This window comes from Rhipicephalus sanguineus, chromosome 1 (assembly GCF_013339695.2).
Source record: "Rhipicephalus sanguineus isolate Rsan-2018 chromosome 1, BIME_Rsan_1.4, whole genome shotgun sequence".
Classification (NCBI taxonomy): Eukaryota; Metazoa; Arthropoda; class Arachnida; order Ixodida; family Ixodidae; genus Rhipicephalus; species Rhipicephalus sanguineus.
In genome coordinates this window covers 292,624,858-292,696,946 of record NC_051176.1, presented here as the reverse complement: position 1 = coordinate 292,696,946, position 72,089 = coordinate 292,624,858, and the positions used below count along the sequence as shown (strand labels likewise).

The window sequence follows — 72,089 nt, the reverse complement described above, 5'->3', positions numbered from 1 at the left end:
GATAATAATAATAATAATCAATCAATCAATCAATGATTTATTTAACGTGCCCAGGAACAACCGTAAGGTCTTTGTGCAGGCGCACGCAAAAAACAATAAAAATAAACTATACAATACAGACAGTCTTCAGAAATAAAAAGAGCAAATACACGTAGACAAAGAGAAATGAACACAAAAGGGGAGGAGTAAAATAAGACAACACGAGAAATATTGAAGGGGAATGAAAAATTAGATTGCATATATACAACTATGCGGAAAGACGGAGAAGGGAAGACTTAGTACATTGTGCCATACTATGTCAAAACAGTACAAAGCTCGGATAAAAACAATGATTGTGGACTGTGAAAAATGTCAAGATCAAGAAAATTAACATTATAGAGACTTTGTATTCTGTGAACGAGAGTGTTGGAAGAAGCAGGCGGGTACATGAAACGGTCTGTTCTCTCTGGTTAACTTACGCGGAATTCGAAAATTAACACAATTGAGAAGTACAGGGCAGGATATGATACCGTGGACTAGCTTGTAAAGAAACAAGAGATCAGAACGATTTCGTCGGCAGTGAAGTGATGGCAATGATAATAATTCAGCAGTATTTGAACGAGATTTTTTAGCAAAGCGATGGTTATATATGCTAAGGAATTTTTTCTGGACTCGTTCAATGGTGTTACCGCTGGATTGAGCAATGCCATTCCATATCACGGACGCATACTCCAGTTGAGGAAGACATAGCGCGGTGTACAATTTTCGGAAGGGCATAGGAGAACGGAATTCTCTAGACAATCTGCAAACACAGCCTAGGGTGCGAAGACCCCGCAAAGCAACACGCTTAGCGTGAGCAGAAAAGTTAACGTGCTATCAACAACAACACCAAGATCACTGATCTCATAAACCTTGCATAAAGACACAGAATTGACAGAGTATTGAAATGACACGCTAGATGTTTTGCGAGTGATAGACATGAATTTTGTCTTCGAGGCATTCAGAGAAAGGTTATTAGCGTTGCACCATTCGGAAAAAGAGCGCAAATCTGACTGCAGCAAGCGACAGTCGTTAACTGAATGAATTTCCTTAAAAATCTTGATGTCATCGGCATACAAGAGGAAAGAAGAATTACGAATGGCAAAAGAAACATCATTAACGTAAATTAAAAATAGGAGTGGGCCTAATACTGACCCTTGAGGGACCCCACTAGTCACTTTATACAAAGAAGATGATTGGCCATTTACCGCTACATAACAATATCTATTGAGCAGATAGCTCTGCAGGAGATTCACAACCGACAAGTCAACATCAAATTGCGCAAGTTTAACCATAATCAGTGTGTGGCTGACTACGTCAAAAGCCTTGCTCAGGTCACAGTAGAGTACGTCAACCTGTCCTCTCTATAGGTGTGGAGATCTGCGTCATGAAACTAGCAAGATTTGTGGTAGTTGAGCGGCCAGCGAGAAAACCATGTTGATTAGGAATCAATGAGCTTTTAACACTAAAAGACAATATTTTGTGAAGAGCCAGCTCGAAGATCTTTGATGTGGCACATAGTAGAGAAATCGGGTGATAATTAGAAACATCTGTTTTAGAGCCCGACTTAAATACTGGGAAAACACGAGCAGTTTTCCACATGCTAGGAAATGTGGAAGTGTCCAGGCAGTTATTAAATATCGTAGTCAGTACTGGGACAAATATACTACTATAAGCTTTTAGTATGGCGGAGGGGATGCCATCTGGGCCACATGATAAGGATGGTTTTAAGCACTTAATGCATTCGCAGATAAGATTTTCACCCAGCGACAAAGCACTGGGTGAGCGAACTGCCTTAGGCGGTCTGATATCAGTGCTAGAGTCTGAGGCCTTATAAACGGATGAGAAATGTGCGGCAAAACAGTCAGCGACGGCATGCACTTCTACCCCATTTGAGTCTAGTAGTCTCAAAGACTCTCCGCTTTTGCTGGACCGTTTACGTACATACTTCCAAAACTCAGCTGGCCTGTCAGAAGCGCTTTTTTCTAAGAATTCAATATACGAACTATGATCCCGTTTATATAGGCGTTTAGCGAGAGTTCGAAAAAAGCTGAACTCTTCCTTCCACTCGCTCGATGGAGAACATTTAGATTTCCTGTGTGCGCGATCTTTATGCTTCAGTGCACTGATAAGTTCAGATGAGAACCAGTGGGGATATTTACGTTGTTTATGTGTGTATTGGGGAATAAAATTACGCATGCTGCTCAGTACAAGCTCCGCAAACTGATCAACCTGGTCATCAGCATTTGGTTTGTCAGTAACCTGTGACCAGTCAACGGTGGACAAGTAATGATACAGGCCTGTGTAATCACCTCGCTTGAAAGCAAATCTTGGAGATCTGTTTACATAACTGCTGTAGCTCGTTGTTTTGGCTGATGCGGATAATCTTACGTTAAGTGGTGGGTGGAATTTGTCAGGACGTACAAGAGAGATGCTGGAGCGGGAAACTTCAAGGGGTTGATCGTTTGACACACACAGGTCTAAGACGTTGCCACTGGAATTGACGACTGAGTTATGTTGCAGTAGGGAATTAAACGCCAGAAAGTCCAAGAGCAGGCTGCACTTTTTCTCTATGAAATGATTGTAATGAGAAAAGGTAAGCGTACTCCAGTCAATTCCAGGTACGTTGAAATCCCCAAGAACAATAATTCTGTGTCCACTATGAGAAGATATCACAAGTTCAATAGAAGACATCACATCATGAAACGAGGCAGGGGAAATGCTGGGTGGTAAATAGAAACATCCAATCAATAATTTTTCACGGCGCTCAAGGTTGATTTCTAGCCAGATCGATTCTTCGATGGTTTCTGCATTTCAGTGAATTGTCAATGGCAATCAGCACGCCACCGCCTTTCTGTTTGGTTTCACTGAAATCTCGGTCACTGCGGAAGGTGGTGTAGGTCGGGGGAAAAAAGTCAGATGAGGGAATTTCAGTGCCGAGCCAGGTTTCAGAGATAGCAGTAATAGGAAAAGCAGACGAAAGAACATTAGAGAAAAACTCGAGTGTCTTGGTACGCAGACCCCGAGCATTTTGGTAGAATATGTCTACGTCACACGGCACTTTGGATTCCAGTCACTATCTCAGAGGGATGAAGCATGTCATCGCGCAGCTCCCCACGAAATGGCTTGAAGAGGCATCCGAGGGGCCACATCGAAGGGTCATTCAGGCGTTGTAGTGTTTCCTCGTCAACTTCAATATAGAATGAAGTATATGACTGGAACTTTGTTTGAAGTCGCCGGCAGGAGATGGGAGACAGATCCAATGAAGCAATATGTTTTTTAATGTCAGCAGTAGTGGTGTCCGGGCTCAGCTTCGTAACAAAAATGGCCTTTGGCCATTGTGGCCTTTGTGGCCGTTGAGCTACAGATATAGTGGATGTTTTCATAACTCCAAACGAGGCGGGTTTCTTCTTTCTTTCACCCTCAGTCACAGCTGCAGAAGAGGCTGTCACAGGCATCACACTGACACGCTCCGACGTGTCTACGTCAGCTGGCGGCGAAGCCGAAGATGAAAGAATTTTGGAGAGGGGTTGTTCGGAGAACGCAGGTTGCTTGGAGGTCACAGACGGGTCAACGGTCACATGCGCTGGGGGTTTCACAGGTGCCTTCACTGCCACGGCGGCCGTGCGGCGCGTCAGCTCCTCACGCAGGAAGCGGACCTCTGCACGAAGGGAGGCGACCACGCGAGCTTGTTGTTCAACACCGCGGGAATGATCCTTACGGAGCCGCTCGTTGTCTTCGCGTAGTTGGGATACCTCGTCGCTGAGGAACGAGATTCCCTCCAATGCGTCGAGGAGGAGGCGGCGCAGCCCGGCGAGTTCGTCACCCGGAGGGGTACACGTGGAGAGGGAACCGGTTTGAGAACTGCAATGCTCACCGCTGCACCCCGACGAGCTACTTTCGCTAGGCTTACCAGAAGCACGGCTCAGATCACATAAATTGCAGCAAAATGAGCGCGATCCAGACTTCAGGAGTTGCAGCTCTTCATCAGGCCAGGTTACACATTTCGCATGAACGCGTTTAGAGCAACTTTCACAGCGGAAAAACTGCTGCTTACCGAAAAACGGGCAGGAGCATAGCAAGCATGCATCCCGACTAATAATAATAATAATAATAATAATAATAATAATAATAATAATAATAATAATAATAATAATAATAATAATAATGATAATAATAATAATATCTGGGGTTTAACGTCCCAAAACCACGATATGATTATGAGATACGCCGTAGTGGAGGGCTCCAGAAATTTCGAAGTATAAATGATGATGGCAAGAGACACAGAACTACGTGCTCGAAAACCGCCTTGTCTTCACCAGCCTTGAAAAAAAAGAAAAAGCGGCATCTATGGTACACGCTGTTTTTTTATTTTTGAAGCGTAAGCACTGAAATAAAATTGAGTGCATTTCATGATGACTCATTAAAAAAAGATTCCCGTTTCTTGCGATTCCCAGCTCTTATGTTTTTACAGTCCACTGAATACGCAGGGTTCAACTCTCTCCTGTATGTGGGTGTTTATGCTCTGGGGAAAACGCTTTTCGCGTTTAAGCTTCAGGCATGTCATGCCCAAAGAATCGTGTTAGTCAACAGACACTTGCAAGGAACACCTTGAAGTTTAGTTGCAACTGCTATGAAATTTCAGTTCGGCTACATTGCTGTAAGAAGCTGTGGAACTGATAATTGACCAATTCACTTAACAGCACATATAAGCAGTCAAAACAGAGGAGTCAGGCAATACAATTGATATCCCGTGCCATGCATGGCAAATTCGTCGCAGGTTATTCCATACGCAAAATATCGCACTCAGCCAAACACCAAACGAGAACCAAGACATTGACGAAATGCGCCACAAAGAAAAGGTAAACTTTATTTCCGCAAAGAGACATATTCGTAGGAAATCGCACAGGCAAAATGCATGAAAGAACGCACGTTGCGAATATTCTTTTCACGCAGGGAAAAACCTTGCAAGAATGGTAATAAAGAAATATCCTTGTTTTATTAAATTCGTTCCACAACATAGCAAAGCAGTACATAATGAGTAATCTGCTTTGCCAATGAAGAGCAAGGAGCTGTTTTAGATGCGAAGTATCTCTTGCTCGGAGGTATGTAACGCGGCGTGGTAATCCGCACGCGGCGTAGTAGTCCGCACTCACACTACGCATGCGCGACTTTCCTCCCCTCTCTCCAACAGCTGCGCGTTACTCTCTCCACTCCTCTACCAGCACCTGCTTGCGCTTCTCCTACGTTCTCGCTTCTGCTCTCACGGCGCATACGCTACTCTCCTCCTCTAGGCTCCTCTCCTTCAAGTGGTAGAGCGCTGCGCGCGTTCAATCCAGCGCTTGCCTCGGTTGGCTCCTCTGAAGTGCGGGCTCGACATGCCGGAATTCTCTTCAGAAGAATGTTTTGCTGGGCGAGTTGGTAATGTTCCATTATTAAACTTAGCGCAAAATAACACGGACAAAGTGAAGTGGCAGTGAAGTGCGCTGTGTATGTTACCACTTCACTTTGTCCGTGTTATTTTGCGCTAAGTTTAATAACGGAATTCTCTCCTGCGCAGCGCCGCGATGAGGGCCAGCGCATGCGCGTCCTCTCCCCCTCTCGCTCCTTTCCTACGCTGCCTCTCTCTCGCGCCCCTGTCGACCGCGTTCTCCGCAGGCCCTGTGAGAAATAATGGCCAGGCTGGAGGATACGACGCGCGTAGTGTTCCTCTTCGCGTTCCACGACGCGAGGTCGGTAGCATGCCCAGCGAACGCCAACGGAACGCGCTCGTGGAAGTGCACGGCTTCGCATCGCCTCATGGTCCCCGTTAGCGGGAGATGGTGTAATTTTTTGTCCGCTAGGGGGTGTCTCCGTATGGAGCTTGAACGCATGCTAGCGCCGCACTTCAAAGGCTACGCTGATATAGTAAACCATGAAAAGCTCACTTAGTTTTAATGTTTAATTTGTACTATGCGCTACTTCGTAATGGTATACAGCGATGCTGTTTCACACGCTTGGCTATGGTGAGCCGTATGAAGGAACGAACAGTCGGGATACGACAAGGTAGCAATGGATTACCAAAACAAATGTCGACCAGGGACCACAGCAGACATCTGGGCACCCCGCTAAGCAGCAAGATGGCCAGTGCAAATGTTGCAAGCGTTTCGAAAAATGTGCGCCGCCGTGACTGTTGGCCCATCGATAAGCATCACGATGGAATTCACCGATCACACGAGATTTGCCATCTAAAATACCACGAAGTGGAACTGCCGGATGAAATGAGCGCAGCGTGCATGCAAGCACAACACACACGCAACATTGCACGAATGCAAACACAAACATGCGTGTGCAGACACATGCAAACGCACGTACGCAGCTTCGCAATGCGAGCCAGCACCAGCGTACCATTCCGAAAATACAGAGAGCGAATTCAGCTGTTTAGTTTACGAGCAAGAATGCCTACGCGAACTCGATGATAGAGGCACCTTCTAGCGACTGAGGAGCAAGTCACTAACGAAGCATAACAGAATATCACCTAGAAACCTTCACTCCAGCTAGCATACATTTGGTAGAACGAATAGTAACTTCAGGGGGGCTGCACGATGTGCGACTTGCTGCACAACGACGTAACACTGTTTTCTGGGGCTGCTTGTCTGGTGACTTTAAGAATAGAAAGACATGCAGCAATGCTGTCGGCACTAGATGTGATCGGCTGCAACACAGGCGGGACAGGCCTTGCGGTGCACCGGATGATAAGGGTTGCAGACCTGAAACAAGCAAGCATATTAACTATACCCTTCAACACAGTGTCTCGCTAACGTATACGGAAACACTATACTTACAGGCTGTTGATGTAGTGCAGATTGGGGACAGCATACAACATGACACGGATAGCCATGAGGCAGGATTGTAGACACGGTCGTCTGTAACACATCAGGTGCCGAGGCAAGACCGGGTTCAGGCAAATCTGTTGTATGCACTGAAGGGCAAAGGCTGCAGAACTGAAACGACAAGCAGGCACCGTGTAATTATCGGCCGCCAGCGCGAATTCGCAGTACGGGTCGATGGGACACAATGAGCTTACGCACAGTTGACGCTGTGCACAGCATGTATCAGCCACGAGGGCCAACTGCGGACGCAGTCAGCCGCAAGACCAGGCGCTCAACATCCGTGTGGGGCAAGACTAGATGCGGGAATATCACTGGTGTGCGCCTGAGGTCAAAGCTCGGTTCACGTACGTGAAACTGCAAAGGGACCACTTACTAAACAACGCACAAGCCATGTACAGTCGCAATCGTTTTGAGAGTGAACACAGGAGCGCGTGGCTTTCTCTACTACTATAGCGACGTTAGGCGACGCGTTACAGTATCTGCACGCATGCGCGAGGAGGGTAGCTACCCTTCGCGCGCATCACGTGTGTCGTCTGCTATAGCCGTTCTTCGGCCTTAGTGGGTGATCGTATTAAGCCGGCAACTAAAATTTGGATGCTTTCAGCTCGAACGGTGCGCTTGTTATGCTTGGCGTGTCACCTAGTTTCTCTCTTTCTCTTCCTCCTGTGTTCTTGCATCGGAACTGTCATTTGGTGCACGTTTCATAAAAGATCGACACGTTTAAGGAAGAGATATCAGTAAACTGGAACAATTTTGTTTCAAGGTATATTAGTATTTTGTCATAAACCCTTTTGCAAAAGACACTCCTGCCATTCTGGAGGGTAGTGACGAGTACACCGCTGACACAAAGTTATGATGCGCTCAAATATTCTCCGACTCTTCGCGAACGGCTACCTATAGCTCGCCCGCAGTCGCCGCGTAAACAGGGTGTCACGCAATGACTGCTTTTACGTATATTCCCATATATTTTCACAAATGTTCATGCCGGCCAGAAGATCACAGCGATCCTACCATTTTCTACATGCTATTTCACAACTTAAGCCGTGTATACCGGCGCCAGCTATGTCATGCTGGAACACAAAATGTGCGTTGGGGGAAACCGACCAGATACAGATTAGAGCATTGCACGGGCCGTGATTCTCCGCCCGGGCCCGGCCCGGGCCCGGGACTCGTTTACATTTACCCGCCCGAGCCCGGCCCGGCGACTCAAAGCGAGGACCCGGGCCCAGCCCGAACCCGAGAAAACATTTCGCCTACCCGGCCCGGCCCGACCACAGATCGGGCCCGACAGGGGCCCGAGCCAATAGGTGGTGTTGCCCGCACACAGAGTCGACCGCAAGGCGTTTTAAGTGGCAAATATCTACGCATGTTTGGCGCATGCTTCGCTAGCAAGTATACTTTAACCTACGGTGCTTTCTTGTAAAAAGAGGCTGGCTCACCATGGAAACAGTTGAGCGGACATACTGGGTACGATGAACGTTTGTTCAGCAGTGGTATATACTGTGCCTAATTTTCTAGGAATACAATCGGGATCATCAAGAGCGTTTTGTAGCAGAGACTGCAGGAACTTTTATTTATAAGTTCGTGACGCAAATTAATAAGTAAGGGAAAAGGAGTAGCCAGAGCCATGTATAGGCACCAACCTCTCCTTAAACACATTTATTAAAAAAAAAACAGAAAGAAAAGTGGTGTGCAGCATGAGTCCGGTTTCAATAAGGAGTGCAATAAAAACAGAGGGGACAGAGAACAGAATGCTCTCTTCACTTTGTTTTTATTGCGCTCTCTATTGAAATTTAAATGGACACGAAAGTGAAACAATGAATCGGCTTAGATTGATAACTTGTACTCTGAGAAATCTAATGTCGTTTGTTTCACCGACACAGATGCATTAATAAAGGAGAAAATCAAGGTCAAGGCTTCATTTTTAAATTTCGCGCCAAAATCTCCACGCGTGAGAACACGGATTTCAAAGTGTATTTTTCGTATTTTGGCGACTTTGGCTTGTCGAAATTTCCTGAAGCTTCGTATGTAAAGTCTGTGACCCCCCCTCGGAAGACAATGCACTTCATTCTTACCGATTAGGAACTGCGTAGGACCTAGGAGACGCCGTCAAAATCTATGACGCGTTTGATGCGGGAATTTCAAGGTGGCGTCACAAGCCGTAATTTCTTTTTGCGCGTTTTCTCGCTACCCATGCGTCTTCTCGCGGCAGGCGTGGTGATTTTGGAATTGTGAAAGAGTAATTTGCTAATTAGACAAAAATCGTTTTCCCTTTTCGTGTCCCTTTAAAGCGTCCTGTAACGACAAAGTGCACCGTTCTGGATATGTAGCACATATATCTTCATCATAATAGCACCTTGCCGCATCAAGATAAATAGAGGAAAAGAAAAAAACAAATTTATTACATTTGTTGTAAATACGCTAACCTAGATAAAAATTATAACGAACCGCGCACACCACGTACACTTTGGAAATACGTATAAGAAGCCAAATGGAAAAAAAGAAACTATTTGTCATAGCATTCTTTTCATATGTCACACCACTGCTGTTATATACAGTTAAGCTTTTGTGTCATAGTTTGTGGTTTATTTGATCGCATGTTATTGTAAAAAAAATTAAACTTATAAAGAGATTCCCCTATAAGCACACCATGCGCCGTTGCATCACATGTCCTGCCGCGCTAAAGTTTCTTTCACTGCTTGCGCTATTGGCCGCAGAGCCGCACATCTGCCTTGCGAAATGTGAAGGCGTCGGCAGTCGTAGTTCATGACTTCCACCACTGGAGCAAATTTAGGATGTCTTTTTGAACCTCTGCAGAATAAAAATAGCTGTCAAGCTGATCCCTTCATTTCTATCGTTCCTGAACGTTGTGCCACTCTTCAGTATAATCTATAAATGCCTCTGAGGGCTTCTCCTTGCAGTTTTCAGCAGTGTTTGTTATGCACGGCTTGCACAGGGCGCTTTTTTAATATTATAATGGTGTATGCCTTCCTAACGATGCTGTACCGGTAGAAGGTGGCCTACGCTGGTAAGACTACACTGGTAGGACTGGCAGTAGGTGGACGAAGTGATTGCGGTCTATTTTCTGGGTTCATTGCAGTTTGGTAATACAGGTGCGAATAAGCTTCTTGACCAGTGGCGTAGCAAGGGGTGGCACATCGGGCGCGTACCCCCCCCCCCCCCCCCCCACCACCAATTTTTTTCCATACGCCTTGTGCAACGCCTATAGAGGCGCCACTGATAGCCGCCTAGCGGGCGCCGCCGACAGTACGTGCGGGAAGCCGAGCAGACGACAGCGCTTTGCACAGCTTTGCTGTGAGGAGATGAATGAAGCTCGCGGCTGCTATTTCCCCTTCGTGCGGGTGCCAGACAACTAATTCTGCACTGGCAGCTGTAGGAAAGGCGCGGGCCTCTACGAAAGTTGACTTGTGCACGATGTTTGTCACGAACGAGCGCTTAACTAAGCGCACGTCGCCGATTTCGAACGACGGCATGAAAGCCTGGCGCCGACGGTTCGTGCGCGACAGAGCGGGCGCATCGAAAAAACAAGTATAAAAACTAATTCAGCAGATCCCACGCACCGTGGGAATCGATGTTATGCGAAGCATGTGCGGGATGGTGACTGTGGCGAAACGTTACGGACTGGCGCTAGAGAAATGATGGAAGTGGCATACGCATACTCATATGTTGAAGAGTTGCATATGTATTATATAACCAGTTGTTTACAGTTGCGTAACGATGCCAACAGCAACATGGGTGTTACCATCACCAGACGCGGTAAGCTGATAAGTAGTGCTCAAATTCTTCAGTACTTGATATCGCGAATCCGAACAGCACAAAGAAGAAACACAAATGAACAGGACAGCCGCTTCTCGCAATTAAAGGGGTATTCAGACGGAGGAGAAATGCTCGGGGGGTAAAGGCGGAGCCTAGTGACGTCAACTCGCGAGGAGAAGTCGCCACAAATGCCCCCCACTCACATGGACGGGGCGAACGGAGGGGGAGACCAGTGTTACCAGACTACTCCTGTGGCTTGTACCGCCCGTTTCACCAGCTGCTGACGACGATGACCCCAGCTACAGATGACCCCAACTGCAGACTGGACACCCACTGCCGCTCTCTGCAGGAGCAAGTGCAACAATGTGGCCAAACAAGAGCCAGAAATTCCGCCACATCCCCCACCGCCGGGGGATTGTTTGTCCTTTCGGGGAAAACGTCCCCGTCTCCTCCGAGGAGGCGCGGGGGGGTCACGCCCACTCGCTAATCCGTGACGTCGTGGTCACGTGATCCGCAACCCCCCCGTCTCCCCCGAGCATTCCTCCCCCGTCTGAATACCCCTTAAGCTTCATTCAGCAAAGTTCCCCTGGAGTACACACAGCCGAGTGGCACACGCAGGCGCACTGCCCTTACGTTACAGTCACAGTTGTATTTGTTATAGTTGCATTACAGTTGTCATGCTTATACTTATCTGTTATGACGGGAACGCACGCACGTTTCACGACCCATGTGTATGTGCAGCAGGGGTTCTTGACATATCTTGAACAAGGTCCTCATCCCCGTGATGAGTGAGCACCAGCAGCTGGACCGGACTTGTTAATCGGATCCGTTCGTGATCGCGGCTACGAGGGGTCTAAGTGTAGTGAAGTGCGAGGTATAGCACAGCTGGTGGAAATCCTGGATGCATCTTACGATGAAATGATCTATGACACCTCCCGTCTTGCACGTGGCAGCGAGGTCTTTTGATGCCCTATCCACATTCAAGCCGTCTTTCACGCAGTATAAAGAGCAGGCGTTGTTGGGTCTTGATAAATCAATGTTGCAGCCATTGATGCAATTGCATTGATGCAATTGCAACCAATGATGAGAGGCCTGGTTCTCTCGGCAGAATTATTGTAGGAAGCATCGACCCCGATTTTTGCGTAATCCACGTGGTCCACGTTGCGTACCACGTGAACGAGTGCATGGTAGTTGAGCGTCTTCCAGGGATGTTCTGTCTTCAGCTTCCTCACTTCCCTTGTGTCCGCCGCGGTAGTGTAGCGGTTACGGTGCTCGGCTGCTGACCCGAAGGTCGCGGGTTCGATCCCGGCCGCGGAGGTCGAATTTTGATGGATGCAAAATATATGCCCGTGTGCTGTGCGATCTCGGTGCACGTTAAAGACTACCAGATGGTCACATTTAAAGCCGCAACAATTATTATTATAATCACTTTGCTTGCGTGTCAATGTGTATGTTCGCGTTTACTGCGCTGGTTGAGACTATGTATCACCTGTGGCACGTACCCCCATAACATAAACCCTGGTATGCGGGTATGTGCCACATGTGACTGAGAGAAAGGGTTTCATGACGTACGCGACAGGCATTTTGCGTTATTCATGTCACGACCAGTGAATCGTTTTCCCTATACACTGATCTCCTGTTATGCCAAGTTTGGTATATTAGAAGTTATGGAGACGACCATGACAGCGCTCAGACGTAGGCGGCTAGATAGATAGATAGATAGATAGATAGATACGTAGATAGAAACGCCCAAAGTGCCTGAGGTTCGCTAAGAAATGCTTCGCATTTAAAATGCGCCGGGAGCGCGCCCGCGCAGAAGACGCCACCGACACAGCCAACGAACGCGAAAAGATCGGGATTAGAGCTGTGCACGGGCCGTATTTCCGAGCCCGGCCCCGGGCCCGCTGACTTTATCGAAGGCCCGCCCGAGCCCGACGGCAAAGGGCTGCGAGCCTGCCCGGCCCGGCCCGACGTACGAAAACACAATCCCGGACCCGGCCCGGCCCGGCCCGGCTTTTTGAAGGTTCGCTGCGAAAACAAAACATCGTTTTCCGGTAATTTGGCATTTTATTGAGCATATCGAATATGATCAAACGACACACGACGAACAGTCTCTAATAGAGACTGTTCGCGGCACTTTTGCTATACAAGTAGACGGCCTCATGCCAGCAACAATGGAGTTCGCTCGCCAAAGCCGTCACGTGTATGTGGCATGCCAATGCAAGCGTCAGCTTGCACGAAGGCGATCTACGTCGGGTCTCTCGTCGCTATCGCGTGCATTTTCACTCATATGGGATTTGGCCTTAAATCTAACGCGAATAGTCGCGTGGCGCCATCACTAGCTCAGGCGGTGTTACTTCTCTGTTTGTCGGAGTGCAACAGAGGCAGTGCTTTACCTGCTCTCCTTTTGTTTAAAGTGGCGAATGGAAAGGAAAAGCGGTAAAGGGCGGTCGCGGAAAAGGCGCTGTATGCGTGCTGGAAGACAATTTCCGCTCATTCTCTATATTTCGGGCTTGAGTCGGGCTTTACGCCGGGCCCGAGCCCGGCCCGATAAAGCTCCAAGTAGCCCGAGCCCGGCCCGGGCCCGAGGTGAAAGTACGCCGGCCCGCCCGAGCCCGGCCCGCGGGCCGGGTCGGGCTTTCGGGCTACCCGGAGCCCGTGCACACCTCTAATCGGGATATTCGAGAAAGCAAAGCCGAGCCAGCGGCGCCGTCTGATTCCGCAGACGAATCGGTGAGAGGATCTCGCCCTTTCCCTAGCTTTCGCTGTGCTACGCACAGACGAATCATACGCGCCTTCCCGAACCCAGGCGCGAGCCGATACAGGCAATGCAAGCGCAGCAAGCGCGCGGGGGCAGTGTCAGTCAGTGAGGAGTTAGTCGGCGAAGAAGTTATCTCGTTCTAGTGATAGCATCGTTCGCTCGACCGCAGAAGACGTGTTGTTTGATGATCTAGTGCTGTGAGTTAAGTATCAAGAGATGACAGTGACAAGTTTTGAAGAGGGTCGCCGAGAAGACATGTGATGACCAACTGCGGAGGAGAACGAACGCCCGCGTGGAGTGAATCGTCATGCCGGTGAATATCAAAGGTGCGTCGCGCAGACCAGCGTAACAAGATCCAGCTATGAGGTGCAGCTCGTGGTGAACATCCGCTTTGTTTTGTTTACAAAGGTGACGTCTCAATCACTTCTTGTTCTTTCTGAAGTCAACCATTGCTGCATTTCTGTTTCCGTAAATAATAAATATAGAACTTAGCTTGTAATAGCGCGGTACATGTACCGCGCTAGTACAAGCTAAGTTCATGGATGACCAACTCGACCGAACTACAACACTTCTGAAATATAGAACGTTTGAGCGAAGTGCCCTGCACGCCGGTCGAACCGAACCAACGCATGCTCAGGCTGATAACTTTGGTCGTCTACCAGTGTCAACATGATCGAGTGCATCCAGCGAGCACCGATATGACAGAACGAAAGCATTAGAACAAGAAGCGACGTGTTAACCCGCACAATGACGAAGCGGCTCGTCTTTGCCAACGAACAGCTGCGATCCACTGCTTCCGTCGCTCTTGCTCAGGAGGCATTGCGGTAAGTGAGTAAAACCGTGTTCCGGGCGCGTTTTTGTAGGTGTTTGAGCACTCCACTCCACAGCAATTGTTATTCGACATCCCTTGAAGATTCGGCCACCACACATACGACGAACGTTGCTTATTTCACTACGGAAACGTGAACAACGCGGAAACACACGTACAACGACGTAGGAAACCACGGCGGCCGTCTGCTTGCTTTCCCGAGAGCAATGATTGAGTTCGCCGCCTATGGCGCTTCCGTCGGCGCGCACTAGGCGTATAGCATACAGAGCACAACACAAAATGACACTCGACCGCGTCTGCTTGCCTGGCCCCCACTTCAGGTCAAGGAGGTGCCCCCCCCCCCCTGAAAAAAATTTTGGCTACGCCCCTGTTCTCGACGCATACTCATTGGATCCCTATGATTCGAGGTACGGGGACATCACCCGGCATAGAATTTGTGATTCTAATTTCAAGCCAGATATTTTGTCAAGCTAATATACTTTGCCTTTAAACATGAATATACATGTTTAATGGACTTACGCTACTCCTGCACATTCCAACGCTGTTGTGGCAGTATCATGTAGCTCTCGGACTATGTAGTGCAGGGGTCTCAAACACGCGGCCAGCGGACCTCTCGCTAGCGGCCTGCGGCCCGCACATGACTGTCTTCGTCCCATTTTTAAAAATTTTATTTATAAGTACGTTCTTGAGCTACACAGGCATGACATGTCTAAAGCATTTTTTTTTCGCGAGGCATCGCCTGCGTCTACCATGTGTTGATACATTACCGTGAAACAAAACTTTGTATTGTAGAATTGGCGTCCAGTTTTAGTCATTTTGGAGATGGGTATCGATATGTTGGTGGAAACTTGCCGCCAAATACCCTTCAGAAATGACCCATATATGAAATACTAAAACGGTCTTTAGAATGGTAACGTTAGCTAACATCTGGTACAACCTATTCCACCCCCCACCCTCCACTCCTACCTTCGTCACTGTCCTGGCCCTTGCGGAAGTAAATTTTCGTGGATGCGGCCCGTTAGCACAGGCGAGTTTCAGACCCCTGATATAGCGGAAGAAAACGAACGCTCAGATGTCAACAATGTGGGCACTGCATGTCCATCTCGCGTCACGTGACTTCTGGGAGCCTAGACGGAGCCACGAAAAAAGAATGTCTTTATAGGGATTTTATGCAACGAGACTCCGCGCAGTCTTTTCGTTTTAGTGGAGGGCTGGAACTTGCAAGAACGTTTCCCCACCTTGGAGCTCCGTAATCGCCCTTGCGATGATAATTTACAGGTATAAATTTATTATATTACGTATATTACCGCGATTAGAGAATACCATTTAGGATATAAAATATTAACGAATGCAAATAAAGCACGAAATAGCGAGATGTTAACTTATAGGCGCCTGGTCTATTTTCTTTTATCGCGCCCGTTTCAGATATATCAAGCAGCGCCATATGCAAGAAACAAAAGATGAGTGCCTGTCGCTCATAAAACGTCTCCAAATGGCTTGCCCCACATAAAAAAAGAAAATTATTTTATCGAGATAAAATTTGAAACGTATATGTACGCGCAACGTATGAGCAACACACTTGAAGGGACACTAAAGAAAAAAAATCTTCTGTTATCAGTCAATTGCTCCTAAAATTCCATAATCACCACGCTCGCTGCGATAGAGTCTTTGTAAGCGAGAAAATGCGCACAAAGAAAATGCGGGTGCCGACGCTACCTTGAAAACCGTGCAAAAAGCACCGTGACACCATAGATTCTGACGGCGTCTACTGGGATCTACGTAGTTCCTATTGGGTAAAAATTAAGTACATTGACCTCTGGGAGGGCCATGGACTTAACATACCAAGTTTCAAGAAGTTTCGTTGACCCACTGTCCCTAAAATACGACAAATACAGTTTAAAACCGTGACGTCACGCTCGGAGATTTGGCTGTACTTCAAAGCCGCGGCCACGGGAGCAGCCGGTTTTTGCTCTGCGGGGCGACACCCTGAGGCAGTGTCGGGTTCTGACGTGGTCAGCCTAACTACTAGGCCGCGCATGCTCCTGACACACGACGTCAGAGCCCTAAATTGCCCCGCCGCGGTGGTCTAGTGCTTATGGCGCTCGACTGCTGACCCGAAGGTCGCGGGACCGAATCCCGGCCGCGGCGGCTGCATTTTCGATGGAGGCGAAAATGTTTGAGGCCCGTGTACTTAGATTCAGGTGCACGTTAAAGAACCCCAGGTGGTCGAAATTTCCGGAGCCCTCCACTACGGCGTCTCTCATAATCATATCGTGGTTTTGGGACGTTAAAACCCAGATATTATTATTAGAGCCCGAAATTGCCTCAAGGTGTCGCCCCGCAGAGCAAAAAGCGGCTGCTCGCGCGCTCTGCACAGTCGTGGCCGCGGCTGTACATGGCTTCCTTAGTGCAGTTCGCGCGCAGGAGACAACAACAGATCTTTCGCCTGACGCAATGCGCGCGACGGCAGAATTCTCGCACGCCGGACGCACTGCGCATACTTCTCGCTGCCGCCGCCTAAGCGCGCTGGGAGCTCGGAAAGCCTAAAGGAAAGCCACGTGCTTCCGTGTTCACTCTCAAAAAGATTGCGACTGTACTTACCATGAGAAGAGTTTTCGTAGCCACGGAGATGTCCGAGATTCGCCTCGCGTCGAAAACATGGCTTGACAAACACTGATGCACATAGCCAAGAAGTAATGAAATGAGAACACATGCGGACACCTATACTTTGGCCACAGCGCGCCGCACTGCGGACCGAGGGCAACGTCAAATATAAGACGGTGGCGCAAAAAGGGACAAGGACGAAACAGGAAGAAGTGCGCTTGTATACGTCTCTTCTTCCTGTTTCGTCCTTGTCCCTTTTTGCGCCACCGTCTTATATTTAACTATGCACCAACTAGCCCCGCAACAAATTTTAGAGGGCAACGTCCACTCTTCAGTGTCGACCCGCAAATGTTGCTAACATTCCGGATGCCATTTACTTGCCAGCATTCGCACCCGGCAGCGGAAACTTATGGTCTGAAAGCAATGGCATCAGGAACGAGCCGATCTTCGTGTCGCAAGCGGGAAAGGACCACTGCCAGCTCTGGCCTGCCTATGGTGTTCGCTAAGCTTCAAGCGATAAACCCCACCCCGTCCTCTCCGCTTCCGCCATGGAGACGATCCGCAGTGGCCACGGTCGTCTAAGTGGGCTCCAAATTGACTGCTGCAATTTCACGCATTTCGCCAATCAGTTTTAACTGAAGTTAATGACCGTACCACGCCCGCCTCAAGATTTAGTTGCCGAAGCTAGCGACGACGACGTATAGTTGCCCTATAGCGATGACAGCCGGCTGCCTTGTTGACCTTCTGGTTAGTGCCACGGGCACCCTGTGCAGGCTTTACCCTACAACAACTTGGAATACTCTTAGTAAATAAATTCAATGGCATGCAGGCGCGATTCGAAAACGTTATTGCTAAACTGCGCGTGGTGTAAAACACTTCAGAAGGGCTGAAAATAGCCGCCGGGCGTAGAAACTTCGGATTGTTCGTGCGACAGTTGCCACGCAGAATTAAGCATTGTGAAGCGGTGCGTTGTAAATACGCTTGCATCGTCTAATCGCGGCCCTCGCTTCATGACACAGCCGCGGCTATCTCCGGAGCAGCCTCCGATTGCAATGTCACGGGAAAGGCTACTGGCACTCGCTTTTTAGCGGCATTTTATATCCGCGCATGCGCTCCTGTGCCCAGACGTCTTTTCTTCGCGCACCTTTATCGCAAATATCCCATCGGATCGCCCCTGTAAACACGATCGCCGCCGACAGGTGGTGCAAAAGCAAACTAAAGAAAGAACGGAAGGAAAACGATCGTTGACTTTTTTATAAGTGCAGGCGTGTTTCGGACCGAACCTGAAGCGTCTAGATGGACCGGTAAGCATTTCAAGTGCGTTGCCTGTCTGGTGAGTTGGCTGACCGAAGTGAACTGGGTGGCGGTTCAGATGCGTTGCAACCACGCTTGCAGACGTCTAATTGCCGCCCTCGCTGCATGACACAGCCGCAAGGCACCCGACTACAACTGACTTCGGTGTGAGTCGCCTTGCGCTGCTTGCTACGCAAACTACATCGGCGAAATCAATAACCTCAAAGAAAGACTACGACAGCACAAGAACGATATCCGCAATTTCGCACGAGACCGCAACACTATAGCCGAACATTCCGAAGACGCTGACCACCGAATCAACGGCTTCGGTTGTCAGCGGGTCGTATAGCAAAGCTTCGTTATTTATTCAGTAATAATAGGCCAAAGTTCTTGCAAAAGGCGAATATATAGTAAGTGAGCATTTCCAGCTCGGTTACTCTAAAAGCCACATGTCGCAGAAATCGCTGGTGCGCTCAATTTACGCTTGAACGTTAGCGCCCTCATCGTAGGATTCAAGCAAGAGTGATAACGCGATATCAATGGAGGCCTTTCTCGAGACTGTAAATTAATACTGAGTACTACCACAGCCGATGTAGCGGCACAAATTAAGACAACTAAGCGAGTATATGGAAACAAAGTGACTATCCTCCACGTGACAACTTTCTGTGTCACGGTACAGTAGAAGGGAAAGTGAATTAGGCGTAGATAAGCTATAATTTCAAAACACTTTAGGTCGCTCTGTGGCATGATAGCATCTCTTCTGAGGTTTAGACGCTCCAGACCTTCCTTTCAAGTCAGATATTGACAGCCTAAGATTATTTCTTCAGAGCGTCTCAATAATGAGAGATGTGAAGAGCAAGGAACGGCGAAATTGTGTCAAAATGTACTGGTGATCAGCGAAATGGACCGCGACAAGGGTGGGAGAGGGGCGGAATGGACCCGGGAATGTCACGTATTGTACACGGCTCAACAGATATATCCTACGGTTAGTTAGAACAATGAAATTAATACTAAGGGACGGAAAACGCGGCCGCGCACGGCGGGTGATTAGGTGACGTGATGAAATTCAGACTTGTAGGCATAGAATGGAATCAGCTCGTGCTAGACAGGGTAAAAGACAGGAACTTCATACACATTCAAAGTGTTTGCGCCTTGCATAATCACCGGCTAGAGGTTGAGCAGTGATTATTTCTGAATCAAGTACTAATTAGCGTGATTTTAACATGACAGTTTGCTTTCTAATAAGTACTTATTTTGCTTCTACCTCATTGTTTCTCTGCTCTTTTACCCCTCGCTTCATGACCGGCACCCAGCAGTGTTTTTATGTTCCAGTGGTGGAAATCATGATCGTCAAATTTATTATATGTTGTTTTCATCCTTCGGAGCAGCAGCAAACTCAATTCATCCTCACGGCATCGATATGGCCTTAATAAAATTCCCCTCCTCTTTCTCCATCCGCTTCTTTTATTTCTTTCTGTTGAGCCCGATCAACCCGTGCAGAACCATGGGGACGCATATGAGCAAGTGTTACATGCTCGCATGCAAATCTCCCTGGTCATAGCCCCCACACCAAGGGGGTCTAACAGTTGCGCCAGGCGGCGCTGCTGGGCGCGGGTTTCGCCGCCTTTCTGGCGAACACCGGTCGCTCGTCTCCTCGCCTTTGACCTCTCAGCACGTCCATGCACCCTGCACGCGCCGTCGTCTTCTCGTCGCTGCACGTGTATAGCCTCGTGTATCGCTTACATTGCGGGTTTCAAATGATGTCGGAGACTGAAAAACATTTTTGCGGTTTGAATGTCACCGGAGGAGCGCGGTTGATCGACCACCTTTGCGGGATCGGGCAAGTCGCCAAGGACGATGCTCTTTACGGGCACATCTGGGACGTGAATATTCAGGTGACTGAGCGAGTTCTGTGTGCGCTGTTTTTAATGCCGCTTTGGTTGCTTTGACAGCTCGCTTGGCCAGCATCTCACCATACAATGCCTACTGTGATGATGCATGTTCATGATTACGCCGAGATTTGTCCCCGATGATAACCGCACCTGATCTCGCGACGCCATCGATAATTTCAATGCCGCTTTGGTTCATTTTACACCTCACCTCCAAAGCGGCAGCTGTATATCGCCCGTGGCACATGCGCGTGCGAGGCCATGATAATTTATGGCGTTTTACGTGCCAAAACCACGATATTACTATGAGGCGCGCTGTAGTGGGTAGCTGCGAATTAAGTTAGACCGCCTGGGGTTCTTTAACGTGCACCTAAATATAAGTATGCATGTGTTACTGCGTTTCGCTCCCATCGATATGCAGCTGCCGTATGCGGGCATCGAACTCACGGCTTCAAGCTCAGTAGCGAAACACCTCAGCCTGCTCACGGCGCGTTGCTTGCATGCCCAATATAAACGCTCATGTGTAAACATGCAGCTTCTGTTTACATTGAGCCACGACGAAAATATACTGCTGAATAAAACACGTGTCGTACTCATGGTACGATATTTAAAATGTGGCGCATTAAGCTAATATGTTTTTCTTATGTCACATTGCAAATGGGCAGCCTGGTTGACTCGGAAAGCAAGCGCACACTTAAATGCATAGCGGCTATCTACTTATTGTTGTATTTTCGGTTCACAAACGCACTTCCCTTTCAAGTGAGCCCCCAATCATCGCGTTTCTGCTAGTTATTGATTATACTGAGTACGACAAAAATTACTTTCAGATGACAAGACCGTGACAAGATTACAAGACTCTCTCCGCTGGGGCGGCAGACGGCGCTTCGCAAGCTTGAGCGTTCAAGGGGAAGCGCTTTACTGTTCGAAGCGAGGTCGGGTTGCCTTAGAACGCGTAGTGAGATTCGCCCTGCCACGTTGGTCTAGTGGTTATGGCGCCCGACTGCTGACCCGAAGGTCGCGGGATCGAATCACGGCCGCGACGGCTGCATTTTCGATGGCGAAAATGTTTGAGGCCCGTGTACCTATAGATTTAAATAATCTATACGTTAAATCTAAACGTTAAATAACCCTAAGTGGTGGAAATTTCTGGAGCCCTCCACTACGGCGTCCCTTATAATCATATCGTGGTTTTGGGACGTTAAACCCCAGATATTAGAATTATAAAGCGAGATTCAGTAAAGAAGAAAAATGTACAAGCTGTGGGGCAGATAAAGAAATGACGGAGCATGCGCTGATTGAATCTGGAGTTATCCACTCAGGTGTATGTTTGTACACGAGCCTACATGAAGGTTTGGGCTTTAGGGACAACAGTGGAAAGCTGAACACGTCCTCGATAGAAATAATTAGGAGACGGTTATAGTATTGGTGGTAGAAAAGTATAGAGAAAGGACAAAAATGAATAGTGGGGAAAATAACGTCGTTCTCCCGTAACGGGCAGAAAGCTGGGCAGTGAGCTTGTTTTTTTTTTCTTGTAGCAAGATCGAAGTAGACAAGGCGATAGGCCAACTTAAAAAAAATTCTTTTTTGTCGAGCCTGGTGGCGCGCGCCACCACCCGTTATAAAAGGGACGCTCACAGCATCCATTCATCCATCCGTGAGCTTCCTATAGTGCAGCACCTGCTTCATCATCATTCTGAACAGCTAGCCTATATGAACATTCTGGTTTAACACATAGAGTTTCCTATAGATACACTAGAGCGAACTCTGGCGCTAGTGTCTATGGGAGCTGCAACGCATGGCGCTTCAGCCAGCATGGGAAATGATGAGTAGTACACGGATTTGCCTAAACTTCGTTCTTTCGGCTCCATTTGGCTCCGCGTCGCCTGCATCCGCTTTGTCGTAAACCAAGTTCAGCACCCACCGGCGCGCAATCTCGGAGGCTATGGTTTAACACTGCCTATTCACGAGTTGTCACGTGTTCACGGACATGTTCAAAACGCTGAAGAGCCCGAGATAGCCCGTGCAGCGCGCTTATCTCGCCTGGTAACAGTGACTTGAAGGTTTCTTTCTTTCCTTTTTTTTCTTATTTTTTTGAGTTGCAGATTGGCAGCTATGCATCAGCTCGCTTGCTGTATGGGCGTCATCGTTCTTGGCCGGCGGCTAGCCCGAGCTCGCTGACGTTTCTTTTCCCGTGAATACGTTTACCAAATTAACGTAAAGGCAAATAAATGCAAGTTAATAAGTGAGCAGCAGGACTTGCGGTGCACGTCCAACAGTGATTGAATTAGGTGACGCTGCGTGGGGACCGATAAGAGAAACCAGCAAGTAAACTTAAAGGTAAGCAGTCTTGAAGTGACCGACTTACGGGCTCATTCGTTGAAATTTCTGGCGGATTTTTTCCCCTGGAGATTGTCACAGGAACGCAAAAGGGCCGCGTTGTAGGCGCGAAGCAGCAGCATGTCTTCCGTCAGCGACTTAGAAGAGGAAGGCGCGCGTGAGCCGGCAGCGTCGGCGGGTGGACGTGGCAAAGGCGACATGGCGAAAGGCTCGTCCAGGGACAAGAGGCTGTCAGTGGAGCGCATCTACCAGAAGATGAGCCAGCTGGAGCACGTTCTGCTACGCCCGGACACGTACGTCGGCTCCGTCGAGCCCGTCACGCAAAACATGTGGGTGTACGACCCCGAGGACGAGAACGGCGGCGGCGGCATGAGGCACAGGAGTGTCACATTTGTGCCCGGCTTGTACAAGATCTTCGACGAGATCCTGGTGAACGCGGCCGACAATAAACAGCGGGACAAGAACATGGACTGCATCAAGGTATGAGGAGGCGTGCATATTGTTGGTGCAGTGACTTTACTTCGTCCCACATTGCTTTACGATACATTCAGAACACAGGCGACAATCACCAGCTGATCTTTATTCGAGAACACAATGTATATTCATGCGCCTTGTATGCTTGCCTGGTGCGAGTCATGTTTGTTGTGCCGTAGCGATTACGTACTACAATTGGCGTCAAATGAAACCCGAACAGCGGCAAGTATTGCCGTTCGGTTATCACAGGCGCGCGCATCCGGTTGGGCAGCACTGCGCATATACGCGCGCCTGTCCATGGTGGTAACCGGACGGCGCGCACTATACCACTGCGAATGCTTGCCGCTGTTCGGATTTCATTTGACGCCGATAGTACATACACCAGGCTGGCGAAATGCGTATGCCTTGAATAAAGATCAGTTGTCGCTCGCGTTTCTTTTTTTCGTTGTCAATTCTTACGTATTGTGGGCGTGACGTGACCTGAAGTTGACTTTTTGGGCTGCGGGAGTCATTCCTGGAACATGCCAGATGGTGCGGTTATTAGGTGTAGAAAACATCATGAAATAATGCATACGAAAGGGAACAACAGCGTGTCGATCCCGGGCGTTGTCGAGATTGTGTGGTTGCCCACGGTAACTGCGCATGACTGTTAGGACACCAGTTTAGAACTGCTTTCTTCTGTCCGTGTCGGCATGTTATCTATATAATGAGCAGATAAATGCGCAATGACGAGCTAGAAACACGTCACATTGGCTGTACACAGCGGTCCACTGTTAAAGAGGACATCGGAAGACGTGGCGGTCGCTCGGCGCCACCACCTACCTGCCAGCGGCTGCCGCGAGTTTCGCGAAGGCGTAAAGCTCTGTGCGCGGTTGCCTTTCGCCGCGTAAACGATTCGCTTCGTTACGTTAACTATAGTCTGATACAACTGTAGAAGTCTGCGGCATTTCCTCCTCAAAGGCGGATGCGCACAAGCCTGCACCAATGGGCGCGCACTCCCGACTGACGTCATGAGCCCGACGGCCGGTTATCCCGCCTTCGGAGAACATAGCCGAATGCATGAGCGGGACTATTTCTTTAGTCGCGGAGGCGATCGGCTGCCGCGCTTCGGTCGTCTGGGCGGGGCCTCTCCTGACTTCTTAAGTTGTATCCGACTATAGATATGCGACGATTCGAAGCGCGGCAGCAGACGCCAGCGGACGACAAAACACCACGCACGGCGCTCACTGCGCCTGTCTAAAGTCGTTGCAGCCGGCGGTGGAGGGGAGCGGCCGCCACGCGCTCCGACGTTCCCTTTAACAGTGCACCGCTGCGTACATCGCCATCTTAACTCGTTCCCTTTAACAGTGGACCGCTGTGTAGATCGCCACAGAACATAGTAATCTGCATAAAAGCGCTTGCCAATGTATTGTCAAGTATAACGAAGCACAGCATGAACATCATTTGCTTATTTATTGGTTGGCTTTGTATGATTGTATATATGACAAAAAGGGCCCACTTGATCAATTCCCCTCATTTCGTTTATGGTACGGCCTTGCGACTTAGTACGCAGTAGTTCCATCTTATCACATAAATCATGTTATATATTGTAGCGATGTTGAGGAACACAGGCTAATAAAACATGTGTATTTATGAATGGCGAACATATGCCCACAACTCAGTGGCTGGTCGTGGAACTGCGAGTCAGTCGAGTTCTAAAGTGCTTAGAAGAATAGAATGTTGGGCAAGTTGGTAATATATACATGATTATTAAAAATAGCACGGAAAAACGTGGGACAAGACGAAGAAAACTACAAGACAAGCGTTGTTCTAAAGTGTTGTTCAGCTGTCTTCTTTCTGCTCGCGTCATGCCTCGAGCGCGTGGCACATGCGAGCCGGGTCCCGCCGGCTCCTTGTGCTACGATGGTCGCTGCCTGTGGTCGCTCAGCTGCACTACGATACGGCGCGTACAGTGTCCAATGTGCACGGCGATGGGCGCGCTATTTGAATGCGGGCAAGATGTTACAGCAATATGTTGACGCTAATACACTTGAATTAATGCCTCGATCTCTGCAAATTTTTTAGTTCTTAAGGACATGTTAGAGATCACGTAAGGCAAGGTTATTTTATATGCGACCACTAGGACACGTTATAGCGTGACCGTTAACGGCCCTGGTTGAGCGCGCGAAGACGTTGAGATGAAATTAATTGGGAAACTATAGGTTTGTAGTAAGTACCCACCACGGGAAGCGTAGTGGCCACGGCGTTGATCTGCTGCGGAGTGCGCGCGTGTTAGATCCCGGTCGTGGAGACCGCATTTAAATGCAAAACATTAAAAAGAAAAAAAAGTGTGGTAATGACGATAGCGAATAAGTATAAAGGCATTACCACTGTAAAGAGCCCCCAGCTGTCCAGATTAATCCATTCTCACACTATTGCGTATCTCGTAACATGCATCTTTGATTTGGCAAGAAAAACTTCAGACTTAGGGCATGATCTTAACATCCGAAAACGATCACTTGCACATGTTACGTTTATTTCCCGTCACAATTTTTCTCCAGCGACTAAAGTCTCTTGTTTGGACTATCGAAAATGTTGAAATTTCCTAGCGTACATTGATGTCGTTAGAGAAAGTGAGAGAGAACTTCCTTGAGCAGGTTGTCTAAGCCCGTAGGTGGGCGACCATCTCAGTCCAAGTAGCCGTGAGCTTGATCTAATAGCCTATAGCCCTGTTTACCAGCCGAAGGTAGTCGTCTGTTGGTGATTCGATAGGCGTAGTTTGTGAATTGTTGTTACATTCCCAGACAATGTGGTAGAGTTTGTTCGGCAACTAGCAAAAGTTGGTCTCTTGCATATGTTTCAGGATACATCGCATGTAGCAGAGTGCAGTGTCGGTAATTGCCCACTTGAAGTCGGCGCAGTTTGCAATGCGGTGCTGCTGGGTATTTCCACCTGTTCTCACTGTAATGTTCTAGAATGCCGTGGTAGTTTCTCTGTACCCTTTCTTCTGACTCTGGCGGTAGACGATGTCTTAGTGGGGTCGCCTGGTGTATATGCTTTCGAACGGCAGCGTGAGTCGCTTTGTTCCCACCAAGGATTCGTGTCTCGGGGTCCAGACAACCTACGTGTCGGGGATGTCTAAATAGAAGAATGTTAAAAAATAGAATGAACTCTGCTTGTGTAATATCGTGCTGCTCTTTGAAAACGTCGAACAGAATGTTTTAGTCCTATACCGAGTGCTATACCGAACACAAATATTCTTGAACTTAGCGTTTCCGAAGGGGGGAAAAAGCGTCAAGTGGGAACGCATGCTTGGTCATACATTTTGCGACTTACTATCTTGAAATTTGTGTGACCTAGAAAATTCGTATAAAATGTATACTCCTTGGAACTCATCGACTACGATTTGTCAATTGCAATGTGTTTCGCAAAGTAACAAAAGTTAATTACTCTGTCTTAGCTAACTACTGATTTTCTCGATTTCAGCATTTATAGACGTCCGCCACACCTGCGTTCACTTTTGACGAAATCCTTTTTTTCCCTAGGAAACCATATCCCCATTTTTGAGTGTTGCCGGAATAATCAAGTCATGAAAAAAAAATCAGTTTCACCGCAAGGGCGAAGCAATGAATGCGATAGCAACAAATTGTAGTGTTATACGAAGTAAGGCTGGCAACTAACTGTTTTGTATCCGATCTCGCGTAACTACAAAACGCTCGTGTAAGAGAATACGGACGCTCCAGGGAGAGATGCTCTCCGTATAGTCACTTCGCGTTGAGAGCGCAGCACGTAGAAGGGTATACGAGCCGCCCGCTGTGATGGCTGTCGAGATAGGGCGCGCGCCAGCGATCGCGACCGCGCCCTTAGTTTCAAAGTTCAAAGTTGATGCTCACGCGACACCCCCCCCCCTTCTCCGAGCGAATGCACCCTCCGAGCGACGAAGGATGCATGCGTCTTTTCATGCTCGTTAAAGACGGGAGGGGCGTTTCCAGTCTGCTTCGACGGCAGGCCTCCCAAGAGGGGGGATATTGTCGCATGCACCCTCCGAGCGACGGAAATGGTCCGGCTCGTTTGGTCTCTGCTTCGGCCGCGTTCGTCGCCCCCGCTCGCGCGCTTTTACCCACGGTAGAACATACGATGCGCAGGGGATCTTATCAATTTGGACTTCATACAGGAGGGATATGACGGCAAAAGCCCGCCGAGACGGTCCATATAATTGCTATCGCAATAAAAATCGTTCAACAGGGAATGTTGATGAACCCTACGAAGACGCGGACATGTCGAAGCGGTGGCTCCAGCGGCATTCTATGTTCAACGGTTTTTATCACTTTATGCACTTACCCGCCGCGGTGGTCTAGTAATTATGGTGCTCGACTGCTGATCCGGAGGTCGTGGGATCAAATCCCCGCCGCGGCGGCCGCATTTCGTAGGAGGCGAAATGCTCGAGGTCCGTGTACATAGATTTAGGCGCACCTTAAGGAACGCCAGGTGGTCGAAATTTCTGGAGCCCTCCCCCACGGCGTCCCTCATAATCATATCGTGGTTTCGCGACGTAAAACCCCAACAATTATTGTACTTGAAGCATGTACGTTCCCTTGCACTGCTCTATTGTCCGGTACATTCAAGACATTTTGTTACGTTGTTTCAGAGTGTGGCATTCATAAGCTTGAAGAACAGATGTATTGTTGATAACGCCATAATTTTGTTTATGATTTGGCAGATTTTGAACGTTTACTCCGATGATGCTTTTTTTTTGCATAAGGCATATTCTGAGAGTAATTTTCACTTTATTCGGTTGGATAACCTATACAATACTGCTCACTGTGTTAATTTTTCGCTCCTGCTGCTTGGCCATTTGACTGCAGCATGTATCAAATAACGAATAAAATGAATAATGAATAAAAAATGCTTCAGCGCTTGCCTGAAGCATCTCAAAAAATGTATACGTAGAATGGGGATGATGTTCCTAACATGCGTTTCTTGTGCATCCTCCTCCTTGTGTTCAGATCGATATACAGCCAGAGGAGAGCTGCATCTCCGTGTGGAACAATGGCCAGGGCATTCCCGTGGTCGAGCACCGTGTCGAGAAGATGCACGTGCCGACGCTCATCTTCGGCCACCTGCTCACCTCGTCCAACTACAATGACGAAGAGAAGAAAGTCACCGGCGGCCGCAACGGCTATGGTGCCAAGCTGTGCAACATCTTCAGCAAGAAGTTCATCGTGGAGACATACTCGCGCGCCGAAAAGAAGCTCTTCAAACAGGCGAGTCTCTCGAATGCGACTGCCTTAACGTTCAAATACGAGTTATCAGTGTACAATCAAGTAAGGACATTTTTATGGAACGAGATGACTCTCCCGAGGCATTTTTATCAAGAACTCCCATGAAAAAGTTTGCCGGAAAAAGGTCGAACTCCCCGCCCCCCTCTCCTTCATAACCCACGTCTCTGATCAATAGATTTGGAAATGGCGTACGAACGCTAGTGCTTTGAAGTATGCGTAAGCAGACGAGAGTATAAACGTGAGCCTACATAAGGCTAATAGTAATGCTGAAGTTGAGTAGATAGGACCATAGGTCGGCAAAAAAAAAGTAGAGCTCACTCACTCACTGAATCACTATATTTTGCGCTTAGGGCTCACTTGGACTCACTCACCAGAATTTTCCTCAGACACACTCAGACTCACTCACTAAAGTATTGATCACCCGGACTCACTCCGACTCGTGAAAATATTACTCGACCTGACTCACTCAGACTCAAACTCATGGCTCAATCTGAGTCTGAGTGAGTCGACTCATGAGTGAGTTTGCCGACCTATGCGTACTAGTAACATTTTTTTTGCGAGTTGGAATATCTCCTGCAAAATATTTGGCGGAAATAAAGAAATAACAAGTTGTGCAGACATCTGTGTTCATAATAATCAAAGTTATTCGGCTATTCGGACGTTCACGTATAGGGAACCGCCAGCGTTGAGTCTCTCGTAAACCGTAGGCATTTTAGCTTCGGGAAGTAAGCTGTAACTATACTGACGCACCTCCACCACTTGAAATAGGGTTGTTGTACGTCAAGAAAAGGTCAGACGTTGCTTTGCGAAAGGCTCTTTATCAGGCAGGTCTGGCTACTGGCGAGCGCGTGCGCGAGCGACAACCACGGCCACCGATCGTCGTCGTCGTCTTCCGTAACAGCGGAGCGTCTGTCATTCATATTCAGTACACTATCAAGGCCCGCCTCCTCGCAGGTCTGGGAGGACAATATGCGAAAGACCGCCGAACCCAAGATCAAGACTGATGCCAAGGGCGAGGACTTCACCAAGATCACCTTCTATCCAGACCTTGCCAAGTTCATGATGGAGAAGCTGGACGCCGACACAGTGGCGCTGCTGTCCCGCAGGGCATATGACGTGGCCGGCTGCACACAGGGAGTCAAAGTGCGTGAGTCCTGTGTCTGTCCGCCGTTACGCCAGCAAATGACATGCATGACTCGCCGTACTGAATCATTATGGCGTTCGCTTTCTATATAGTGACCTCCAGCTCGGTCGTGGGCGTGAGTTTCGGTTGCGGCGGCCAAAGAACTTTTATCTACGTGTATACTTAGGTGTAGGTGAATGCACGTTGCGAAAACTGATCTGTAGCCTTACATCGCAGCATTTTTAACGCCTGTTGGGTACTTCTATTTTAACGCGATAGCGTTAAGAGCCGGTGTCGCAGAACATGCGGTGTCGATGTCGGAGGGGGGGGGGGGTTGTCCGGGAGAGAAAAAATCCGAAGGATGCAAAGAATAAAATCACAGGGTTGCATACGCCTCAGTCGACTCGAAGGCGATAGCCATCTTCTCCTTCTTTTATAAGTCGATGTATTGAACCTCCCGCGCCCCCCTCCGAAAGCTTTCTGCATCTAACGTGGTCTTCCAATGCCTCCAAGATCGGAGGCATTGTAAGCTTTCTCCACTTCGACTTGTTTTGCACTGCCTCCGAGATCGGCCCACCTTTGACAAAACAATGATGTCATGCGATGACGTCACACATTTTGACGATCTGTGACGTCATGATGACGTCATATGGTGGTGTCATCCCGTGATGATTTTTGCATCACACGTGTTGACGCCGCTGACGGGGACGCCAACGCGGGACGCCGGTCAATTTTCGCGTTTGATGAGGCTTCGAAGGCTTTCGCCTTACAAAAAAAGCCGGAACCGAACCCAGGCATTCTGCGTGGCAGCCAAATATTCTACCACACAACCCCGCCAGTGCTTGAAACTGCTTCGGAATAACACCGAATCAGTTTCAAGCTTCCACAATGCAGACGTCATGTATGGCGCGGAGTCACGTTAACATATGCAATATTGCGCGGAAGCGTAGAATCCCACCAAGTGTGACAGCATGTGAATTGCGTAACGAGGGGGTGGTTTAAAGCTGCCCACTCATTATAAAAGGCTCAGCATAGTTCATACTCATCAGCCACAACATCGACAAAGCGTGCCGCTACGCAGGTGCGCGTATTGCCTTATACGGGCACATAGCGGGTACTTCGCTACCTCGCGTGTAAGGACAAACAGTAACAAGTGTCTCGTACTTTGGACAAAGGAAGGAGAAAGTAGTGTTTCGTGACGAGAATTTCGTGGTTGTGTGACTCAACAGCATGGCAAGCGAAAGAGAAGGCGATGCTGACGGAGCCCGATAACGCTATCGCGTTCCACTCTTGAGGCGAAGCTTGAGCATCCTTCCGTTTTTTGTCGTGCATTATTTAACGGTTACCTGATCCCAGTAGATGTAGGTACAAAGAAGAAACTGAACAACATCCCAAGTTCGATGAAAATAGGTATGGCGCTAAAAAAACTGGAACGAAGTGAAGACACGAAACGACAGCGCCCGTGTTTGTCGTTTCTTGTCTTCACTTCGTCCAAGTCCTTTTAGCGCCATACCTATTTTCCTCGAGTAATTAACCAACTAGCTCAGCAACAATCACAATTTATGTCAAAGTATGTACAGACAGACCAATTCACTAATGCATTTTCTGCTTCTTATTTTTCCGTCCATGTTCGTTTTGCAAGTTCATCAGCTTCTTGCCTCAAGTGCAGCAGTTTTCCCAAGTACAGGCGCTGTTTTTTTTCCTAGTAATGGCAAGGATGGAAATGACAGCATTTTGTTGCGCCAGCTACCATCGACAGTGGGCAAGTGAAATTGCTCGAATCGCTTCATGATGGTGTTGCGTTGCAAAGTAATGTCGTAATTGTGGACAAACATGAAAGTAGTGGACAACGCATCCCATAAGTCGTTGGTAAAGTAGCGGCATGAGAAGGAACTATACTTATATTCAATGCTATTGAGATATCCTGCGTGGTAACCGAAGACTTAAAAACAACACTTGGTGTTTATGACCCTAAACGAATGATCAGCAGTCAGGCGTTATCCTGATGATTGTATAATCAATGTCATATTTGCTGCAAGTCGACCAGGTTCTTGCTAGTCGTCTGCCTGAGAAACTCCGTTACACGCAGCCTCCATTGTTGTTCTTGGTTTAAGTCCGGCTCACATGATTATTGGCTGTTTTAAATTTCGATACTGCGTCGCTCTCGTATTTCTCACGAGTGTTTTCAATATCGCAAAGGCAGCCTCAAAACTGGATCAAGCAAATGCTGAACCTGAGTCGTAATATAAGTTCTAACACCTCCTCAAAGAGTTGACCAAAAGTGGGGTCCCTTGACGGCGTCAACGAGAAGGAGTCGAGGTTTCGAAAACTGAGTCCTGATAAAAGCTCACAGTGGTAATGCATTGAAGGGCAGTAAAAAAATGTGTAAATTACGTCAGTGGACACCCTTTCGGCTTACCTTGAGCCACCTTCTTTGCTTAGTGATTGAGCACTACCTTTGTGCGCCCAGGTCTTCCTGAACGGCAAGCGGCTTCCGGTGAAGGGGTTCAGAGATTATGCACAGCTGTTCTTGAAGGACCAGGAAGACGAAACGGGCAACCCGCTCACTGTAGCTCACGAGCTCGTCAGCAACCGTTGGGAGGTGGCCGTGACACTGAGTGCGTCGGGCGAGTTCCGGCAGATGAGTTTCGTCAACGGCATCGCCACCACCAAGGGAGGCAGCCACGTCGACTACGTCTCCGAGCACATAGTCAAAAAGGCATGTCCCCTAGCCATCTTTACTTTGGTTCTTCAGCACAATAACATCTGCAGCATAGAAGAGTACCAAACTTTACCAAGTCTCTAAATCTCTGTCCCACTTTTCAATAGCTCTTCATTGGAAAACGGGGGCTCTGCAGGCGTATGCAAGTTGTTTCGCGCCGTTTTAGGGTAGGTATCTGGGACACTCACTGAAATGGAACGCTTGTGCTAGCGTTACAGCGTGGTCGTGCCCAGCTGCCACGCGCTTCAGGGGTGTGCCGGGCGGGCCACCCCTCACTGGTTCCTTTCTTTGGCTTTAGTAAGGCTTTAGTGATGCTTCCTTTGCTTTAGTGATGGACTCACGTCGTTGCTAGTAGTGCACACTTCAGGGGCCCTAATCGACGTTTCGCAGGTTTTGGAAAGCGTCAAGAAGAAAAACAAAGCGGGCGTGAAGATACTGAGCAAGCAAGTCAAGGACTACTTATGGATGTTCGTCAACTGTCTCATTGAGAATCCTACATTCGACTCCCAGACCAAGGAGAACATGACGCTGCCCGTGAAGAAGTTCGGCTCCAAGTGCGAGCTCAGCGACAAATTCTACAGCCAGGTTTGTAAACTGTTTCACTCAGCCGCATATATCTGTGGTTCAACCGCAGCAGTGTTGACAAATAGCGGAAGCGATGGGTGAAGCGGAAGATCGGTTACGCTTAACAGTTCGGTCACTTCAAATTGCTGCCCTTCCTACTCAAGCATTATGAATATAGCCGTTATGTAGCTTTCGTGGTCGTAATCAATACAATTCATTGGACATCCTCGGAGTTCATAATATATGTCGACATGTTTCAGAGCTTCATTCGGTAACGTTTGGCCGAAAACGCAACCGGTATCGCCGTCCATTATGCATGCACTGAACACCTATCCTGAGCTTCACGAGAATACGATCGCGCTTGGTCGCCTAAATCCACGGTGTGTCACTGTTCGACTAGATTCACCTAGGCCGTTTTGATGTTTGGCACGCGTTTGTGTATCGCCGTAACTCAACTCTTAGTTTCCCTATTGAAATAGTCTTGGGAAAATGCGAAGGCGCGATAGCTCGCTTGATAACTATACCTATTTTTAATGATAGGGTGCGGTACGCAATTGCGGCGCTGCGTTCTCTAAAACGCAGTTCGGTAATCTATCAGTTGCCTGATAAACAATACCAACGAAACCAAGTCAAGGTTATAGCGCGAGGAACGAGCACATTAATTCTTTTCCCTCTTGGCATCACTGGTCGTTTCTACAACTCAACCCAATCCGACTGATTTTCACGCGGCTATACTGTCTAATCAAATGGTTCGTAACTTTATATTGACGTAATGGACGTTGTATATAGCGTGCCTTGTTTCGCCGTGCAGATGCTCAAGTGCGGCGTTGTGGAGTCCGTCATGTCATGGGTAACATTCAAGGCCGAAAAGCAGCTAGGTCAGAAGTGTTCGTCGAAGAAACACTCCAAGCTGAAAGGCATCCCAAAGCTGGAGGACGCCAACGACGCTGGGACGAAGAACTCGGTCGACTGCACGCTCATCCTGACCGAGGGAGACTCGGCCAAAAGCCTGGCCGTATCCGGTCTGTCGGTGGTGGGCCGTGACAAGTTCGGCGTGTTTCCGCTGAAGGGAAAGATCCTGAATGTGCGGGAGGCCACCCACAAGCAGATTTTGGAAAACGCCGAGATCAACAATGTTATCAAGATCATGGGCCTCCAGGTCAGTAACTTTGCCTTCAACGACTAACTTACGGTGGTAACGAGAACGAAAAATATCTGAGCTTACTATTTTCATCAGTGTCATTTCACTATCGAACTGGACTTGAAATCATAAGCCAATGCACTATAGCCGCCCATATAGATGTTCAGAGCATAGCTAGAAAGCTAATTCAACGTGCTACTTGTGCACACCAGGCGAACACTGAAAGAGCAAAATTATGTTTCGCCATGTCCGCAAATGCGCAGCCTATCTGACAAAGAATGGTATAGGGATGTAGTCTTTAGTATATTTATCAGAGCTTGAAACCTGCTCGCTGAAGCATGTAACGGCAATGATTCAACTATTCTTCATTTCGGTCTGTAATGTGCAGCAAGACCGACATCCTTACTTATTCATGACCCTCCCGGAGTGTTAATGAAAGCTGTTTTGTAAACTACGACTGGCCAATTATATCCACGCGAAGACGTGTGAGCTTCGCCTCGCTCCCGAAAGCTACTTCGGAAAGTGTGGGATACAACGAGATCAAGTAGATTTCTTGGTGTGTGTATATATCTCGTTTGGCGTTAGCGTTTCTTTTAGATGCGAAGTATCTTAAGGCGGAGCTCAATCCGGTGGTAGTGGTGTGCGGCGTGACCACCCTTACTGCGCATGCGCATACCCTCTCCACACACCTCCTCTCCACTCACCCTCTCCCCTTCCCCTCTCCCATACCCCTCTCCCCTCCCGCCACTCTCCCCTTCCCCTCTCCACTTTTCCTCTCCCCTCCCTCTCTCCCATACCCCTCTCCCCTCCCCCTTCCCACTCTTCCTCTGAAACGCGGGCTAGACATGCCGAAAGTCTCTCCTGCGCAACGCCGCGATGAGCTCGAGCGCATGCGCGTCCCCTCCCCTTCTCCCTCCTCTCCTACGCTGCCCCCCTCTCGCCCGCCTGTCGACCGCGTTCCCCGCTCGCCCTGTGAGAATTAAAGGCCAGGCTAGATGGAAGATACGACGCGCGTAGCGTCCCTCTTCGCGGTCCACGACGCGAGGTCGGTAGCATGCCCAACGAACGCCAACGGAACGCGATCGTGCAAGTGCTCCGGCTTCGCATCGCCTCATGGTCCCCTTTAGCGGGAGATGGTGTAATTTTTTGTTCCATACCGAACGCGAATATTCGTGCAACCCTTGTACAGCGTGCGCCTTGTGAATGGTCAGCTCAGGTAGCAGTAGAGTACTGGCAGTATAAAATACAACGAATGAAGAAAATAAGCCAACGTTTCATAATTTTTTTGTCTTCAGTACAAGAAGAGATACGAGACAATGGATGATCTGAAGAGTCTTCGCTACGGTCGACTTATGATTATGACAGATCAAGACCAAGACGGCTCTCACATCAAGGGTCTTCTCATCAACTTTATCCATCACAACTGGCCGTCGCTGCTGAAGCTTCCGTTTCTCGAGGAGTTCATCACGCCTATTGTGAAAGCGAGTCGCGGAAGCAACGAGCTGTCTTTCTACTCGCTTCCCGAGTTCGAGGAATGGAAGACCGCCACCGACGACTGGCAGCGCTGGAAGGTCAAGTACTACAAAGGTCTCGGCACCAGCACCTCCAAGGAGGCCAAGGAGTATTTCACTGACATGCTGCGGCACCGCATCACGTTCCGGTACCAAGGCAACGAAGACGACCACGCCATCGAGCTGGCCTTCAGTAAGAAGATGATCGAACAGCGCAAAGACTGGCTCCGCAGTGGCATGGAGGAGCGCAAGCAGCGACGCGAGATGGGCCTGCCCGAGCTCTACCTGTACGGCAAGGACACCAAGAACGTGACGTACCAGGATTTCGTCAACAAGGAGCTCATCCTGTTCAGCAATATGGACAATGAGCGGTCAATCCCGTCTCTGGTGGACGGGCTGAAGCCGGGACAACGCAAGGTTCTCTTCACTTGTTTTAAGCGCAATGACAAGCGCGAAATTAAGGTCGCCCAGCTGGCGGGGTCCGTGGCCGAGCACTCTGCCTATCATCACGGTGAGGCCTCTCTCATGTCGACCATCATCAATTTGGCGCAGAATTTCGTCGGCTCCAACAATATCAACCTGCTGCAGCCCATCGGTCAGTTCGGCACGAGACTGCAGGGCGGCAAGGACGCTGCCAGCCCTCGATATATCTTTACTATGCTGTCGCCCCTGGCGCGTCTCATCGTGCCCGCTTTGGACGACCCGATCTTGGAGTATTTGTACGACGACAACCAGCGCATAGAGCCCGAGTACTACATCCCGGTGCTCCCCATGGTACTCGTGAACGGTGCAGAAGGAATCGGCACTGGTTGGAGCACGAAGATACCCAACTACAATCCTCGCGATATAGTTGCCAATCTGCGGAAGATGATCGCCGGTGAAGAGCCGGGTGTCATTAAGCCGTGGTTCAAGAACTTTCGTGGATCCGTGGACCAGGTGAGGCTGCTCGCTGTCATACTGCACACTTAAATATTAATCTTGCTGCGAAAGATACCTCCGCTGCAAATTTTGAGACATTGCTTTCTTCATTTGGTTGTACAAATCATATATGTTCTCCTACTAGATTGACTATACACAGTGCAACATTACTCGACATATGTGTCACTAATTCGAACCCATCGGAGACCATATGCGGTATCGTATCAAGTGATCTTAGCGATCATTTGCCAGTGTTTTCTTTTATACCCATACCATAGAAACGCCAAAAGCAAGAGAAGGAAACCTTCGTCCGACGCAAAATAAATAACGATAGTAAAAACTTATTTCTTCAGCTGGTTAAATCACTAGATTGGAGTGAAATATACAAGATAAAAGACGCTGACGAGGCCTACAATGGGTTTCTGAATTTATTACGTCACTGTTACGACACGGCATTTCCTAGAGAACAAGCGTCCTTCCGAAAGAGAAAAAAATTGCCGGAAACCTTGGATAAACAGCACACTTTATAAACGTATTCAAATGAAAAATGACCTTTTTAAAAAATTTTTGCGCTTACGAGATCCCGAAGCATTCAAAGTGTACAAAAAATACCGCAACGCGCTTACATCAGACTTAAAGAAAGCTAAACGAGAATATTATCAGAAAAAGTTCGAGAACATATATGATAACCCAAGAAAGGTCTGGGAAATGGTTGATGCACTTACTGGAAGAAAGAAAGCAAGATATGATATCACAGAAATACAGGAAGGAAACGTGGTGCTGCGCGGCGAGGCTCTTGCCAATGCTATGAATCGTCATTTCGTCAATGCGGGCGCGTACAGTAGTTGCTCTGAAAGCGAACACGACTCTTGTTTCGAAGAAACGGCAGCGATGCAGAATTCTATATTTATGCTTCCCACTGACAGTGCTGAGATATCTAACCCAATAAATAAACTTAAAATCAATGTTGCCCCAGGTATAGATGACATCACCGCCGCTGAACTAAAGCTGATAGGTCCACTAATATCTGAGGTGCTTGCTTACATAGTAAATCTTGTACTGACAACAGGCGTGTTTCCAGCACAGTTAAAGGTTGCAAAGGTAAAACCCAATTTATAAAGGCGGTGGCATAAACATGTCAAATTATAGACCAGTATCAGTACTTACGACATTATCTAAGGTTTTTGAGGGCGTTATTCACGACAGGTTGTTATCCTTTTTTAACAAGTATCACATTATCACAACACATCAATATGGCTTTCAGAAAAATAAATCTACTGAGCAAGCATTAACGATTATAAAAGATCAGATAATTGCAAACATGGAAAATAAGAAATTTACGCTTGGTTTAGTCTTGGACTTAAAAAAGGCTTTTGATTCGATACATTATGACATATTATTACGGAAACTGTCACGGTACGGCATACGCGGGATTGCCCTTAAGCTTTTGCAAAACTATTTACGTAACCGGTACCAACTAGTACAAATGAAAACAGCTACGTCAGGTCACTTACAGTTGGCCCAAGGAGTTCCGCAAGGTTCTATATTGGGCCCTTTACTTCTTTTGCTTTATGTAAATGATATAGTATGCATACCAACCTCCCCACAGCTTATTATGTATGCAGACGACACAAACGTATTTTTTACATCAGGACACTTAGAAACGCTAGAAAAAAACGTAAACGAGTATGACATCACTCTCAAACTGGCTTAAACAAAACAAGCTACAGTTAAATGCCAAGAAGACGACATATATTATATTCCGCCCATTAAATAAACAGGTAAAATATGACATAAAGATAAGCTTTGACGGGAACACTATAAAGCAGGAAAAACACCAAAAATTTCTCGGGGTATGGTTCAGTGAAGACTTGACGTGGAATGTTCACATTAATGGTTTAGTTAAGCAACTTGCGCGAACGGTAGGATGCCTATACAGAATTGGATCACTTATTCCTCTGTGGCTAAAGAAAAATTTGTACAATGCCCTCTTCTATTCGAGACTTTCTTACGGTGTACTAGTATGGGGGACGACAAAAAAAATTACAACAGACTTATAATGCTACAAAAGAAAATACTTCGTATTTTTGAAAATTACAATGGTAGAATAGACTGTTTTCGCACTTCAGTGCTCTTTTATAAGCACGAAATGTTAAGGGCAAACCAAATATACTATTTCAAGCTACTACAAGAGGTACACAAAAATAAGTGGTATAAACCAAAAGAAAATCAGCAACGTTATCCTGCTAGAAGAAATTTACAGCGTTTACCCAGAACTAGGACAAATTATGGAAAGCAAACTATAGAATACCAATCAATGAAAATAGTTAATGAATTGAATAATAGCATACAGTTTCATGTTTCTCTAGAGGCATTTAAAAACAAGTTAAAGAAATTATATTGAAAAATGAAATAACTTATCACCACTAGACAATATTGCTCAAAACTTGTAGTGTCATCGTGGCATGAATTTTTTTTTTTGCTTGTGTACGGAAAGTGAGTCACGGTTCCTTTTCTAACAGATAATGTCTTTTTCTATTATTATTATTGTTCATGTGGTTACACGATGCATCGAATTTTCTGTTCTTGTTTTATTTATTTATTTATTTATCTGTGTAAGACTTGCGTATCTGCAGTGTCTTAAGCGTGTCATGTGTTGGTTGTGTTGATTGCAGTACTTCTTTGTTAGCGCTCATGTGGTTTTTTATGATGTGTCAAAACTTCTTTTTTTTCTATTGTGCATGTGTTGCGAACTTCGGGTACAGAGGCCCTTGTCAGGCGTATAAAATGCCTTTTGCCTCTGTTCCTTTTTCTTGTAGTGCAAGAAAAAAATAAGATACTACTACTACTACTTATATATATATATATATATATATATATATATATATATATATATATATATATATATATATATATATATATATATATATATATATATATAGTCAAGTAGATTCTCCGTGAGAAGCCACAACGTTGTTTATTTCGACGTTTCAGCCAGAGTCTGGCCTTCATCAGGAATGATTCCTGAAGGCCAGACTCTGGCTGAAACGTCGAAATAAACAACGTTGTGACTTCTCACGGAGGATCTACTTGACTACTTGCAACACTACGGCCACTCCACCACGATGCCTATATATATATATATATATATATATATATATATATATATATATATATATATATAGTATATGTATTATATATGTATGTATATGTATGTATATGTATATATGTATATATGTATATATATATATATGTATATATATATATGTATACCAAAAAAAATTCAATCGACGTTTCGACCGGGGACCGGCCTTTTCCGGAGTGGAATTGACAGGTACAGTCGCTGCATTTATACACGCATGCAACGTGGATATATATGTGTTTTTAAAGCTAAAATTCGCCGTTGGCGGGAAATACACGGTCTCTGCGCTTGTCCCTCAGTTAGGCAACAGCGCTAAGGCGGAATGTGACTGGCTTTAACTGCTTTCCGGCGAAGTAAGGTCCCAATGATTGTTTTAAGATCTAAAAGTGCCGTGGTACACGCTGGGCGCGTCTAACACGAGGTACCTTAAGCGAAATGACTTAGGTTGGCGCTTTCTGTACAGTGGAACTTGAGCGGCTTTACTGTAAGTGTGCTCGGTGGCGTGTTTGCTGAAGAAAGCTGCAGTGTTGGCTTCCGCTCCGTCAGCATCCGCAGCAGATAAGTCAGACGAGAAATGGCTGCTGCCTTGGTAGCCTTCCACACAAGCTTGAAGGTTCCTTCTCGAGTGCGCTTTTGCCACGACGTATTCAGAGCGGTTGCGGCAACACATGGTGCTTCCTTTACGTTTTTTTTCCCCTTCTGTGCTTGATTTTGTAGTGAGGAAGTCAAACGGCAAAAAAAAAAAGCGTTGTACATCAGGGTACTCGTTTAGCTTACGGTGCTTTCTGGCAGTACTTCAATTTGACGGCGAACTTTTACTCGAGGAGTAGCATAGCACAGTTGTACTGAGCGGTTTTGTTGTTTGAGGCACTTTGCTACAGCAGCTCTTTTGGTGGCTTGCTGATGGTTGCCAATGCTAGTAGCAGAATTCGACTGCCACAGTTCATTATATACCCTTAATGCTTATTCTGTGTGATACTGAAGTCGTCTGCGCTGCTGTCGCACAGGTTGAAGAGCAGAGGTTCATCATGAGCGGGGAGGTGGCCGTGCTCAACTCCACCAGCATCGAGATCACGGAGCTTCCGGTGCGTGTTTGGACTCAGACGTACAAAGAGACAGTGCTAGAGACCATGCTGCACGGCACAGAGAAGGTACCGCCGCTCATATCCGACTACAAAGAGTACCACACAGACACCACCGTCCGCTTCGTGGTCACCATGACCGAAGACAAGCTGGCCAAGGCCCGCGAAGAAGGGCTGCACAAGACGTTCAAGCTGCAGACGTCGCTCACAACGTCCTCGATGGTTTTGTTCGACTCCAAGGGCGTCCTGAGGACGTTTCGTACCCCTGAGGACATCCTGCGTGACTTCTTCGCGACGCGTCTGCAGGGGTGAGTTTGGTTACGTCAGTTGTGGCGGTCTGTGATCAAGTGGTATCCGCGCAACTAAACTTTCGAATTTCAAGTTGCTTCTCCTATAGGAAACGCGGCACGCTACGCATTAAAACGAAGTAGATTGCCGTGTAGGTCATTATGCTTAGTCTAACCAACACTATTTTTCTGCCGCTATTTTCGTCATTTCCGCCACTTTGGGTAGCGCAGTGATCAGACGTCTTTCACTGGGAAAATTAATTTGACCTCGTATCCCTCTTCTGCAGGTATGAGAGGCGAAAGGCTTACCTCGTTGGTCTGCTGTCTGCTGAAGCGAAGCGTCTCGAAAACCAGGCACGCTTCATTCTCGAGAAAATCGGCAACATCATCAAGATCGAAAACCGTCGCCGCAAAGAGATGATGGAGACACTGCGGCAGCGGGGTTATGATCCCGACCCTATCGTTATCTGGAAGAAGCAGCAGCTGCAGCAGACAGGGCGTCGAGACAGCCAAGCCGAGTCGCAGGACGAAGCCGAAGACGCTGGTGCGTTTTTTTTTTTTCATCAGTTTAGGAAGAAATGTTTTCTTATGTATTTAACGCGCCCTCTTAGCGACGAATTACAGCTCAGCCCTTCCTTGAGCTCTTGCTGGTATAACGGGCCTTGGCCGTGCGATGTACCAAATCAATGTATTCCATGCGATATACGAAGGTATCTGTGCGATGCGAAGGGGTTTCCTATCATTCCAATGACATAGCACGGTGAGCTACGGGTGCACATCAATTCTGCAAGTCTAATTTACTGCAAAACAAGGTCGTCCAAGATATAGTGAAAGCCCCGCGTACAGTTTTTTGTTAGTAACCATTTCTCAAAGTATGGAAAGGTTCCAGCTATCGCGCCAAAAGACCGTAATTGCAATGTAATTTCATCTGTGAAGCATGAAAACGCAACCCAATGTACGTGTTGAATGGTATTGGCGCATATACTGGGCGAAAATGCTTTATTTTTAAGTGCGAACCGAGGTATAGATGCTATAGGCGATGCGCAAAGCGCCGACGACGCCATCTGCCGCCACGCCTCGGAAGCGCTCGCGGGGCCCGGCGAGCAGTGTTCCCGAGAGCGTCTATACGCGAGTGCACGGATGGATGTGTTTTTCCTCGTGATTTAACGATTCTGGCGGGCCTCAGCGATGTCGAAAAATAACTGATGCGTTGTCGGCTGCTCAAACACACACAAAAAATGGCCAGGAACGCACATCTACAGGTTTCCGGTGCTATTCATGAGCGAAAGCGACGGCGGGTGGATTGCGGCTGTACGACGTAGAAGCTAAGCAATCGCGCTTTGTTTACGGCAGTGTTAGAACGATTACCGTGTTTTTATTTCTTCTTTTTTGTCGCTACGTTTTCAGCGAATGCTACTACGTTTACACTTGGTCGCCTCGCCTGCATTGTAGACACTACAATTCACATGAGGTTGTTATTACTGATAAGACGCGATACCTTGGCTCTCTTGAAAAACAAATGGCGCGAAGCGCAATGCGGGAGAATGTAGGGCAGGTGACGGCTCCTTTAAAGAAGCGCCGTGGAATCACACGTGTGCTGTACGAAATCGGCTGCATTCTACCTATTGATGGCACTGGAATGCGATCATCGGTGCAGAATGTTCGCTGTGCGCTTCTGCACCGATGATGACAAGCTTATCGTTTATTTTTTCTGAAGTTTATCATGCTGGTTTCAAAGTTTTACCAACGCTGACCCTTCACGTGGCCGACCCTGTGAAATCTATACGCCGGTGCGACAGCGCTCCCTCAATATCTACTATATCAGCACATGGCACGTAAACGAAGCTACTGTGTCGAGAAAAAACATTGGTTCACGCGTCAACGCATGCAGGCGTTAGTGATCGGGACGTTATAAAGAAAGCGGTGTACTTACGATGAGCTCCACTTCGTAGGAGAAGCTTGTTGTCGATTGTCTGCCCCGCCACGGTGGTCTAGTGGTTATGGCGCTCGACTGCTGACCCGAAGGTCGCGGGATCAAATCCCGGCCGCGGCGGCTGCATTTTCGATGGAGGCGAAAATGTTTGAGGCCCGTGTACTTAGATTTAGGTGCACGTTAAAGAACCCCAGGTGGTCGAAATTTCCGGAGCCCTCCACTACGGCGTCTCTCATAATCATATCGTGGTTTTGGGACGTTAAACCCCAGATATTATTATTATTGTTGTCGATTGTCTGTGACAAAGACTTGTCGCGTATGGGGACATTGTCGTCCCACACAGCTGTGACATCGGACACATGTCCACTATTATAAAGTGCGGCTCCTTTGCGCACACTGTTGCCGCAAAATTAATTATCTGGGACGCGCACAACCGGCGAATCGCACGCGCGCAAATGAGGCGTCTGCTACGCGACCCGCGAGCGGTTCCAACGGCCGCCGCTACGCGGCTTTCAGTGGCGCCCCTATAGGCGCTGCGCATCGCGGATAGGGCACCTGACTTGGCCGCAGGAAATGCGTGGTTCGAACCCTGTTGAGGCGGCCTGCCAATAAGTCGGTACAAACAACCGTTTGCCAGGGTTCTGTGTTTGCCTGTGATAGCAGCACGCAGAAACAGAAGCTGAACAAGGGCTGTCTGAAAACTTGAACTTTACTGCAAATGAAACAATTCAGATATGACAAAAACTATAAAAAAACCACGGTAAAGAGAAATCGTCGAGCGTAGAAGATCGGCGAACTTGTCTTATTCAATGCAGCTACTGCCTTTTCTGCAGTTACTGCCACGGCGAAGACATATGTAGTTACCTTTGTAGAAATGTTGGCTCAAGCAGCATTCTTCGTTCGTCGATTTCTCATTACCTCGAGCGTTTGTCTTCCTCTGAACTTTTCTTTTGTTAAAAAAAAATGGCGCTTATGTTCTGGAAAGTTAAACTGAAGATTACAAGGCACGTTAAGAGCAGTTAAAGAACACTGCTAAAGGTTCCCATCAGCTATGCACCATCTCGCCGAATTTCAAGTTTTATTAAAGCTAGATTCCTTGGAAACGCCTACAACTCTTTCCTTAATGAAGCCGGAGGAACGTATTTACGGCTGTTTCGATGAATGATCATTTTATGCATCATTTCCAATTCACAGAACGCTGTGACACAGACGTTCCCGTTTCTCTCTTTCCGCACGTGTTCCCTTTTACTTAGATGACAGGGCGACTCTGCGCTCCGAGTCCCCCCTCCTTTCTTTTGTAAATGGATGCCAAATTCATAAAATTGAACGGTTGCAGCCGAGGAACAGGATGAGGACAGGGACAAGGACGGCGGTAGCGTGCACTACAACTACCTTCTGGGCATGCCGCTTTGGAGTCTGACTATGGAGAGGAAGGACGACCTGCTCAAGAAGCGTGACGAAAAGCGGGATGAACTCGAAGTGCTGCGCCGCAAGTCTCCCGAGAACCTCTGGGAAGAAGACCTGGACGCCTTCTTGACCAAGCTGGACGAGGTTGAGAAGGCGCAACGCGATGAAGAGAATTCGACCGGCGTCAAGGCGACCAAAGGGTCCAAGGGCGGACGCTCTAAGGTGCCTAGCGTTTTCGTTTATTTTTAATGTAATAATTGGTCAGTTTGTGACAGCTTGTACACGAAAGCCGCGGGAGTGTGCGAGCGAACTTTTATGCGAGATTGCAGGCGCTTTGTTGCTGTATCCAGCGGCGTATTTGGTTCTCATGTTAATGGCAGAGCTGCTTACAGATCACTAAAGTTCTTACCTCGCTCGAAAAGTGTTGCCTTGGCCCTTTGTTACGGCTTACGCTGGATTGGAATCTAAGACTATTTTTGCGTATGCATTTACCTCGAAGGCTGCGGCTCCAAAGAAGGCTGAAAGTGAGACGAAGCCCTCGGCGTTCGCGGAGCGCGTTGTGCCAAAGGTCGAGTGGGAAGCGAAGACCAAGGCCACCGGAGCGCGCCGTGGAGCCAAAAAGGCGACCAACGATGCCACTGCCGATGGCCACGGTGATGACGGGGACGGCAACGCTGCAACGGCGACCGGACGCACCAGTCCCGAGGTCCCCGAACGTGCAACGGATTCCGCACCCGCCAAGGCGCCACAGCATAAACGAGGAGGCGCCACTAAGGACAAGCCTTCTAAGACCAAAGCAAAGAAGAGGAAAAACTCTTGGTCGGGCTCTGATTCCTCTGAGAACGACGAGTCGCTCATTAGCCTCGGCTCAGACGACGACGTCAAACCTGTGGCGGGCCCTTCGGTAAGCACCGAGAGTTGGTTATAAATATAAGGGACTGCTTCTCTAGTGACAGCGTGAACGGTTAACTTCAGACACCAGAGAATAGATGGGGAAAAACATGGCGTTTTCTTGTCGCTGATGTCCGACTTTTCCGTTCGCGTGGTGGTCTAAATGTACGTGCATCCTGCTGCTCAAATTAGAATATTTTAAGTGCGAGCACACTGAGCCCGAGACACGGGACCAGAAAATTTGACACGAGCTTTGGCTGGCAAGTGAAAGTCTATATCGCGCGAAATAGAAGGCGAAGAGGGTGTGTTTGTGGGGAAGCGGCATGCTCAAATGACAAAGCCCGTTGAAAAGCAGTCTTGGGCAGTAATAACTCGTTACTAGTAACGCGTTACCGGTAACTAGTTAGTTTTTTCAGTAACTTGTAACTGTAACTAGTTACTTTTAAGTGAGAGGAACTTGTAACTGTAGCACTGTTACTTTTTTCGCAGTAACTGTAACGAATACCGTTACAGTTACTGCTGTCTTTATGAAAAATTAGCCAACAGCAACACTTTTTCGAACTTTCTTCTTTACCGTTTATCCTCTCCACAGAATAGGGTAGAATAGGGCTCCCCTCGCAGTTTGAGAGGAGGTCACTAAGAGGATTATCCTCCCTGCAGAAGATCGAGGTTTGAGATCGGTCATTAACGCAACATGTAAATAATTCATTTTGCAACTGAACAGCTTCCTAAGTTCGCGTCCGTTTTTTTTTTCGGCATATATATCCTTTTTGTAACTTGATCATCTAGCTCTGTTCTTTGTGTGCAGGGGGAGGAGCATTAGGACGCCATGTCTGCAGGCTCCTTCGTCTGAGACTGCAAGCTAATCGTGTTAGACAGGTGGCTAGAAAGCAGCCGAACGCGAAACCGCTAAGAGCCAGAAATACCGTGAACTAGCGAAGCAATTTTTTAAAACTTCTTTGGAACAGATTGTAAAATGTTTACTCCGACTTAACTCAACAATTATTAACAAAATGACAGACGTTTCGCCTCCAATGCAGGTGGCATTCGAAAAAAGAAAAAAAAAATGAGCCGAGGTCGACCATGTCCTTGTAAATGTCTATTTGGGAGGGGGGGGGGGGTGGGGGGGGAGGGGTTGCAAGCCGGGGCGCCGCGGCGAGTGAACCACGATTCCAGGAGTTTTCTTTTCCCCCACCTTCGTTCACAAACCAACGTCGTCGCATTGTTTAGGTCAAAGCTATAGCCTGTCGTCCAGCAGTGCTTAACAAGCTCGGTCTTAGAACGCGTTGCATGGGTTGCTTTAGCAACATTCCGCTTATGTTCTTTAAGCCTCATTGATCATTTCCTACCCGTTTCGCCGATCACCGCATCGTACTTTTAGACGACACCGCCATGATCGTCCGCAGGTGTGCAGTCTTTGGATTTCGTGAACACATGTCCCAAGGTATAATAACGGGGCTTAAAAACGGTTTGTATGCCCAGCGGACGCGAAGCTTTCCGAACGGTCTGACACACCTTAAACATACGGAACAGACACAATGGACGCCGTCTCAACTCGTGATGCACTACCCGCTGCTCTTCGCATGCGCTTCTGGGTACAGTTAATAAACGTCCTAGGATACTGCCGTCCTTCCAGTACATCAACCACGTTTTCCACTTCAGGTATGAGGCGCACAAAACGATTGCTGGTGTTGGGCCCCCTTTAGATTTCCTTCGTCTAGGGTTTTACCACGTGCAATCCTTATTAGATTCTATCATTTGATTTGTGATCTATTATTTTATACAGTAACGGAAAAGTAACGACGTTACTTTTGCACAGTAACTGTAACAGCTTACTTTGGGAAACTCTGTAACTGTAACAGAGTTACTTTTTTTGGCTTAGGTAACTGTAACTGCAACACTGTTACTTTTTACTGGTAACGTGTCCATGACTGTTGAAAAGCAAATAACAGTGGCGTGGGCCTCTATAAACGACGTGCTGAACGGCACGTCTGCCTGTGCATGATGCTGTAAACGTAGGAAGTAGTGTAATGGTACAGAGATGACGACTGAATAAGACTGTCTGATAAAATAATGAAGTCAGAGGGAAGCTTGCTGTAGGTGCACCCTTTCCTTCGACGGAAGTTCCTTCCTGGGGCGGCATGCGGACATGCGCACGATTGAGCGCACTGTCCCACCGCGCAACATGTTTGCCATCACGGTCCGCAAGCAATATTTAATCAACGCAGCAGCGTAATCACGAGCAAAAGATCTATTTCTTTCAATGCGCATTGCCTCAAAACACGTATAAGCGCTTAGGCGCTAAAGGTGTGTCGTAACAATTGTCGATAGGTGTCCGCGCGAAGCTAGACAGTGTATAACTGACGGGACAAACGAGGTATATACAGATACACGGAAAGTTCGCTCTTCCTTCGCTCTTCATTGCTGTGTGCATTTCATATCTATGCCTTTTCAGTGGACATCGTCGGTGTGAGCCACAATTTGAGCTATAGCGACATACGACAGCCGACTGTTTTGTTTTTAGACAAGGTCATCGTTTACGTGCACTGCGGTTGACATGACAGAATAGCTTAAAAAAGGGCTCACAAAAAAACAAGACATACAATGCAGTAGAGAACTGATATTAGTCCTTTCAGGCTCACGCTTTTGATGATTAAAGCGAGATAAGGCATATCATACGAGATTTATTGCTGTATAGGCCCATTATCACGAGGTTATTTTGGAAGTCCCTTTTCTGTTATCTGGTTCTGTCTTGTCGAATGCGCAGAGTAGACATATACAGTGTGTTCGAATTCAAGTGGCTGATCCTTGCCGACAGAGCCTCCTCATTTTCTATTCTTTCTCACAACGTCTTTTGCTGCATCTCCGCGTTTTCCATTCCGTAAACGAAAAGTAAACTTCGACGTTCATTTTTTCACTCGGTTACAGCGGAACACACACGAGGACAATAGAAGGAATTGTCCTCGTGTGTGTTGAGCTGTAACCGAGTGAAAAAAATGAATCCCGGCAAACTGGCCCAACTTGCCGCTTTGCTGTAAACTTGGACGGTGCCGCCTAACCTACTTTCAATTTCCTCATACGCCGCGCAGCACCGCCATCAACAAGACGAGCGACAACGAGCACAGCCTCCGAAGAAGCACGGAGCCGCGGCTAAGACAGCGCAGCACGACGCAGCTGGTGGCGAAGCCGACAAGGACTTCGTCAAGCCACCCGCCAAGAAACCCGGCGCGATTTCTCGAACAGCCAAAAAGGCTTCGGTCGCCAAGCAGGCTCCAGCGGCGGACGACTCCGACTCCGACCCTGTGCCGGCTCCGAAGAAGGCGGCCAAAAAAATGCGGGTCGTAATGTCCTCTTCTTCGGACGATGACTACGCACCTTCCGTGCCGCGGCCAACCACTTCCAGCAGCGGCCGCACTAAGGCGCCGCCGGTGAAGTACGATTTCGGAAGTGACAGTGACGAATTCTGATGCACGTCGTGGAGTGTGTAAACATAACTGTGATACACTGCGTTCTGCCATAACCACCGATGCTTATGCCTCGAAGAACCATGTGCGAGCTTCGTGACGTGTATGTCGCATCGAATCGCGGTGGTAGATGTTCGATCGACATTTTGTGCTGCCTTTATCAGTGTGACCTCTACATGGGAGTGCAGTGGCCCGCCTGGTGACAAGTATCCATTATATTGTAGATTGTCTCAGTGTGCATGTTTACGTTCCTTTATGTCCAACAGTGACAGTATCTATTTGTTATAGCTTCACCTGGCAGCGTCACTTTGCAGAAGACAGCTGAAATTTGTTTGTAAAATGCTTTTGTCACTTTCACACGTTCTTTTTATTCAAGTTTGCGTTTTTTTCTTACTTTATTTTCGTTATTTTCGTTTCTTCAGTAAAGGAGGAAGCGGAGGGAAATGATGTTCGAATCCACAGACGAAAACCTTGATGAGCGCACGTTTTCTGCAAAAAGGCTTTTCAGTGTGGGATTGCCCGATTTCACATTTGCGTTCTTTCTTCGGCTCTTTAGGTTCATGCACCACGTTCATGACATTGTATCACTGCCGAGCAAATACAGGTGCGCTTTATGCCTAGGTGTCCAAGCGCTGCGATTTTAAGATTTTTGACAAGTTTTATATGGGAAAGCACGTTTACTTCTTTACAACAGAGTAAGCGAGGATAAACAGGCGGCTTTTTTTTTTCCTGCGCCGATTTTAAATCAGTTTTACCTGCAACTACATAACGCAGCTTGCGAGCAGGCAATCTCTTTCCCTCCTTTAAAACACCTTGTCGTTAAGCGTTTTAGCTTTGACAGCACCGGCTTGTGTAATCAGTGCTGAGATATTTTGCAGAGGATTAAAGAATCGATCTCGTTTTTCGTTCTCGATTGTTATTTGCATATATTTTTATTTTCTTTACAACATACTATATTCCATAGTGTTCTCTGGTGGGCACCGTCTATGGGCGCGTCGACGGGTCTGCCCGCGACGACTGCGCGTTGCTCACTGCAAATACTTATTCGCACTAGCGATTGACATTCGTTAGACAGGTAAAAATGAAGAAAAAAAGAAAGCAGAGGCGTAGTTATGCCGTGGAATACTAGACTGACACGCGCAATGCCTGGGTTCCAGTTCCACTGCGAGGTCGGGCCTTTGTCTGAATTTCCTTCTGAGCTACCCACGTGACCCTTCGTTGACGTCACATTTATGACGAAAATGACTTGCTTCAATTCTTGGTGGACCCCGGCTCGCAACAGTTTGGTGTTACATAAATTGTGCACCGTACCGCTTAGTATAACTGGAGTGAAATAAGATCAATGAAACAGTAAATATAAATATCTAAAAAAGAAAGAAGTACTTCTGACAATTTTTTACTGCATGGAATAGTCTGGCTTTTTTTTCTACTTCAAAGTTGAATCTCAATATAATATACCCGCGAAATTAAACTGCTTTCATTATATTACATCCCGATTTTCCCGACAGAAATGCATTTGCGAACATGCTCGGGGAGACCAGCATATTACTGAAATAAGCCTTTTTATGTAACTCCTTTACATTATGTAACCTTAAGTAACTCTAAGCGGTTACTTTATGTAACTCGTTTTTTTATTTATGGTAATCCCAGTCTCCCCGATAAAATCGCAGTCCGAACGTGCCTGGGGATAACTGTATGTAGTTGAATAATGCAAGGTGTTTTTTTTTAATTTTTAATAGGTTAGCGTCATAGGTTTTTAAATGAAAAAACCTACGACAGTAAGGCTGTCGTCGTTATCGCACACGAACTCTACATCGAGGCGGAAATATCCTGAAGCGACTGATTTAAAAATAATTCTTTTTATTTAATTGAGGGCCGTTTATATTAGAAAGCTGTAGTGTGTGACAATTTATGGCATACCCATTTTTTAAAAATCCCTAAAGTTTCACGTAATTTCAGATATCCATAATCGAATTTTAATGGCGATATCGAAGCTGAACGAGCGCGGCGCGCAGGAAGCGCGACCACTCTGTTACGTCAAACCGGAATTCCCCGTGACATGGAAGTGACGAAATTTCAACGAAATAACTGGTGCTAATCGCTAGTGAAATGACAAACATGTGGCATAAAACTAAAGGCAGGAAACCAGGGGCTGGCGGACACTTGAACAGACTATTGTCGAACGACGAAGTTTCTAGGAATGTTGGTGGGACATGGAACGCCGCTAATAATTATTGGGGTTTTCACGTGCCAAAACCACCATATGATTATGGGGGACTCCGGATTGAATTTCGACCACCTGGGGTTCTTTAATGTGCACTCAAATCTAAGTACACCGGTGTTCTTTGCATTTCGCTCCCATCAAAATGCGGCAATCGAACCCGCGCCCTCGAGCTTAGCAACGTGACATGTACCCTACGTGCTAACCTACCACGGCGGATATGGAATGCTACTAGAAAATGGCACTTATTGAATGCGTCTCTTGAGGTTTAGCGCAAAGAAAACACGAGGACACCGCCACCTCGACACAGCACTGGGGCGTTCCCGTGCCATCCCTTTGCGGTGAACCACGAGATATGCAGCACCAATGAGCCCACCAGCCTGTTCTGTTGAACTTGAGGGAAACACAGCGCGGCGAAACAAGAACTAACGAAGAAACGACGCTAGTGAAGTGTCTACATCTAATAAAAATGCGCTAACATATTCCATTATGTAAATTGAGAAAAATTAAGTACCAGGTTTTGGTTTCTCAAACCACATGCTCGACAAAACCTGTTATACGAGTTATACGTGCTCCTCGCATTTGGCTTTTTTCTGAAGTCAATTACGCAGCATAAAAATAACATGCACAAATCGCACCGCAAGCTGGAAACGTCGCATTTCGTTCGCTTCTTGTGACATTATTTGACTGTTTGTACAACTGCGTTAGACATCAACTTAGTGAATGAAGCGCTTAGCTGCAGTTTCTGTGTATATAGCGTTGCAACTGCAGCAACCAATGGCCCTGACACGGTCCAATGGGCAGTCCAATGCGGGACCCTGCGCAGATGCCTACGTCGATATGTAAGGGAAATTATTCAAACCTGTAAAGTCTCTAGCGGGATGGGGTCGACGAGAGATTGGGCGACTCAATTCTTGCAGTACGCCTGGAAGACTCTTGATCCCTTATACCATGCAGCGCAATATCATGCAGCGAAGTAACCTGCGGGGATAGCATTGCGCAGCGTGTCAAAAAGTGTCTGCCTACCATTCGTACTCAGAGCGTGCAGCAACTTTTAGCGCTGCCGCACAAGTGCACGCCGATTCCATACCTCAAGAGCATTGACTTCAAATACCTCAAACCAAACATTTGTTTACTACTACCGCTTTGGACAGATACAGCGAGGAAAAATACGCAGAATATCTCTTTGCGGAGAGTTCGCTTGCTAAGGCTGTCTGCGTGACGCAAGAGAAGGTCAGTGCTTGACGAAAACAGACAGCCGCTCCAATTCGCCCACCGTGCACTTGGCGCACAGTTCTGGTACGATGCCAGAATTTACCCGTCACCTCTGTCACTGTCTGTAAATTGATTAATCGAAAAGGTTTAATCAGTTTAATGAAAGGTGAACAATGCGATTAATCGTTTTGCAGGACACTTTTCATCGGTTAATTAATTATCGTTCATCGACATTGCCATCCCAAATTTGGTATACATTGGCCACGGAAATCATTCTCAAGGTGTTAACTAAAAACGATCTATTTATGTAAGCCTGAACAAATGTTCCCTTCATTCCGGCCGTGTCTTCGTGAAATGGCAATCTGAAATTCCTCTCCGAAAAAAGTTGAAACTAATAAATTATCACCAGCGCAACATGAATTTTTATTTATTAAAGCTATACAGTTGTGTATCATCTCGGCTGCTGACCAGAAAGACGCAGGTTCGATCCCAGCGGCGGCGGTCGCATTTCGACGAAGGCAAAATGTAGAACCTCATTTAGTCGAAATGCTCCGCAGCCCTCCACTACGGCATGTATCATAATCGTATCCTGGTTTTGTCATGTAAAACCCCAGAAATTATAATTTTAGTCATGACGTTGGCGTGTTTATTTGAATCTTTTCGTCACGGGTTCCTATGCAAAAATCCTTTACTTTGCATCTGTACGTCAACGTATCTGTAAAAACTTTGGGGCTTCACGTGCCGAAATCCCGATATGATTATGAGGTATGTCGTAAGTTCACCGTCACAATTTTGACCACCTGGAGTTCCTTAACGCGCTTTTAAATCTATGTACACAGGTGCTATTTACATTTCGCCCCCGTCGCAATGCGCCCACCGCGACCGGGAATCGAACTCGCATCCTCGAGCTGAAGAGCGCGACACCTTAGCAGCTCAGTTCCCGCGATCGACAGGTGTGTGAACGTCTGGAGAGCGACCTCGATACATATCTCAAGGTCGCTTTCGAGACGTTAACACACCTGTCGATCCTGTCTCAGTGCATCGTACAATGACTTCTAGTTGCTCCGGCAAGATGACAAAGTACGTACTGTTTCTTTATGTCAGCCACTGGCGTAGCCAGGGATTTTTTTCGGTGGGGGCGTGGGGGTTAAACCATACTTTATGTATGGTCGCGCGTGCGTTTGTATGTGTGCGTGTATACAGGGTGTTTCATGAAATCTGTCCCAAAATCCTAAAACATCGGGGAAATGCGATGTTTGTTCGATGATTTCACAATTACTTCTTCTGTAGTCGCAGGCATCTTAAGATGGCTAAAGACATCGTATGGGACAGTGATCAAGAAATTAATTAACTTTTTATTTAGCGGAGTTAGGCGGTTATGTCAAATGGGAGAATTGAATTACTTCACGCGAAGAACCCATCGTAGCTTTGTGATTTCGAAAACGCGGCCTCTAGTAATGATTGCGAAGTAATGAAATTAACCCAAATTCAGCGGCCAATTGGCATTATTTTGGCATCTTCTGACAGGCTTGAGCGCGCAAAAAAAAAAGCGCGCGTGGAAATATCAAAGGATTCTGGTGATACGTTAGTCGGAACTTTCCGTGCCGTTTTCATTGTCATGTGTAAGATCCTGCGATACATTAGTGGTGCAGGTCGGGTCTCCTACAAGGCCATCTCACATTCTGTCATGTGTAAGCACGAAATATGAGCCGATCCCAGAGATAGAGTACAATACCGAAGCGACCCGCGGCCCGGTATTGACCCATTTCCCAATGCAGGAGTAGAATGCGCAGTTAAAGTCGATGGAACTGCGATAGAACTTTGCCCCGCCCCCCTTCTTTAATGGGGAACCCTGCGCACGTCTATGATAGCGGCGCATAAAGTGCGTGTACAGACAAACAGCAGAAGAAGCAAAACGTACGAGCATCACGCATATCTTGAACTAGAGTGTACTAGAACAGGGGAGTGCTCGGAACGAACTTATAGACGTATCGGTTCTACTTTGTTTCTTAAAATAGGTGCAGTTGCTACGTGTTGGTTCAAAAAGTAATGCAAAATGGGAAGTAAATTAGAAGAAATTTGACAGTGAGTGCACTTATTTGCAGCGCCACCACCCGGGATTGAACAAAAACGTAATGTATGGCCTTCGAGATTTTCGCGAACACGAGATTTAACATTTTACGTTATTTTTTGTCGCAATACGTAGCAACAGAAGCTAGTTTTAAGAAACAAAGGAAAACCAACAGAGCTATAAAAGGCGACACTAAGAATAAAAACCCACCATCTACAGCTGCGATTCGAACCCGGGCCTTTTCAGTGGGAAGCGGGCATTCTACCCCTGCGCCACTTTGGCGGAGCCGAGCTGGTGGCAGAAAAAGTGGCTTGGCTAGTTGGCTACTTTCTGGCCGCTCTCTTGTTCCCTCGATTTGAGCTAAATTATCGACATCTGGTAACCTGGCAGACTCTGGCGCTCGAGTATGCGATGTCAAAACATTGAGGCCAAGGCACGCTTTAAGCTTTCAAAATTGAACTTGTATTACGCACGAAGAAGCTTTTGGATACGCAATGGAGTCTCAGGAAAACTGTTGCATGGGGCCTCAGACCACCTATTGCTGAGGGCGACTTGGAAGTGAACAATCGAAAGCGCTCCTCCGCATCCACGGCGCTCGGCACTCACTGGCATCAGCAAATGGATATCTGACGAACTGCGACTAAGGAACGTTAACTGCTCGGACATTGTTATCACGCAAGAAATGATTGTGAAAGTGTCTACAAATTTAAGCGTCGATCCCAGCAGCTGTGATTTTCCAGCAGCTGTGAGGCGCACCACCGGGATTCGAACCTTCGACCCCTCGCTCCGCAGCGCGCTGCCTTAAACAACTCGGCCACGCGCCTCCGGCTGTTCAGCATAACAACGGCGAGATATTTATATACATCATTTAACGCTAACGGCACGCAGAGCTGGGAGGTGCTTCAGTATGTGTAGTATTACCCGCGAGATAGCCCGAAGGGCGCGCTTAAAGCAACGCTCTTACATTTTTCTTCAGACGCGCACTAAATGGTGGCCCCTTTCTGTAGCCACTAATGATGTGGAACGCCGAGTAAACGATGCGTCTAATGCCACCGCGCGGCAGGAGACGCGGAGGGGTCACTCCACGAGCCGCAGTTTTAAAGAAAAATTTGCAGTGGCTTAGCTCGGCTATGCCAGGATATACGTAGCGTTAGCCCAAAGATTCAGCTGATTATTCTTAGCTTTTCAGATTGTCTAGGATTATTAGCCTTCTTCTGTTCATTCTTCGTACGCTGAACCGCTAATTGCCAGGCAACTACTTTGGGTTCCGATGAGATAAGCTTCTCGGCTCTTCTGCGCCGTTGAGCAGCATTTGCGCTTTCCTTCTCCATGGCGTTACCCACCTGCAAACGCCAGTCAGAGGCGCTATCAAGCGGCTCCAGCAGAGTGTCAGACGGCGACTGCACAGCGAAGGCGAACAGCTGCGCGCGCGCTGGCGCCAATGCGTCTGCCAAGGCTACGACGTCACTCCTCTGGAAAGCGCAGACCGGCGGTGGCGGAGTCTGCGCGCGCGCCGGCGCCAGTTTGTCTGCCGCGGCTACGACGCCACTCCTCCCGAACGCGCAGACAAGCAGTGGCGAGCCGCGCGCGGCGGTGGCGGAGAGCGCGTGAGATGCCGGCTCCGGTGAGCCAGCTGTGTGACATCACTGATCCTCGCGCATGCGCAGCACGGCTCATGACGATCCACGCGAAATCGGCTCCGGCTAGGCAAGTGTAGCTAACGCTACAAAAAGAAGTCTAACCCCCGTATTCACAAACGCTCCTCGACTCGACCCTTCACTCGAAACGCTCCTTGAGGGCCGTTTTCCGATTCACAAATCGCCCTTCACTCGAAACGCACCTCGACTTGAGGAAATCTCGAGTGTTTCACTTGAGATTGTCAAGGTAGCGCGGGAGCTACCTTGAATCGTTCCTTGAGTGAAGTTTCGGCGTCAGCGCGTGGCCGCCGAGATAGCGGGCCGCGCGCTCGCCATTTCGGAGGCCACGGTCAGCGTGGCATCCATGCGGTGCGTCGCTCACTTGTTCTGCATTTCCCGATGGATCAAGCTGCCGCCCTGCCGCTGCCTTTTTGCTTTCGATAGTGAAGGTGCGCATTTACTATGGCGCTGTCTTCGAGTGGTTCGGCAACGGCTCAGGTATACTGTGGCTGCTGTGGCTCCGAGAGAGGCCGGCATGATGTCAAGAGGACCGCGCTCTTGTGCCGTGATGTGTTGCATTCCGTGCATGAGCCAATGGATTACCTGATAGTCATCGTGCTAGTGTTCCAAGTCTTACTATGGTTGCCAGTGCTTTCATGTGTATTTCGTTGAAGACCTTACGCCGCATCAGTTCAAGCCCGGTGCGAAAGACTGCGCGATAGCGAAAGGAAAGTGAGAGAACTTTTCTCCAATTAATGGGTGAATTATTCATGCTAGCTTCATGGGTGCGTACCTGACTATTCATGCGCCGGCATTCACCGCACACCTGAGCGCATTTCGCTCATGTAAATCTTCACTACCCTAACCGAAATACGAAGAAGCATACCTCTGCAAGGAGATCTTCTGTATCAGCGTGAAGGTGCGTTCTTCTATTTTGTTTTTCACGTTTTCCCTGTGTTTGATCAGATCCATATTTGGGATGGTTTATGGAAAACAAAAGACAATGTAATGGGGCACAACGAATGTGCAGTTGCTAGTATTGAAAGTTATAACTACGTAATTCGTAGCTTCGTTATACAGTATTTATGTAGCCCACAATATCTATGGACGTCCAAGCCTAGCCATATGAAATTAACCAGGTGGTGGTGCAGTACGAAACCCGCATGTATGCAAAAATGCGTGAAACGTATCAAAACACAAAAGATACAGCAGAGAAATGAATGAATGTTTTATTTTCAAGCTTAATAACACTGCTTCTAATTAAGCAATGACGGCAAATTTTAAGAAAACAATGGCACACGCAGTGTAATTGTAGACGTTTGAGCCATTATATAATGAAGCTAATGGGCGTTGGGTAGCCATACGTCTGTTCAGATGCACAAGTGCCTGGCCTAAACATGTACCAAAATAGTGAAAGCTCATTAAGTCAACAAAAGACATGCCTGTTCTTCAAGGCGAGAAGTACTGAAGAAAGTGTTTAGAACGAGAAGTGAAGAAAAATATAGCTTTGATGTACCACTACGTTCATTATTTATAACCCCTTTCTTTTGTGCAGGAACCTGGCTGCTGAGACTAGAAGATACACCAATACACTCTTTACAAATGTGCAGTATTTACAGCGTCTGCATGACTGTATACAAAGGAAGAAAAGCTGCAGTTAATAGCTGCACTGCACGAATTAGTCACACTAGTGTGGCTACCACCTGTATCTTCTTTATGATGTCCTACAAGCTCGAATTTCATGACAGTATGTAGGCTGCATATGCTTTATTGACGGACACCTTGCAGCTTTACACACTTGTATTTTGTCACCTACGTTATTCTTCATCAAGCACATATAATAAAAATTCATTTACCATTTGCAATTGATTTAGAGTTATCTCTGTGCTTTCGTGTTCGAACAGGATCGCAAAAACCTCATCTGCTCTGATTATATAGAAAAAGCAGTTCTACAACAATCAAACACGTTCTATAGAATGCAGCACTGCTCCTCTTCCATGGAAGGGAGGTGGCGCGGTTCCAACAGGTAGGCAAGCTGATTTTGCTTGATAGCGTATATTTACAAATATTTACAGGGTTCTTGTGACCAGAAGTAGCTGCGATGACTGCAAGGCCCTTGAGAATCTTTCACCATTTCGGTGCTGTCGTCTTCGTTGAATCAGCAGAGTAAACTACTCTGCTTCTTTGCAACACATCCTCCCAGGTTGAGTGCGTCCACACGGTCGTCGTTAAGGCAGAACAGCAGTAAAAGGCAGAAACGGCTTCAGTCTCGTGATGTGCAGAATAACAAAAGATGCTCTGGAATGCCAAAGCGTCCCTATACAGCACAGACGCCGTCACGCCGATGCCCTCCTCAGCAGGTATTCCCAGGGGTCACAAACTGCAAATGAATGCCAAAACGTCAGTACACAGGGCAGTCGTGAACTAATTACAGGCTGCCTGCGCTTCCAAAATAAAAAGACAGGACAAACAATTTAAAATATGGCCGTTGCGTCCATTAGAATTAGTCACGTTAGGTACATCGACAAATGCACGGCGAATAGAAAAACGTTCATGGAAGTAATGAACTGCTAAGTTATGCATCATCCGAATATTAAAACTTTGCATAAAGTATACCTGATGTCAAGAAACGCTGTTAAGAAGAAACCAAACACACATCAGCCCAAGTTAACCGACAACATACGCTGCCAATTAAAAAAAAAAAACGACTTTAAAACACTGCTTCCGTCGATAGTGGAGAAAACACAAGCGAATGCTTTCCTCAACCTGCGGTACAGTCTAATTTGAACGCTCTACCACATGCATAGCATACGTACTCCTTAACGCGACACTGGGATAACTATGAGTAGCAGCTGCGAGCAGTCTCTACCGCATTTGTAAAATAAACGAAGCGGAACCACTACCAGTGTCGCGTTAAATGTCTCAGGAAATGAAATGAGAAAATAACAACTGCACAGGCTCCTGTAATTATGAACTATGCTAGCACTCCGCATCGAAAGCAAATTTACCTACGATAAGTAATTCTTGCACACAGTGCGGTGGCGAATTCACCAAGCACATCAGTATAATGTGATCGTATGTAAAAATGACTCACCCGCATTATCCGTTCTGCAGCTGCATCAATGAACAGAAGGCTCTCAGCAGCAGGAAGCTAAACAAAACGACAAATCGTCCGTGCGATGGGCCCTGCTTTTCGCTATTACTCAAGTAGTTCGTCAGTCACCATGGCGAAAGCTGCGTCACGAACAATACACAAGTAGACACTGCCGTAATCATATACAGCGATTAACAGACGCATGCGGCATAAAAGAAGTTAAGCGCGTGGAAACGATCAGCAGCAGACACATCGGAATCAGCTGTTCTTTCAGCAGCCGGGATGCGACTGTTGCCAGATTTCAAGCGGGAGTTTCGCTTACTCCATCGGCTCAAGGCTTACGGAAGCTACACTACAGATTTAAAGGCGTGTATTTTGCCGTAACGTCGACTGATAAGGAAGATTAACTAAGAAAAGCACATAAATATTGAGCAGAAACAGCTATTTCCTAACCACATTAGGAATATTCTCGTTATCAGACGCCACTCGAGTCAAGGGAGCGTTGGCAAAGTGTCCCTTGGCGAAGGAAAGGCCGAGGAGCGTTCTTGAAACCCAGCGGCTCCTTGAGTGGAGGAGGGCGCTTCGCCTTGACTTGGTCAAGTCGAGGCGAAGGCTCGAGTGAAGGTGCGTTTAAGAATACGGGGGTAAGAGCGTTCGGTTGTAGCGCGCTGCTCAAACACGAAGATACAACCGCAACAGTTAGTCCGCGCTCGTCCTGTGTGTACCTATGCGTTCTTTTCGAGTGTCCTTCCTTGTGTTTGAGCAGTGCGCTGCAAGTGTCGAGCTGTGACCGTTGCTAGCTCGCGGTCGTCCTGTGTGTGTTCTTTTCGCCACTCCTTTGCGCTCGAGCGGTGCGTTGCAAGTACTGAGCTGCTTGCCGTTCTTCGTGTGACATTCTAATTTGTTGCGATCGCATTCATTGCTTCGCCGTTGCGGCGAAACTGTGGCTTTATTGTTCATAACGTGCAGAGCATGCGCACTTGGACACGTTCAGATCAACGTTACTAGAACAAACTCAGTTTAAAAGCTCCGCCGGAGAGGCGGTCCGCGTGGCGGTCGTGAGAACTAGTGGCGCTGCAGTCACGTCTAGCTCCCGCGGCTGGCGCTTGTTCCGCCGATGTACGAGCGCACGTGGTTTACAGCGTCGTCTGCGCTTTGTTAGCTCGTCATTTTTGCGACTGTTCTTGAGCAGGCTTAGCGTCTTGTACGAAGACACGTGCATGATGTACGAAGCGTAACGAGGGCGAACAGATTCACAGTGCGGTATGCCGACTTGCTTTGCGCCGGGCTGTAAGAGCGGCTACCGCAACGACGACTCCGCTTCACGACACTTCTTCGGACCTCCAAAAGACCCTACGCAATTCAAGCTTTGCATCGCAAAGATAGAAAGCTTACTGCGAAATGCAAGGTCTGTGACGTCCATTTTGAGAGTGACGACATTGTAAAGCACTATCGTCGTGTCGTTGCGGGACAAGAAGTTTTGATCCCATGGCACGTGGAAAGTGGGAACTCGGGCCAGGTGCCGTGCCGCGCTTGTTCCTAGCACTTCCACCCCACATTTCAAAGCCAAAATGTTCGGTGTTTAAGCGCAAATCCCCCCCCCCCCCCCCCGCCCAAGGCGCACGGCGTCCCGCGAAACCTCGGTGCCCAATTTGGAGGAGCCGCCAGAACAGGGGCGTAGCCAGAAATTTTTTTCGGGGGGGGGGGGGGAGGTTAACCATACTTTATGTATGTTCGTGCGTGCGTTTGTATGTGTGCGTGTATATATACGCAAGCAAAATTGAGAAATTTCGGGGGGGGGGGGTTGAACCCCCACAACCTCCCCTTGGCTACGCCCCTGCGCCAGAAATAGAACAGCAAAACGAAAGGCAGGCGATTACCTATATACGCTATCGAGACTGAGAGTTGCATCACACTGACATTCGATCAGTTGTCAGCTGTCGCTATGCCTTCAAAGTAGTGGATTTTCGAGAGATTTTACGACGAGGTATTGAACAAGATGTGCGGAATATTTTACACTCGCCGGCTCGGGAACGGGCTGCTCAGCGCAAATATTTGACACGGTACACATACAAAAGACGATGACCAGCGCTGGTCCTTGTCTTTTCTATGTGTACCGTGTGAAATTTTTTTGCGCTGAGGAGTTTAATAATGGAATACCAACTAGCCCAATCCCACACTTTGCTTCGGGAACGGAGACTTACTTGTGCAAAATATAATTGTAGTTGACGAGCAGTTTAATTGCGTAGTGAACGGCTACAGCACGAAACGCAAACGGCTGTCGTACAGTGTAAGAAGTGCTGCGGGCATGGAACACCTGCTCGGTGAAGTTGAAAAACAGAAGTTGAATACTGACGACTCTTCTAACGACAGAGTACGCGCGAATAACTGCTCGGTGCTCACATCAAGGCCGCTCTGTTCGAATTGTTTAAGGCACCGCAGAAAGATGAGACACCGAAAATACAACTATCCGCTGAAAAAATTGCTCAGAGACGACATCTATTCGATGTAATCGCACACTGAGATTTTATTTACCGAGTTCTCGTAAAATTTTCCGATTTTGTGTCAGTATGCCTTTAACCGTCGCGAAAACGTGTCTTGTAAACATTGCAAAGCATTGATGTTTTTCGAGAAAGTTTTTTTTCAATAAATTGTAGAAACATGAGTACTGTTTTTATAGAACGTTTTTGTATCTCGAGTAAGTACGCTTCTTTGTACACTATGAAGGCTTTTACAAACGTGTTGGGTTGTTCTTGGTCTAGATAAGACGGCAGCGGCTAAAATTGTGGTGGTAGTTATAAAAATTACGCTGAAAACCCTCATTCGCTTAGAAACTGCTATGCTTGAAAGTTAAGCGCAATGTAGACAGCTCAAATATTGTCACAGGATCGTGACGTCGACGAAGGCAGCAGTCAGTAGGTCCGAGATGAAACTCTTTATTTGGCCGAACTTGTGGCCGGGAAACTGAAAGTCAAACTACAGCAATACACTGATAGCGGCGAACAGAGCGTCGACCGTCGATCAACTGACAAGCGGTCAAGCGCGTCGGCTTTTATACAGGCGCTATCGAACTTTCCAGCGGTATCGCTGGTGGCGGCGTTATCTCTCGACAAAGCTGGAACATTCGCGTGCAGCGCGCAATCTTACCAAAACGATCTACTACAATCGCGAAGCTTCTCGAACACTGCTTCGCGGACAGCGTCGAACGTTGATAACCGTCCTTGCTGGTCAAACCCGAATACATCAAAATAAAACAAGTGGGCGTGGCAATATAGACCGAACATCGATTCTTAGCCAATCAATGAACAACGCACGCGGGCCAATGCATACAGGCGACCTTATGCATATCCACCTAAGTATCCGCCTAACTAGTACAATAAGAAAGTTGCCGCGCAGTTGCCGCGAGCAAATGCGCGGCGGACCGCAGCGTTATGCCGTGGCAGCAGACGACGCGCCGATAGTGGCGCAAGACGGAACTGCAGCGCCGCTAGTTCTCGCGACCGCCGTTCGGACCACCCTCCTCCGCTGGCGGAGATACGGAGCTTTGAAACTGAGTTTGTTCTAGTAACGTTGGTTCAGATTGCGGAAACTCGTGCCGTGATAAAACATTCGAGATGTCATGGCGAACGTTTATCACATTATCCCAATTTTGCTTCTTCCACTCGCTAACCTGTGCGTTCTGGTGGTTCTGTCGCATATACGAAGCTCTAGCGCTAGGTGCCTCTACAGCCCCAGGGAGCCGAACGAGCGCAGGCATAAAGCCAGAGCCGCGGCTTGATGCCTGCGCATGTATTTTATTATTTTTAAGGCGAAAGCCTTAGATGCCTCATCAAACGCGTATATTGACCGGCGTCGGCTCCAACACGAGCGATGCAAAAAATCATTACGTGACGACGTCACCGCATGACGTCATCACGTCACAGATCGCCAGACTTTCTGACGTCACAAGATGGCGTCATCACATAACATCATTGCTTGGTCAAAGATGGGCCGATCATGGAGGCAGAACAAAACCAGGGAGGTGCCTCCGATCCTGGAGGCAGTGCAAAACCAGATTAGGTGCGGAAAGCGTTCGGTGGGTGGCGGGGCAATACATCGACTAAGAAGAAAAAGAAGGCTTTCACCTTCGAGTCGTCTTAGCTAAATGCATAAGGGACCCTGTGATTGTTTTGTTCTGACGATACATGTAATGTATTGTCAAAACAAATAAAATGAATAAATTTTGCGATACCATTTACCGTGGTGTTCAACAGCTTCGCTGACCAATCACGCCAGCCGAGACGAGTGTATTTTTTCATGAATAACCGCAAACATGCATAATAGAGGCCTTAACGATGGCAAACTATGATATATTAAAACCACGATATGATTATGAGGCACGCGGTAGTGGTGGGCTCCGGAATTTTCGACTACCTAAGGTTCTTTAACGTGCACCTAAATTAAAGTACACGAGCCTCTAGCCCCGCAACGGTGGTCTAGTGGTTATGGCGCTCGAGTGCTGACCCGAAAGTCGCGGGATCGAATCCCGGCCGCGGCGGCTGCATTTTCGATGGAGGCGAAAATGTTTGAGGCCCGTGTACTTTTTAGGTGCACGTTAAAGAACCCCAGGTGGTCGAAATTTCCGGAGCCCTCCACTACGGCGTCTCTCATAATCATATCGTGGTTTTGGGACGTTAAACCCCAGATATTATTATTATTATTATTACGAGCCTCTAGCATTTCGCCTCGATCGAAATGTGGCCGCCATGATGACAAACCTATTCGCGTGCATTCAACATCTATATATCGCAAAGATCGGATTAATCTCAGATATTGGCTTCGAAAAGTTGGAGTGAGGGGTGGGGGGTTTAACAATGCTTTTTGAACCACTACCCCGGTCGATAAAATCGCTTTTAAATACTGCAGTGGCGATGGCAAACCTTTGCGAGCAGATAACGTCGCTGCATATTCCTTCAACGAACTGGCCTTATTCAAATCAGTAGGCCGTTTACGACAAGCGTTTCACAGAAAGCAGCAGCGTGAGAACGCAATAACGGCAGCGCGAGACGGACTTATTCGAGCTCTACGAACGGCAAGACGTGCAATATCCGGTTGCCGTGTCGCATTGCTCAATTCACGGACAATGTCGCGGCAGCCGTTCCGTGCGGGCGCACGCGCGACAAGGCCTTGCCGGACCGTATGGCCAGCGCATTTGGCAGTATTTATTTATTCATTTCCACTGGCACACAAGATGAAAATCCAGGAAGCACTTTGGCATGGGCTGTGGAACACTGGAAGCTGCCACTGGTGGAATGCGTAGAGCATCTTGCGTCGGGAGTCTTCCACACGACAGGAACCTCGTGGAGGCGGCGATGCAGCAGAATGAGCGCTCTGTTTTCGGGCGAGTGGTGCAGAGGTGCTATGCAAGGTCGTTGGAGTCACTGGACTGCCTTTGCTGAGATGAGCCTGTGGCCGAGGGCTGATCGGTTCCGCCCGATTTGTCGGCAGGCCTCGGTTCGTTCGGCTGCTTGCGGCGACGGCGCAAGAGCGGCACCGGGCGGCGGCCGGCGGAGAAACTGGCGGTGGCATCGGCGGCCTCCTCGGCCGCATCCTCGGCCGACGTGGCGACGGCGAGCACGCGCAGCCACTGCACGAGCGTGGCCGAGCCCCCGACGTCGTTCTGTCGCGTTAGCCATTCGGCCAGATGTTGAAGCCAGACAGCGTTCGTCAGAGGCTTGAACCGGTAGGCGAAGTTGCTGCAAGGTCACACACCCGATAGGAAAACAGAAGGAAAAAACACACGTTTTACAATTGAGGATAGTCCGTGTTAATACTAATAAAGAGAATGCCGCGAAAGGCTTTGAAAACGCCTGACAGCGCTTTAACGCACGCGCGAAGCGAACGTGTGCCAAACGTTCGCAACAGCAGGCTCGTCCGCAAACGCCGTTGTAAGGGAGCGCGATAGAAAACAGATCCACATAAATATGGAGCAGGCAAAACTGAAGGGGCAGGAAAGAACGAGTCAAGCTGATTAAATGAATGCTACAGATAACCTACAAAAGTCACGAGGAGAAGCCCAGAAACAAATTACGCCTGTTGAAAAAAAAGTACGCCCGTTCGTCTCTCTTAGTCGGAGACACAAGCAATGATGTCTCCATCGCTCACCACTTTTCTTTTATACCACAGACTCAATAAGTTTTCACTCTATCCTCACGCGAAGAGATCCATCCACTGAAGTGGGTTACGATGTTACTTGAAGTGAAAACCTTCTTCGATGTTTGCAGTCGAAGGGGGAGGTTGAAATGTTGGTCTTCTGCAGGTTGTCCGTTCGCTGAAGTCATCGAGAGGGCAACGCAAATGCATACTGCTATGTAGTAATATTTCTGGTCTCGTGAATGAAACCCGCATATCAAAAGTTGAAATTGTGAAGCTTTAGGTGCCAAAACCACGACATGATTATCAGGAACGCCGCAGGGGGGAGTGCACTCCGGATTAATTTTGACCACGTGGGTTCAATTACCACGCGCCTGAATTTAAGCACACGAGCTTTTTTGCATTTCGCCCCCATCGTAAAGCGAGTGCCGAGGCTAGAATCGAACCCAAGGCCTCAGTAACGCAACGCCGTAGCCGCCAAGGTATACCCCATCGGATGAAATAGACTGTCAAATACGTTAGTAGAGATGTTGCTGGGCTAGCTTATTCCTATTTACAGGTTTGACAAACGCACACCTTAGACGCGACAGTGAAGTGAACACAAGACACGCGCTAGCTCGTCAAACGTGCAGCAATGTCAAATACGTGCAAGCTAGTACAAACTGCAATAGAAGGTGCGGGGCATTAATTATTACATAACCGGACTGCTTACTTGGGTTGCCTTGAAAAAATAAATCTTGGAGGACGCTTGAGCTTCGCGTTCAAGAGTAGAACGCGATAGCGTAATCGGGCCCCGTGCGCATCGCCTTCTCAATTGCTAGCCTGGTTTCGGTCCTCGGTAGATGCCTCTACCGTGCCGCAAGGAAACGAACGTCTGTGCGCGTAGCATTGGTCGTTTCGAATTATCCTAGAATGCCTACTGCAGATACAGTTGTTAAGTGCCCACTACACCATAATTCTTCCTTTTGTGAATCAACGAAAGGCCCACATACACGTCTGTAAGGCAACACGCGAACCTACGCAGCTGCTCACTCTGTTGCTGCTTTTGCTGCTGATGTTGATTACATATGCCTGAGCGCTTTGTAATGGGTGGACCTTTACAACACCCACTCGTTGCGCAATTCACATGTTTTGATGCCTGGCGCGATTCTACGCTTCTGCCACGCAATATTACATGCGTTAAGGAGACTCCTCCCACTACATGAGAAGCAGTTTCAAGCAATGGCGTGATTTGTGGTAGAACACCTGCTTGTCACGCAGAAGGCCTTGATTAGATTCTGACTCGAACCAAGGATTTTTATTATTTATTTTATTTGCATCTTAACTTTTCGCTCACGGACAACCCTGATTTTTCGCTGACAACCAACGACACCGACGCCGGAATTTCTGCGAAACGAGCTCTTTAACGCTATCGCGTTAAAATTTATTGTGAATTAGGACCTGGCACAGTACAGCTTCAGACTTTTTCAGGAAATCAAGAGTCACTCAAAAGACGGAAGAATGGTGACGCCTGCTGATGTGTCGTTCTCCCGTCAAAGGAAGAAGTGCTTGTTGATTTCCCAGAAAGTATGACTCAACTAGCTCAGCTGAAAAGCATGCGTCTTAAGGATGGATGACTCACCCCAGCATGGAAGCAATCTTGCCGAACGCGTCAATCTCTTCTCCGCCCACGATGAACTCACTGTGGCGGCTCAGTTCAGTGTACTCGGCTATTCCATCTGCGCAGAAGACAAAAAAAAAGAGAAAATAAAATGTGTCGTTCCGGTGGAAGTGCTGCGAAATCTTCTTCTGGAGGACAAAATGTTCTTCGTCACGAATTGTGCACAACTGAAGACATGGCGGACTTTTCAGTACGTTGTGTTGGGCTAGTTGGTGCATCGTTACTTGAAGTAGCGGACTTTTCTTTCGCACTATATCTTCCTCTCTTCTCTGGTCAAGCACTGTGAAGCCTTGTAATAATTCTAGAGATTTGAAGTGTGCACTCATAGTAATGAAATAAAGTTGTCCACGACACATGCACAGCAGCTGCTTTCAAGGAATTGTCGCTACATACAGTCTCGTTCCTCAGTACTTTCGCTGCGGTCCAACAACGAAGAGCTATAGCCGTCTTTGAGAGGAGAGAAACAAGCGTGCAAGTGTGGGGCATTGGACTACTGTACTGGAAGACAGATTCGATCCCATACCATCGGTCAGACATTATTTTTTATTGAACACAAACAATAGGGGTGTGCGAATAGCAAATTTTAGAACCGAATCGAATACGAATACAGATTGAATACTATTCGAATAGTTTTGGAATAGTAGGGCAACCATTTTCAGAACAGTTCAAGAATAATGTTTTATTTGGAGCGAATTGTGACAAACACAAAAAGAATATTGCGATTAACTTTAACCGAAGAAAATGCCACAGTTATGCAAACTGAGGTAAGCTTGTATAAGCGGTGACAGCCTACGAGATTTTTTTTTTTAAACTGCAGGTTGAAATACAGCGGTTACTTCAGAACCCAAGGCAGGATTTTGTCCCCACCTTTTCAATAAAACTGAGACATAAAAATTAAGCAATGTTCTGTGAATCATAGTCATCAATCTCATGATGAGCATAGCAGATTGAAGGAACTTTCAATTCGGCGACACTAGAGTTTTAAACAGAAGTACCTTCATCTGTGTTTAATACAGTATCGATAGTCCGGTATAATGATGGGCTGCATGTGTTTGGGTAATCCAATAATTGCTCGTAAGATGTTCCAATGTTTCCTTCCTCTTGGTTTTTTTTCCGTCCGTGCTGATTATTCGAAAAGCAGTGATGTTACCGAGGGCTTCTGATTTGGAGCAATTTTTGGAGCTGCAACATTTTCATTTTGGAGCACTTTGGAGCAGCAAGAATTTCCATTTTGGAGCACTTTGGAGTAGCTAATTTCACACCATATTGTACACTGGAGAAGCAAGTTGCAGTTACATTTAAGCACTTGAACAATTATTATGGGGACCTTACAAAGAGCTAGAAATATTTCGATTCATTGCAAATCTCATGGAGAATATCTCAGGAGCACTCCATATTTCACTCGATAATGCAAAAATAAGGGCGTCATGCGGTTGAGTGTTGTGGAATAACCTCTTCAGTGATTATTTTGTACACTAACAAATAAACAGAATACTGGATCAATAAAATTATGAAAGAATTATGAGTTATGAACTTTATGAGAGAACACTCTAAATACATCTATGTGGTTATCAGCAGACTTGGTAGGCAAACGCCGTGACGTACAACAGTGCCTCAAAGCAAAACAGTCTGCCCCTAATGCATTCCCCTAAGACGACTCCAAGGCGAAAGCCAGGTTCCTTTTCCTCTCGATTGATTGTATTGCTGGGCGCAACATGACGTCGCTTAGCTAGCCTCAAAAAGCCAACCTCCCCCAACACTCCCTTTCCTCTCTCTGAGGCATCTCTGTGCTGTAGCAAGAGCATTCTTGCAGTGTTTCCAAACTATCATTTGCGCATGCGCAGACTTGCCTGGAAGTAGGATATCTGCTTCAAGACGATCTTCTGCGGAAGTGCACGAAAGTGGATTCAATGGGGGACTACAATGGGGGACTACTATTGCTAGCAATCGCAGATTTCATTCCGTGATGTCCAGAAACAGAAGTGAGACATTTTAGCGGCAGGCGTTACTTATTACTGAACATTGCTTTCATTACGTGCCGTGCGACGCTTGAAACGAGCTATCAGCAGTGTTTCTGGAACAGACGGCGTCCGCCAATAAACCGCCGCCACAACTGGCCACACTTTCACGCTGCCGATTGGCCTAGACGCCACGAGCCTCTGCAAGGAGCGCGTTTTGCCATCGAGCTGACTTGCCCAACATAAACTGTGTCGGCATTGTGCATGGCGTCATGGCTTACGCGGGACGCGCGTGCGAGCGTTGTTTATTCAGCGGAATAATTCTTGGTCTGGTGTTGCGACATTGGAGGCCCCATGATCAAGCTGCACATGTTTTGACGGCCTGGCGGTGCGATTGCCGATGATAGATGCCCCCAAACCCGAGACTGGCGCAGCTTGGCGCAATTTCCGTCGATATTATCAGGATGGCGCAGTAAATCCAATTCGGCGCACTTTGGCACAGTTGGCACAGGGTGGAATCACTGGAAAAGCATTCGAAAAAAAAAAAAAGCACAGTTTCGTCGCAAAGGCGAAGCAATGAATGCGATAGCAAGAAAGGGGAATGTCACACGAGGAACGACAAGCAGCTCGATACTTGCAGCGCGCCGCTGAAGCACAAAGAAGGACGACCGAAAAGAATGCACAGGTATACACAGGGCAAGCGTGAACTAACAACTGTCGCAGTTGTTACGTCCTTGTGCTTGAGCAACGCGCTGCAAGTGTCGACAATGGAGAATCAGACGCTCTTAGATATTTCTTTTTCTTTTAAACTGCGGCGCGTGCGTGGAGTGACTTCACTGCTTCTCCTGCCACACGGGGGCGTCTGACGCAAGCTGTGCCCATTTTTTTTTCGTTCGACATCACAAGTGGGTACAGAAAGGGGCCACTTTGTCGTGCGCGTATCAAGGGCAGTTTGCAAATTTAAAGAAAATGTAGAAGCGTTGCGTGATAGAATACTAGAAAACACGCCCAAGCTTCTCCGAGATCTGCGTACCACCAGCAGTAAATGGCGCATATAAATAGCTCGCCGTTATTTCGCCGGCGCATACATGGCTTGTGGTTCAGTGGTCTAACGCAGCGCGCTGGGGAGCGAGGGGTCGCTCGTTCGAATCCGCGGCCGGGTGCTTCGGAATTTTTTAATTCTGCATTATTTTTCATTCTGACTATATATATAGGCAGGCATCGTGGTGGAGTGGCCGTAGCGTTGCAAGTAGTCAAGTAGATCCTCCGTGAGAAGTCACAACGTTGTTTATTTCGACGTGTCAGCCAGAGTCTGGCCTTCATCAGGAATGATGAAGGCCAGACTCTGGCTGAAACGTCGAAATAAACAACGTTGTGACTTCTCACGGAGGATCTACTTGACTATATATATATATATATATATATATATATATATCTTTTTTGTACATACATATATCCGGGACATGACGGCGATGGTGACGGCGAAAATCCGCCGATAGTGTCTATATAATTGTTATCACAATAATATTCGGTATTTCAAATATGTGCTATTCGATTCGAGTACCGAATCGAACAGCACATAGCGAATTCGAGTTCCGAATCGAACAGAACACTATTCGATTCGATATTTAAGAATATTCGCACACCCCTGATAAACAATCTACCGCAAGGTGCCTGAAATTCTGCAAAGCGTACTTCGCATTAAAAGACGCAAGCTGAGAAGACATAGTTGAGGCTATCCAGCTGGACAAGGACACACAGACTGACACAGCTTTGTGCAATGAACGACCCGATTAGATAATCCATGCGCACTCAAAGTTCTGTTGACGGTACATTCTTTCTTGTTACGCAGACAAATGAAGCATGTGTGCTGAAATGCGGTTTGTATGCCGACTGGTTCACAATAACAATATTAACGCTGCCTCGTTCCTTGCCGTAAGATGAACGTGGGGAACTGTTGTCGATTAGACAACCACGGATTAAATCCTGCTGGTGGTCACTTTACAGTGGCCCGTCGCCAAAATATCAACTGTTTTGTTTAATAATTATACTGCTAACCTCTCACGTCTCTGCAGCCATCCTTTTTTATTTATGGTTTTATACTCTCTAGCATAAAGCCTCATTCGGTTTCTCGGCTCCGCTTTTGCAGTGGAAGATACTGATTATATGATGATGCTGCTTTACGCGACTGTCGGCCTGCGATTGCCAAGGAGCGCCAATGATTATATGCCGAAGCGAACAGCGTGAGTGGCACACTGCTTTGTCATGCCGCTTCGCTTCTGCATATGCGGCAGGAACAGCCGAGTCCTGGCGCGTATGTGGCTTCACATCTCTGGCTAGATCGAACCGGCGAGTCCTCTCGCTTACGGCGTCTTGCTGCTGTCTCGCACGTAAGCGGGCCTGTTTTGTCGGGCTACGTGTTCTCGCTCCCGATTTCGAGCTCGGCGAATCACTTGGAAGTCTGAACGTAATGCGTCGTCCATGACTCGGTCTGAAGGAAGGTCTGATTATGAGCCAGTTGAGGCCACATCCTGAGGCATGAAGCGCCGACACGTCACGCCTAGAAATGCTTCCCGACGCTACATGCATAAAGACGACGGCGGCGCGTAACTGAGGAACTAGTTAAGGAAAGCTAGCTGCTAAAAAACGATAAATAAGTGCGAGCGCAGGCTGATATTTTCCTTTCCGTAGATCTGCATGATACCCCAAGAAGACGCGCAGAAAAGCCACACATCTCCATTTCAGTAAGAGCCCCATATGGTAATAGCCTGAAGGAATCTGCTCATCAGTATATCCTTTTCAGAACGAAAAAGAAAACTGAAACGAACAGTCCCTCATCCTGGAGGTAGTCTGCACATCGACGCTTCCCTCCTTTTGTTTTCGCCATCGTCTCTTTTGATACTAAGCGGTACCACTTCCTTTGATATTATGTAGGAACTCTTCTTGAAGCGGGCGCTCGTTAAACCACTGGGTGCAGTGATCGCAGTCGGCGTTTGTTGCTCCTTTCGCAGTGTTTTATTGCGAGAGCCGTAATAGAAGACACTCCACACGAAAATTCGGCGTCGTCGTCACGGTCCGCGGAGGGTCCAAGTGCGCTAACCCCATTGCGCCCCGCGCGCGGTACGCCGTGGAACTGAGGGACAGCATACGAGATTGCGCGCCCACTTCGCGCGCGCGGGGTATGATGGGAGAGACGGTGAGCTCGCTCAGACAGGGAAGGTGGGGCAGGCGAGCACGGCAGAGGAAGGGGAAAGCGTTCGCGCGTCTCCCAGGTCAGCCCGAAGGTCCAAGTCGCAAAAGGCGGCGCACTCCGGGCTGCAAAGATCATGATTCACAGAGGCCGGATTTTGGGCAAATGCCTATTTTGTTCCTTGCGCTCCTACCGCGGCACTTTGATATATGAGCATGAATTAGAGGCTAAAAAGGACTTTTATAGTGTTTTTATAGTGCCTATAAATGCCTACTTTCGGCGTTTGTGCCTAAATGCTTACAAATGCCTATAAATGCTTATTTTCGAAATTAGCGCTTATATAAACAGCCTCAAGTTTTGCTCTCGAGTGCAGTTTCAGACCGTTATTCATGTTACCGGGCAACATTGACTGTTCGGAACTATGGGGTTCAACCTGGTCCTCTAGTTCAACCAACTCCCGGAAACAACCACTAGCAGCAGTGAAGTGGGACAGGCCGCGGAGCATTCGCCGTCGCATTAACATGGCGCGAGCGGTTGGCGAATGCGAGACCGAGCAGAGCTGTCAACGGAAACGAGGGTGAAGAGAGAGAAAAAAAAGAAAGAAAAGTGTG

General features: G+C 47.6%; 1 protein-coding gene across 1 annotated transcript; it reads left to right on the top strand.

The window, feature by feature from the left end:
* Nucleotides 1–22,544: 22,544 nt before the first annotated feature.
* LOC119379270 (DNA topoisomerase 2-beta) lies at nt 22,545–48,443 on the top strand. The gene is made up of 11 exons (XM_049411919.1): nt 22,545–22,860; nt 29,070–29,258; nt 31,709–31,957; nt 32,351–32,545; nt 33,336–33,683; nt 34,961–36,112; nt 40,244–40,626; nt 40,893–41,149; nt 43,875–44,167; nt 44,445–44,849; nt 47,926–48,443. Exons 1-11 carry the CDS (start codon nt 22,579–22,581, stop codon nt 48,301–48,303), a joined length of 4,131 nt encoding a protein of 1,376 aa, XP_049267876.1. The 5' UTR covers nt 22,545–22,578; the 3' UTR covers nt 48,304–48,443.
* The last annotated feature ends 23,646 nt before the right edge of the window (nt 48,444–72,089 follow it).

What these genes read in the sequence shown, in the direction of transcription:
- LOC119379270 (XM_049411919.1), top strand. Translation starts at nt 22,579, where the DNA reads ATGGCGAAAGGCTCGTCCAGGGACAAGAGGCTGTCAGTGGAGCGCATC. An exon ending in CCGAGCACATAGTCAAAAAG is followed by an intron (nt 31,958 to 32,350) that starts GCATGTCCCCTA and finishes GACGTTTCGCAG; the next exon opens with GTTTTGGAAAGCGTCAAGAA. An exon ending in TCAAGATCATGGGCCTCCAG is followed by an intron (nt 33,684 to 34,960) that starts GTCAGTAACTTT and finishes TTTTGTCTTCAG; the next exon opens with TACAAGAAGAGATACGAGAC.